A 68,163-nucleotide genomic window follows, 5' to 3' on the forward strand; every position below is an offset into this window, starting at 1 on the left:
AGCAATTATTATAAACATCTGTTAATGAATACACCACATAAAAAGATATGATTAGTAACATCATTTACAAATTTCAGGGCAGATGTAATAAGGAAGAATTTTTTATTCAGTTGAAGTTAATTTTTTACCAAACCAAATATATATATATATATATATATATACACACACATATATATGTATATATATGTGTATATATATATATATTTGTCTTTTTTGAGACGGAGTCTTGCTCTGTCACCCAGGCTGGAGTGCTGTGGCACTATTTCAGCTTACTGCAAACTCTGCCTTCCGGGGTTCACACCATTCTCCTGCCTCAGACTCCTGAGTAGCTGGGACGAGTGCAGTGGCATGATTCTGGCTGGCTGCAAGCTCCACCTTCCGGGTTCATGCCATTCTCCCGCCTCAGCCTCCTGAGTAGCTGGGACTACAGGCGCCCACCACCACGCCTGGCTAATTTTTTGTTTTTCTATTTTTAGTAAAGACGGGGTTTCTCCGTGTTAGCCAGGATGGTCTTGATCTCCTGACCTTGTGATCCGCCTGCCTCGGCCTCCTAAAGTGCTGGGATTATAGGTGTGAGCCACCGCTCCCAGCCAAGAGACATACTCATACTTTCAATAAATAGATTTATTAAACATTTTAAAAACCAAGATCCTACTTGCCTTTCTACAAGAGTCGGTTGAGATCTAATGATAAAAAGAGACTGAAAGTGGCAAAATGGAAGTAGAGGTTTCATGCAAATATTAATCAAATGAGAGCAGAAGAGGCCAAAATAATAATATGCAAGCTACATCTTAAGTCAAAAACTGTCATATTTTATAAAATGGACTTGAAGTCAAAACTCTAAAGAGACAAAATAAGACCTTAAAAAAATTATAGATTTATTTACTGGGAACCTATGACACATTTGTATATAAATGTGTGTTTCTGTGTGTGTGTGGGTGTGTGTGTACATATATCTCACATTAGGGCTCCAAACATATGAAGCAAATATTGACAGAATAAAAGAAACACACAGAGAGCAATATAATTATAGTATATTTTAATATTGTGCTTTCTGTAATAAAAATAAAGACAGAATATTAGTAAGAAAACAGACAACTTGAAGGCAGTATAAAACAATTATTCCTAACAAAGGTATAGAGGGCACCCCTCAACAACCTTAGGATACACATTTTTATCAATAGCTCATAGAACACTTTCCTTGATAGACAACTTCCTAGGCCAAAAAAAAATTTACCACATTTTTAAACTAAAATTTTATAAATTACTTTATATGACCAAAATGGAATGAGACTATAAATAATAAGAGGAAAAAAATGAAAAAATTCACAAATATATATAAAAATTAAACAACACACTCTTGAGCGTGCTCTTGTGGAAAGGCTGAAATAGTTAATATTGTAAATATGTCCATCCTGCTCAATGTAATCTACAGATTTAATGCAATGTTTTTCAAATTTCTCATTGTATTTTTGAACAGCAACCCCTCGAGTATATAGAATCTCAACAGACAATAAAGTACTTCACAATCTTCAAAAAAAAAGGGAACAATGTCGGAGGCTTTATAGTTTCTGATTTAAACACACATCACAAAGCTACAGAATTAAAAAAATTGCTGGGCACGGTGGCTCATACCCGTAATCCCAGCATTTTGGGAGGCTGAGGCAGGTCGCTTGAGCCCTGGAGTTCTAGACCAGCGTGGGCCACATGATGAAACCCTGTCTCTACTAAAATCACAAGCTGGGTGTGGTGGCAGGTACCTGTAATTCTAGCTACTCAGGAAACCATCCAAAACTCTTCCCAACCAAGGTCTGGAAGAGGTCCTGCCTTTTCAGAGGCCTGGAGAAAGACACTCATTTATAGCCAGACAGACAAGACTGCAGACCTTGGTCGTTACTGTCTTCTCGGAAGCACTTCCATGACTCAGTTCCAGCTCTTTGAGCCACAGTTCATGGTCAGTTCTACCTACATGGAAATCCACACAGAGACTTGGGGAAATCCTTTCTGGTACCCAGTGAAAGCCATTTTCATCTACATTTTGATATAAAGTCCACCATAGATATATAACCAACTGCAGAAATCTGCCCTAGTATCTACCTTACAGAACAAAGTCCTAAAGGATATTCACTCTGCCAAAAATATAATGGGAATTACAACTACCCAAACCCCTTGTAACAAGTCAAATAAAGTTGAACCCTAGTGAAGACCCAGCAGCCTTGTAACCAAGCTACAACCCCTCTCCACTACAAGCCCAGAGGGCATTCTATCACCCTGGGCACACAACAAAATAATATCTTTACATCTTGAAGCCAGTTTATAAAAACTTGAAGAGGTGTTTGCTTCTTAAAATTCACAGAGAACAATTCAAAACTATATTGTGCCCACTCTCAATACTTAAACATAGCACTGAAGGTATGTGGCAGAAAAATTAGTCAAAATAAAGTTTTAAAGTCACTGAAATTGAAGACAAGTAAGAAGTTGCTGTTGGCCGGGCGCGGTGGCTCAAGCCTGTAATCCCAGCACTTTGGGAGGCCGAGACGGGCGGATCGCGAGGTCAGGAGATGGAGACCATCCTGGCTAACACGGTGAAACCCCGTCTCTACTAAAAATACAAAAAAAACTAGCCGGGCGAGATGGCGGGCGCCTGTAGTCCCAGCTACTCGGGAGGCTGAGGCAGGAGAATGGCGTGAACCCGGGAGGCGGAGCTTGCAGTGAGCTGAGATCCGCCACTGCACTCCAGTCCGGGCAACAGAGGGAGACTCCGCCTCAAAAAAAAAAAAAAAAAAAAAAAAGAAAGAAGTTGCTGTTTATAGAGCATTTGACTTTATATATAAAAAACCACAAACAGTACATTAAAACCTGATTAAACTAATAATTACACTCAATAAATTAGCAAATAGAAAATTAACATACAATTATACATTATGGTTTCATACACTTAAACTATCCGATAAAATATAGAAAGAAAGCAATCTTATTTACACTAGCACTAAAATAAATTTCTAAGAACAAATTTAATCAAGCAACTAAAAAAATACTTTAAATGAAAGATACATCAATTAAAAAAATTAGAGAAGACGCAAGTAAATTTAAAAATATTTTGTCTATTAATTGAAAGAATAAATATTGCTAAAGTGCCTTATTTTTTATTTTTATTTCTTTGACAGAGTCTTGCTCTCTTGCCCAGGATCAAGTGCAGTGGCACAGTCTCGGCTCACTGCCACCTCCATTTCCCAGATTCAAGCAATTCTCCTCTCTCATCCTCCTAAGTAGCTGGGATTAGAAACGCCTCCCATGACGTCTGGCTAATTTTTTGTAGTTTTAGTAGAGACAGGGTTTCACTATGTTGGCCAGGCTGGGCTCGAACTCCTGACCTCATGATCTGCCCACCTTGGCCTCCCAAAGTGTTGGGATTACAGGTGTGAGCCACCGTGCCCAGGCTAAAGTGCTTTGTTATCTAAGGTGTCTCTAGATTCAATAAACTCCCATCAGAATTCCAGTTACTTAAGGTAATAGAAAATATGGTTTTAAAATTTACATAAAACTACAATAAACTTTGAATAGCCAAAGCAATCTTGAAAGAAAAAAAAGGGCCAGGCATGGTGGCTCAAGCCTGTAATCCCACCACTTTGGGAGGCCAAGACGGGTGGATCACGAGGTCAGGTGATCGAGACCATCCTGGCTAACACGGTGAAACCCCGTCTCTACTAAAAAATACAAAAAACTAGCCAGGCGAGGTGGCAGGTGCCTGTAGTCCCAGCTACTCGGGAGGCCGAGGCAGGAGAATGGCGTGAACCTGGGAGGCGGAGCTTGCAGTGAGCTGAGATCCGGCCACTGCACTCCAGCCTGGGCGACAGAGCGAGACTCCATCTCAAAAAAAAAAAAAAAAAAAAGAAAGAAAGAAAACAAAAAAGCAGGATATCATACTGTATAATTTCAAACTATATTTCAAAACCATAGTAATAAAACAGCATGGAATGTGCAGAAAATTAGCAATAAATAAATAACAAATGAAACAGAAACTACTACTCCCACATATTCCAGCCATAATGCAAAAAGAGAAGTTAAAAAATAGTTTAATTAGCTGGGTGTGGTGGTGCATGCCTGTAATCCCAGCTACTCAGGAGGCTGAGGCAGGAGAATCACATGAATCTGGGAGGCACAGGTTGCTGTGAGCCAAGATTGCACCACTGCACTCTAGCCCTGGCGATAGTGTGAGATTCCATCTCAAAAAAAATAAATAAAATAAAAATAGTTTGACATAAAGTTTCTCAAAATTATGCAAATATCTGTGTGCTTCCAGAAACAATGGAAAGGCAGTCAGATTGTACAGTCTATTATATGCCACGTAAAGGACTTTGGTTCTCACTGTAAACTTAAAGTAATATTACCAAAGGGAAAGAAGAATTTTTAGAGATTTAATGAAGATAAAACAAAAGATGCTTCTATGTGAGAGGAAAAAAAATTTAAAAAAAGCAAAATAATAAAAAGAAACAGACACAATTTCCTTTGTAAAACAGCTTCCCAAATTACTTTAAAAACTGGCTTTTTTTTTTTTTTTAACTATAGATCTCTTATCAGTCTTGTCTATTGTATTTACTCTCACCTACCTGGGGGTTTGGCTACCATATCATGCGTCCTCACATTCCAAGGCTCTTTTTCTTGCTCCAGACAGGTGATCAGGTCTGGCTTTGAGACAGCAATACCTGTTTTATGAAAAATAACATGAATTTTGCTCATATTCTCCAATTACCAACTTAGTAATACTCTCAGTAAAGAGAATGTAATGGAATATTCTAGTAAATTAACCCCAAAATAATAATTTATAACAAATTTCTGAATATATTGGGAACAGTGGCTCATGCTTTTAATCCCAGCACTTTGGGAGGCTGAGGCAGGAGGATCACAGCGAGGTCAGGGGTTCGAGACCAGCCTGTCCAACATAGTGAAACTCTGTCTCTACTAAAAATACAAAAAAATTAGCCAGGTGCGGTGGCACATGCCTGTAGTCTCAGCTACTGAAGAGGCCGAGGCAGGAGAATCACTTGAACTCAGGAGGCGGAGGTTGTAGTCAGCTGAGACTGTGCCATTGCACTCCAGCCTGGGTGACACAGTGAGACTCTGTCTCCAAAAAAATAAAGAAAATTAAAAAAACAAAGAAAAATTTCTAAATATTTAAAAATATTTTAATTTTATAGGTTCTTAATTTAACTACCTTGTACTAATTCAAAAATTGGTGGTGGTAATGAAATTTTAAGATGTGGGCAATAATAAGTTGCAACTAAATTTCTAAAACTAACCCTAATCTAGAGTGAAGGAAACAAAACAGCTCAGAAAAGTGGAAAATAAACGTCAAAATAAAACATTTTGAAATTCTTTTCTACATGGACAAATCCTGAAGACAAACAAACAAACAAACAAAAAACCCATGATCTGAAAGTATAACATTTTTACAAAAATAAATAAAACCTATAGGGTATATCAGGAATTATGTATGAAGGTTATCCTCACCCAGGAAGACCAGGTTTCTGTAGTTATCTAACATCACATGTCTATATAATTCCGCTGTTCAATGTCCAGACATTGGAACTCCTCCAGAGAAAATTCTATGGCCACATCTCTAAATGTCAATGCTTCCTGAAAAACACAAACACACATATTTACCAAGTGGCCATGGGCAGAATTTTAAATTTGACTCAAGGTGAAATAAGAGTAAAGATAACTGGGTCTTACTTATAGGGGTGACTGAAATTATCTAATAACTTTCAACACAGAAATATTCTCTCATGTATACTCTAACTCCGAGAAAAGAGAGTGGCATAAGATCCAAAATATCAGTGTGCATATACTTTTTCCAGATGATGAAGTAGGACATGAACAGTAACATGTACATTTTTGAGTGCTGTATTTACATAATACAGAAAGAGTTGTGCAAACTTTTCAGATGGAAAAGTCATACTGAGTTAGAAGGTACTGCACAAATTTTAATGTGTATAATAAACTAAAGATCTTGTTAATGCAGTCTGTGACAGAAGGTCTGGAATAAAGCCTGAGTTTCTGGATCTTGGTGCGGTGGCTCATGCCTGTAATCCTAGCACTTTGGGAGGCTGAGGCAGGTGGATCACCTGAGGTCGGGAGTTCAGGACCAGCCTGACCAACATGGAGAAACCCCGTCTCTACTAAAAACACAAAATTAGCCAGGCATGGTGGAGCATGCCTGTAATTCCAGGTACTCAGGAAGGCTGAGGCAGGCAAATCACTTGAATGTGGGAAGCAGAGGTTGTGGTGAGCCAAGATTGTGCCCTTGTACTACAGCCTGGGCAACAAGTGTGAAACTCTGTCTGAAAAACAAACAAACAAAAAACAAGATCACCAGGGATGCCAATATTTATGGCCTAAGAAGGCTATTTTTTCAAACATGGAGTAATTGGAAGAGTCTATGGTCTTTTTCTCCAGTTTTTCTGGCCTGCAACAAACATTAGAGCTTTCATTTTCTAAGGCAGATAAAGGCAAAGGAAACATGAGAAAGAAGGGCAGCTGCCAGATTAAATGCGATGGTACATCACATCAGCTGCATAAAGAAACTTACTAATGAAGAGAGAAATAATGAGCTCCTTATTGAAGAAATCTGTCAGAGAGCTTCATTAATCAAGTGAGTTATTAATATCAACTGGACTAAGACAATTTTTATGATGTGCTGATGCACACAGGACACAGCATCACTGTGGTAATACTGGCCCTCCAAAAGTAAACTACAGCCTGAATTTAACTATAAAGAAACATCAGTTTTATGCAAAGTTCAAAATACAGATATCTCCCATGTTCTATAATTGTTAATAGTTAATAGTTATTTTAAATAGTCTTTCTTTAGCACTCTGGAGAACAAGTATCTCCTAATAATTTTTTTTCAGAACTTACTGGGTAATAAATGCCATCCTGTTTAAATAAGCATTTTCTTAATCCTTTTCTACATAGGGCTGATGGAGAACACAGACAGAACCTCAATATTACATGGTCTTTATTTTTATGAAGAACCCAGCTTTTCCCCAATAGGAATCTTGAGCATCCACACCGTCCCACGTTAAAAAACCACAAAGGGAACATTTTTAATATTACAGATTATAAATTCATGGTGAGAATACTGCATGGCATATAAGAATCCATGAAGTACAGAATGTAGAGAAGGCTCTGGTACATAGGAAAGATATACTTTTCAGAGATCCTTGACTATTATAAGAATTTTAAAACGTAGTTATAACAAATTCATTTAAGAGAAAAAACACAAGTGGAGAATTAGTTTTGCAAGTACTAAAGGCATGGCATTCTAGCAGGCAGAATGGACAGAACTCTTACTCCGAGGCATGTTTAGCTGAAAAAAAATCCATTCTTTATCTTCTCCTCTTTCTCTGGAATTTCTTCTCAGATGAGATTTCTGAAAAAAATTACATCTGCATCTGGAGAATATGCCTTGAAAGATGTAAGCACCACATCTTTACCTGCTACCACCACACTCGTAGGCAGGACCAATACAGAAAAATTCTACCCATTTCTGTCCTTTATAACAGAAGATAATCAGGAACAACAAGCTGCTCCACAGATGTAAAAATACAAGTTTCTCCTTTCCTGTCCTCAGGTGTCCTCCCCTGACAAAGACAACAGCAATTTCTGCTACAGTAATAAAAATGTGGGCCACACTGCCCGGTTCCTAAGAAACCCAAACAGAACAGGTTCTGGGACCACCTGTTAATGCAAAGGTGAGAATTAATTATCATAAATGTATCTTGAACCCTCATATTTGATTCTGGCCTCAACTTTGAGTCACATGATTCTAATTAGAAGCCTGGGATTATAACCATTTAAGCATTGCCTCCCCAGCTTTAACAAGATTACAAATCACTTGGTAACTTTGACCCTATTCTATGAAATGTGATTCTGCAGGTTTTGAAAGGGTACATGAATGGGTGTTATAAACAAGTTTTCTATCAATGCTGATGTTTCTCCACCTGGGGTCATTATTAGCATTAGTTAGAGCAAGCAGGCACAGCTCCAAGTTCCTTACACTTAGCAGTCTTGTGACAACACAAATACTTTTGGTATAAATAAGGACAACCAATCTCCACCTTAAAGTATTATAATCTTTGCCAGCTTTAAGTTTACAGAAGAAACAAAGCAACAATGTTTTTTGTTTGTTTTTTTGTTTTTGAATTTAGAAAGCAACAATGTTTAAATCTGCATTTAGAAAACAACATGTACACATGTAGTAATGCAATGTTTATTATTCAAGTACTACATGCTCAATAAGATGCTGCAGGGCACTGTGATAGCACATTACAGGATTTAATCTTAATAACACACTGTGTATTGATACCAAGTGTTCAATAATTCCCAGTATTTAGAAAAATGACCCAGATTTTTTTTCTGTTTCACTGTCATTGACCTTTTTAAAAAATGTGTAGAATAAAAGCTAAACATAAACAGATGAGAGGAATAGAGAAATGAAGAGTATAATATAACTTACAGGAATTTTTATTGTGTTTATATTTACTTCTTGTGGCTTGGGGAGCAACTACTAGCTCTGCAGGAATGGAAAACAAGTTGCTAAATAAAATGTCTCTGCAAGCACTGGTTTTTTATTTGTTTATTTTTTATTTTTTATTTTTTATTTTTTGAGACAGAGTCTCGCTCTGTTGCCCAGGATGGACTGCAGTGGCGCGATCTGGGCTCACTGCAAGCTCCACCTCCCGGGTTCACGCCATTCTCCTGCCTCAGCCTCCCGAGTAGCTGGGACTACAGGCGTCCGCCACCTCGCCCGGCTAGTTTTTTTGTTTTTAGTAGAGATGGGGTTTCACCGTGTTAGCCAGGATGGTCTCGATCTGCTGACCTCGTGATCCGCCCGTCTCGGCCTCCCAAAGTGCTGGGATTACAGGCTTGAGCCACCGCGCCCGGCCCAGCACTGGTTTTAATAATTTTAAAAAGACCCTAAAATTCATGCTTTATATTTCTCATGTATCTGCTTTTCTGTTTCAGAAAATTGTGAGCACCAGCTCTAAAAGTGGAACAGGATTCATCACCCAAAACTGATCTTTTCTAATCAGTTCTGTGAGGTGAGACTCCAGGGTAGGGCCAGACCTAAATAAGGCCTTCAAAAGGGGTGAATCTGAACAGGACTGGGACAGGGAGTGGACCCTAGCAAGAATTTGGTTCTCTACGCCAATGGGGGTATTTCCAGTTTTGTTTATCCTAAGCTTACCTAAGAGAAATTTGTATCTCAGAGTTTGTGTAATTTAAACCTTTTATAGCCACTTCCCTGTCAATTTTATAACATATACTAATAGCCATTTAAACAAATCATTTAAGATTTCCTAAGATAATTTTATTAAAATATGAATATGTATTTTTAGCAAGGTAAAAGAAATACAAATAATAATAACAACCCTTCTGTTCATAAATAGTCTTTCAGGTAAAAACACCAAAAGTCACAACAATATAAAGAACGTGGCCAAAATAAAGCCTAAGTTTTTTTTGCACACATTTATTTACCTACCATATGATGCATAATTCAACCTTTTATTCAGTTGCTAGTTTTATTAGTCTGTTCTCACGCTGCTGATAAAGACATACTGGAGACTGGGAAGAGAAAGAGATTTATGAACTTACAGTTTATGTGGCTGGGGAGGCCTCACAATCATGGCAAAAGACAAGGAAAAGCAAGTCACATTTTACATGGATAGCGGGAGGCAAAGAGAGAGCTTGTGCAGGAAAACTCCCATTTTTACAACCATCATATATTCTGAAATCCATTCACAATCAGAAGAACAATGCAGGGAAGACCCACTCCCATAATTGAAACATCTCCCACTGTGTTTTTACCATGGCTTGTGAGAATTACAATTCAAGATGAGATTTGGGTGGGACACAGCCAAACCATATCATTCCACCCCGGACCCTCCCAAATCTAATGTCTTTACATTGCAAAACCAATCATACCTTCCCAACAGTCCCCCAAAGTTTTAACTCATTTCAGCATCAACTCAGTCCACAGTTCAACATCTTTTTTTTTTTTTTGAGATGGAGTCTCACTCTGTCACCCAGGCTGGAGTGCAGTGGTCGGATCTCAGCTCACTGCAAGCTCCGCCCCCCGGGTTTACGCCATTCTCCGGCCTCAGCCTCCCGAGTAGCTGGGACTACAGGCGCCCGCCACCTTGCCCGGCTCGTTTTTTGTTTTTTTTTTTTTTTTTTTTTAGTAGAAATGGGGTTTCACCGTGTTAGCCAGGATGGTCTCGATCTCCTGACCTCGTGATCCGCCCGTCTTGGCCTCCCAAAGTGCTGGGATTACAGGCTTGAGCCACCGCACCCGGCCAACACAGTTCAACATCTTATCTGAAACAAGGTAAGTCCCTTCTGCCTATGAGCTGGTAAAATTAAAAGCAAGTTAGTCATTTCCCTGATAAAATGGGGGTACAAGCATTGGGTAAATACAGTCATTCCATAGGGGAGAAATTGGCCAAAACAAAAAAAGTGGCTACTGGCCCCATGCAAGTCCAAAATCAAGCAAGGCAGTCAAATCTTAAAGCTCCTTTGACTCCATGTCTCGCATTCGGTCATGATGATGCAAAAGCTAGGTTCCCATCATCTTGAGCAGCTTCACCCCTGTGGTTCTGCAGGGTACAGACTCTCTCCTGGCTGCTTTCATGGGCTGGTGTTGAGTGTCTGTGGCTTCTCTGGGCACATGAAGCAAGCTGTCAGTGGATCTACCATTCTGAAATCTGGAGGACAATGGCCCTCTTCTCACAGCTCCACTAGGCAGTGCCCCAGTAAGGACTCTGTGTGGGGGCTCCAACACCACATTTTTTCTGTACAACCCTAGCAGATAGTTCTCATGAGGACTTCACCCCTGCAGCAACCTTCTGCTTGGACATCCAGGGGTTTCTGTATATCTCTGAAATCTAGGTGGAGGGTGCCAAACCTAAATTCTTGACTTCCACGAACCCACAGGCTCAATACCATATGGAAGATGCCAAGGCTTGGGGCTTCCATCCTCTAAAGCATTTATGCTTCCTGGGAACAAATAAAAAACAGCTGACAAATGGATCTACTCTTTTTCTGAGAAAAATGGAGCAGCGCCACATACAGGCAATGCCAGTCTGTGTGGTGTAATGCCATACTGTGTTCCCCAAGATAGTGGTCCATTATTGTGCACTCACCATACTCGGAAGTCCAAATTTTATTCTTCTTTAAAGTAGCCTCGGCCGGGCGCGGTGGCTCAAGCCTGTAATCCCAGCACTTTGGGAGGCCGAGACGGGCGGATCACGAGGTCAGGAGATCGAGACCATCCTGGCTAACATGGTGAAACCCCGTCTCTACTAAAAATACAAAAAACTAGCCGGGCGAGGTGGCGGGCGCCTGTAGTCCCAGCTACTGGGGAGGCTGAGGCAGGAGAATGGCATGAACCCAGGAGGCGGAGCTTGCAGTGAGCCGAGATTGCGCCACTGCACTCCAGTCTGGGCGACAGAGCGAGACTCTGCCTCAAAAAAAAAAAAAAAAAAAAAAAAAAAAAAAAAAAGTAGCCTCTATAACTGCATTTAGTTTATAAATAGTATTCCAATCTTATTTACCTTTAAATAATTTCTGAAGTTTAACCTTTTCAGAATGCATTGTTCAAAAAAGATAAAGATTGCCTTTATTGAATTTTTTAAAATTTTTTTTTAAAAAAGCATTATATACCACCTTTGTTCATTCATGTATAACAGTAAAGCATCTTAATCAGACTTATTTTTAACTACTGAATATTTCTTACAAGTTTTGGGACAGATTTTACGTAATCTTTATGAATTCTGAAGAAAAGCAAATGCATTAGTATGTTTGCCTTAAACTTGTAGACTAAACCAATTACTGTAAAATAAACAGCCATAACCGTGAGAGTTTTTAACTCTGTGGTCATTGTATCACTCTTTAACATTTGGAGTAGCTATAATAAATCTACTCCTATATTATGCTTTAAAAAACCCAATAACAAAAAAACTATCATCCTGTATTTGGGTGTGTTGTATTTATTTTTATCCTGTATCACCAAGCATTTCCAAGAATAATAATTAGTTTTACCCTCTTATCCTCTAAATTTCATTTGGTATCTCTTAAAAGAGGCATTATTCTTAACAACTTTAACAAAACCTATCCTGCAGAACACAGACTGGCATACACAGCTCAACTGAGACCTGCCTTGCTTAGAAATTTCTTCTGCCAGATAACCTAAATCATCTCTCTCAAGTTTGAAGTTTCACAAATCTCTAGGGAAGGGGCAAAATAACACCAGTCTCTTTGCTAAAACATAGGAAAAGTCACCTTTGCTCCAATTCTCAGTGAGTTCCTCATGTCCATCTGAAACCATTTCAGCCTGGATTTTATTTTCCATATCATTATCAGCATTTTGGTCAAAGCCATTCAACAAGTCTCTAGGGAGTTCCACACTTTCACACATTTTCCTGTCCTCTGAGACCTCTGAACTGCTCCAATCTCTGCCCGTTACCCAGTTCCAAAGTCACATGCACATTTTCAGGTATCTTTTCATCAATGTCCCACTCTACTGGTAAAAATTTTTTGCACCAGTCTGTTCTCACACTGTTGATATAAACACACCAGAGACTGGGAGGAAAAGAGATTTAATGGACTTAAACAATACCACATGGCTGGGGAGGCCTCACAATCATGGCAGAAGGCAAGGAGAAGCAAGTCATATCTTACATGGATGGTGGCAAGCAAAATCAGAGCTTGTACAGGGAAACTCCCATTTTCAAAATCATCAGATCTTGTGAAACTCATTCACTGTCATGAGAACAGTGCAGGAAAGACCTGCTGTCATAATTTAATCACCTCCCTCTGGGTTCCTACCACAACATGTAGAAACTGTGGGAGTTACAATTTAAGATGAGGTTTGGGTGGTGACACAGCCAAGCCATATCACTAGCCTAGACTAAAAGTTTCTGTATGGTAAGAACCCCATAACTGCTCTACCTATTTTTCTAATGATAATATGAAATGAAAGCAATCAGTTTCTCTGTTTTGGTTTCCAGACCTCTTTTTCACCCAAGTACAAGAAAACTGGGGAAACTGTCATTTGAGTACCAGCAAAAATTATCTCTTGTATGAGGGAGGAACAAATATAGAATGACTTATTTCTTTTACACTGAGAAACAAGTAGAATGAACCACTCTTGTCAGCCTGATAAAATTCTGCTTTGGATATTCCCAAATGTTTCAAAGATGGCTAGGTAATTGTGAGAGGGCTCCCAGTTACCCCAATGATAAGCCAGGCAGGAGAGACAGGCTGATTCTAAATAAAAAAAATGGAACTGCTTTGGTGGAGCTCCAGAACCTGGATCACCTGTCCAGATTCTAGCTCTTGAGTAACAGGAAGGACAAGAATACTCTACTCAAGTCTTGCATTTTACCGGTAGGTATAGTTGTGGTTATAGCTCTGGATACTTTCTGGCCTTGATCTTTCACTCCTAAGATGCTTGTTTACATTTACAGATTTGGCCATCAGATTCTATTTACTCTCGGAACCTCTCACAGGATGTAAAACATGTAGCAGGTCACCGAACTAGATGTGAAGAGCTCAAAAAGCCACGTTGTCAAAGGGAGGTTTCCAGATGTCTGTGTTGACATTTCACAATGCAGAAAATGCCTCCAATTAGTTTTCTGTACATATTCAATCCAAAGTCTTGGCCTGTCTTGTAACTACCAGGCAGAGGACAGAACTTATGTGCAGATTCTGGGTGGGATTAACCTCACTCTGCATTTTTGGGTGTTACAGCAAGTAAAGTACAATTAAAAGAGAGGTCCCCTCACAGAAGCTACTCTTCTAGATAATAGTTTACAGAAATGGAAAAACAGATGACACAACACGAATATAAGTAGACAGTTTATTTGGACCAAGCTTGAGGATTTTAACCTGGGACCAAAGATTCTAGTTGTCTGAAATCTATACAGGTACAAGTGAATTTGTGGCTGGGGTGATGGCTTACACCTGTAATCCCAGCACTTTAGGAGGCTGAGCCAGGTGGATCACTTGAGGTCACAAGTTCATAACCAGCCTGGTCAATGTGGTGAAATTCTGGTAGTTCTAGACAGTATGTGGGAAATAATAAAATAAAAACTTTCTCCAGCCCCAGAGAAACTCCACAATGTTAGAACAGAAAGTATACTGTTTTATTATGAAATTAAACCAGAATGGGACATGCATCACAGTGAATCTGCTTACGAGATTTGAAAGACAGAGAGAGAATAACCATAACTAGTCCAAAAGTAGAAGAATTTACAGCATGATGTCATGTATAGTTCATCCTAAATTCACTGGTAATTAGGGAGGCTATCCATGTATGCTAATTGGTTATGCAATGACAAAATAAACTTTTTACATTTTCACAACAGGAGGTAATTTTGCAACTTGAAGCCAGGTCCCTGCTGATAAGATAGGCTCTCACTCTCCTACTGAAATTGCTGAATAGGGTGTTATGGTTTTGGCTATATTCATTTTAAAGCAATGGCTCTTTACTCCCCAAGGAATGGGTTCGAGCACACTGTTTGCGTTCTCCTGATGGCCAGTGTCCTCTCTTTATGCCTACCAACTTCCATTGAAACACAGTCCACAACACACAGCTCAAAGCTGCTAGCTCACATCTTACATGAACCCCGATGCCACAGCAGCATTCTAGTGTCACATCAGAGAGTGAAGCTTGGGCTGCAGGGAAAACAGCCTGCAGGGCTCCTTCACAATTTACTCTCAGAAGAACTGCACCTTCACAGTAATGGGAATGGGAGCAGTATTTCAGCCTCAGTTTCTATTTATAATGGTGACATTAAAAAAAAATACTGCTAGATTTCCAGCATGAATCCAGATAGAGATAGCTCCAAGAATTCTCCCTATGACAACCCATCTCATTCACAGAGACCATGGGATACTAACAGGGCTTCTGAAACAGACACTCAAAGCACTGGAGAGAAAAACAGCTCTCAATCTAGCAAGATTACATTGAAAGAAAAAATAAGTTAAAAGCATCTTCAAGAAAAAACTCAGATCAGATGTAAGACTAATAAACTTGGTCAGAAGATAGTCCCCCAAAAGGAATTTTTTTTGAAACTCTCAAAATGCACAGCTACTCTCAGCATGTCAGCATGAGAAACATGAGCATTATGAGAAAAAAAAAAAAAAAAGGCATGCTCTCAGCAGAATTTTATAAGGTTTCTTTTTCATGTCTGCTGCTCTCCCATCTCCTAACCAGTGAATTGGGATCTATATTGGAATACATCTGACAATTTTCACCAGCAATTTTGATGAAAAACTGGAATCTGACTTTGTTATACAATGGAACATATTTGAGCTTGCAACATAGCTAACTGAAGAGTTATTATGGTTTTGGGCGGTCACATCGCCCATCACGTTTATTTGTCCTGTAATAGCAGCATTTGAATTTAGTGAAAGACACTAAAACCACACTTACCTATAATTATCCCTATTGGATAAATTAATAAGCATGCCAAACTAATATCTGCTGTAACAATTTTGTAGTGAATTTTCTTTGGATATTAGCTATAAATATCTAAGTATAAATAATTTTAGCTGGGCACAGTGGCTCAAGCCTGTAATCCCAGCACTTTGGGAGGCTGAGACGGGCGGATCACGAAGTCAGGAGATCGAGACCACCCTGGCTAACACGGTGAAACCCCGTCTCTACTAAAAATGCAAAAAATTAGCTGGGTGTGGTGGCAGGCACCTGTAGTCCCAGCTACTTGGGAGGCTGAGGCAGGAGAATGGCGTAAACCCGGGAGGCGCAGCTTGCAGTGAGCCTGGGTGACTGAGTGAGACTCCGTCTCAAAAAAAAAAAAAAAAAAAAACTAGCCAGGTGAGGTGGTGGGCGCTTGTAGTCCCAGCTACTCAGGAGGCTGAGGCAGGAGAATGGCCTCAACCCGGGAGGTGGAGCTTGCAGTAAGCTGAGATCTGGCCACTGCACTCCAGCCTGGGCGACAGAGCGAGACTCCATCTCAAAAATAATAATAATAATAATAATAATACTTTTAAAGTACTTGTCATAATGTATGTAGAACTTTAAAAATATCTATAACCATAATTCAGTTAAAACACTTTATATTTCAAGAGTATAAATAACAATATTAAAATGACTAATTAAGGGATTTATTCAAATATTGTGGCCTTCTATTCATACTATTGTACAAAATGTTTTTAATTTATGTGAATGCAAGTTGTCTACAAACACTACACCTAACTATACTAATTGTACTGAAGTAACAGAAACCAAGGTACACCTACAGACTCCACTATTTAGTGAATAAACTGAACTGTTCTTGCCTTTGCAGTGTAAGTATTTCAGTCTGCAAATATGAGATAATTACCTTGGATAATCAGTTTTGCGTCAAAAAAATTTACTCAGTATCCTTTTTATTCTTTATCATTCTGTGTTGCAAAATTTAATCTTATCTTTGTGCTCAACTTTTGTATGCTCTTAAAGTAAGCTTTAAACAGCCAGGTGTGGTGGCTCATGCTTGTAATCTCAGCACTTTGGGAGGCCAAGGCGGGTGGATTACCTGAGGTCAGGAGTTCGGGACTAGCCTGGCCAGCATGGAAAAACCCCATCTCTACTAAAAATACAAAATATTAGTCGAGAGTGGTGGCAGGAGCCTCTAATCCCAGCTACTTGAATGGCTGAGGCAGGAAAATCACTTGAACTGAGAGGTTGCAGGGAGCTGAGATCATGCCACTGTATTCCAGCCTGGGTGACAAGAGTGAAACTCTGTCTAAACAAAAAAGCTTTAAACAAATTTGTGTCTACTTTAAAAGACTAAAAAACAAACAAAAAACAAAACAAAACAAGGCAAAACAAAAAAACCTTTGCCAAAGCAAAAACAAAGTAATGGTTCTGAGGTCCTAGATGAAGACAATTCTGAGTCAGAAAGAATAACAAAAGGTTTATATAGCTGTTACTATGATTTACATATATTTCCAAGAAGCAGAGAAAACTATCTACGTGTAATCTAAATGTTTTTTAAAAAGAGAGATGAAAAAATATCTTCCCTTACTTTCAGGTAAGAGAATAAAGCCTCTTATATTTAATGTGTATTTTTTTCTACAACAGCCAAGTCTCTGGACATGTTCTTGAACACTGGACATCTGAATTTCAGTAGACACAGGATGCAGACATCTAGCCTTGGGCATACTGTGTGCACTTGAAGGAATGTTTCTGAAAAAAAAGCAGACAGAAAAAGATGTTATTAAAAATCCATGCATGCACATGAATAAAACGAGTTCTGCTGGGCATGGCAGCTCATGCCTGTAATCCCAGCACTTTGAGAGGCTGAAGCAGGTGGATCATGAGGTCAGGAGTTCAAGACCAGCCTGACCAACATGATGAAACCTGGTCTCTACTAAAAATACAAAAATTAGCCGGTCATGGTGGCACACTTCTGTAATTCCAGCTGCTCAGGAGGCTGAAGCAGCAGGAGAATCTCTTGAACTCAGGAGGCGGAGGTTGCAGTGAGCTGAGATCATGCCACTATAATCTAGGCTGGGTGACAGAGTGAGACTCCATCACACACACAAAAGTTCTTAGAGAACTATGAAGAGACTTAGATTCTGACTCCTAAGACATCCCAAAGACACTATTAGACAGATCATCGAGGCAGAAAATTAACGAAGATATCAGAACTAAACGCTTGAAAAAAACAGTCCTAATAGACATCTACAACACTCTCCATCTGACATCAACACAGCATACATTCTTCTCACCACCACGTGTCAAATACTTTAAAACTGACCACACAATCAGAAATAAAACAATTATCACTAAACTTAATAATCCCCAAATCATACCAAACATATTCTTAGGCCACAGCTTGATAAATATATAATTCAACACAAAGAAAACTACTTGAAATTATATAATTACATGGAAATTAAACAATCTGCATGTGAATGACTTTTGAACAAATAATTAAATTAAGGTAGAAATTAAATTTTTTGAAACAGATGGGAACAAAGATACAACATACTAGAATCTTGACAACATGGCTAAGGCAGTGGTAAGAGGGAAATCTATAGCACTTTTTGATGCTCACATCAGAAAGTTAGAAAGATGTCAATATAATGACCTAACATCATAAATAAAAGAATGAAAGAAACAAGAGAAAACCAATTCCTAAGCTAGCAGAAGACAAGAAGATCTGAACTGAAGGAGATTTAGACATGAAAAGTCATACAAATAAGAAATCTATTGAGTTAAATCTTTTGAAAAAGTAAGATAAATCACTAATAAGATTAGTGAAAAAATAAGATCCAAATAAACACAATTAGAAATGACAAAAGGGACATTACCACTGACCCCACAAAAATATGAATAAGTATTGAGGTCTACTATAAACATCTCTATGCAAACTAGAAAATTAAAAAAAAAAAAAAAAGGATAAATTTCTGGAAAAATCCATCTTCCCATAACTGAACAAAAACAACAAAACACATCAGTGAGTAGACCAATAACAAGCTCTAAAATTGAAATAGTAGTAAACAGCCTACCAACCAAAAGAAAGCCCAGGACTGGCCAGGTATGCTGGCTCACGCCTGTAATCCCAGCACTTTGGGAAGCAGAGGTGGTAGGATCACCTGAGGTTAGGAGTTCGAGACCAGCCTGGCCAATGTTGTGAAATACTGTCTCTACTACAAATACAAAACTTAGCCAGGCATGGTGGCACTGGCCTGCAGTCCTGGCTACTCAGGAGGTTGAGGCAGGAGAACTGCTTGAACCTGGGAGGCAGAGGCTGCAGTGAGCTGAAATCCCACCACTGCACTTCAGCCTGGGCAACAGAGCGAGACTCCATCTGGGAAAAAAAGAAAGAAAGAAAATCCAGGACCAGACAGATTCACAGCGGAATTCTAACAAATGTACAAAGAAAAACCAGTATTATATCTTAGAAAACTATTTTAAAAAATTGAGAAGGGACTCCTCCCCAACTCATTATATAAAAACAGCATCATTTTATTTATTTATTTATTTATTTATTTATTGAAATGGAGTCTCATTCTGTTGCCAGGCTGGAGTGCAGTGGCATGATCTCGGCTCACTGCAACCTCCACCTCCAAGGTTCAAGCAATTCACCCGCCTCAGCCTCCTGAGTAGCTGGGATTATAGGCATGTGCCATCACACCCAGCTACTTTTTGTATTTTTAGTAGAGACAGGGTTTCACCATGTTGGTCAAGATAGTCTGCATCTCTTGACCTCGTGATCCATGCACCTCAGCCTCCCAAAGTGCTGGGATTACATGCGTGAGTCACTGCTCCCAGGAACAGCATCATTCTAATACCAAAATCTGGCAGAGATAAAACAAAAAAAGAAAACTTCAGGCTAATATCCTTGATGAACATTGATGTAAAAATCTTCAACAAAATACTAGCAAACCAAATCCAGCAGCACATTAAAAAGCTAATTCACTATGATCAAGTAGGTTGTATCCCTGGCATGCAAGGTTTGTTCAACAGACACAAATCAATATGTGTGATTAATCAGATAAACAAACTACAGATAAAAACCACAAAATTATTTCAATAGATACAGAAAACGTTTTCAATAAAAGTTAATATCCTTCATGTTTAAAACCCTTAACAAACGTGGCATTGAAAATAAATAGTTCAAAATAATGAGTTATCTATGACAAACCCACAGCCAACATACTGAATGGACACAAGCTGGAAGCATTCCTTCTTGAAAACTGGCACAAGACAAGAATGCCTTCTCTCACCCCTACTACTCAACATAAAATTGGAAGTCCTGGCCAGAGCATTTAGGCAAGGGAAAGAAATAAAATACATCCAAACAGGAAGAGAGGAAATCAAACAATCTGTTTGCAGATGATTCTTTTTCTTTTTATAAAATTTAGCATTAAACTCAGAAATTAAGGTAACAGGATATAGAACAGAGATACTGACTGTCACAAATTTACCCTGCAAAAATAACAACTGATGTTTTCATACATCTTGTAACTCACCCATTATCTACAATATTTTCTTATAAAAATGTATGCCCTTTCTTTTTTTTTTGAGACAGAGTCTTGCTCTGTCGCCCAGGCTAGAGTGCAGTGGCGCGATCTGGGCTCACTGCAAGCACCGCCTCCCGGGTTCATGCCATTCTCCTGCCTCAGCCTCCTGAGTAGCTGGGACTACAGGCACCCACCACTAAGCCCGGCTAATTTTTTTGTAATCTTAGTAGAGAGGGGGTTTCACTGTGTTAGCCAGGATGCTCTCGATCTCTTGACCTCGTGATCTGCCCGCCTCAGCCTCCCAAAGTGCTGGGATTACAGATGTGAGCCACTGCTCCCAGCAAAATGTATGCACTTTCTACAGCCAAAATGGCATAGAGATTTTACCTATTCTTTTATTTGGTAGCATTCTAAAGCTAAGTCTTGAAATTCTATTTGAAACCACCCAGCCCACCCCTCCAACAAAAAAAAAAAAAAAAGAAAAAGAAAAACCCTACAGAAAAGAGAAACGTAAACAAGAATTTCAAACAAACAAATGGACTGGATGATGAATTATTTTCGAAACTCACCTCTTTTGTGCCCTCTCAGGAGACACTGCAGTATGTCCCCCTAAGTGCCCCAAGTGCATTTTACTTTGCAAGATTTTTTGCTCCATCTCACTGGGGTCAGGTTACTTTTGTTTTTTATTTTTTGTCTTTTAGGATACTATTTTTTCCATGAATCTCAGAGAATCCAAAGGGCAGAAATCATTTCTGCTTTTCCCTCAATAACAGCATAAGATTTGCTGACCCGCAATGTGTCTCTTAAGAAAGGGAAGCTAGATTGGGTGAAGACAATCTTAATGTCTCAAGTGGTTAGCTTTTCTTTTTTTTTTTTGAGACGGAGTCTCCCTCTGTTGCCCAGGCTGGAGTGCAGTGGCGGGATCCCAGCTCACTGCAAGCTCCGCCTCCCGGGTTTACGCCATTCTCCTGCCTCAGCCTCCCGAGTAGCTGGGACTACAGGTGCCCGCCACCTCGCCCGGCTAGTTTTTTGTATTTTTTAGTAGAGACGGGGTTTCACCATGTTAGCCGGGATGGTCTCGATCTCACCTCGTGATCCGCCCGTCTCGGCCTCCCAAAGTGCTGGGATTACAGGCTTGAGCCACCGCGCCCGGCAGTGGTTAGCTTTTCAAAGCAAGAGTACACCAGGAGATTCCTCTTAGCCCCAGGGCATCCACTTGTTCTCCTGAGAGACTGCACTTCATACCTCTTGTTGTCCTGTGAGAGAAAATGACCCAGAAGCTAAAAATCATCAAACAATCTAGCAGACATAGCCATGGTGTGTACCCTGGTTTATTCACAGCCAGTACTGAAAATCAGGACCAGGAAAAAACTGAAAGGTGGCTGAGGATACATCATCCCATAAAGATTAAAAAACAAAAACAAAAAAAAACTTGACCCCTAAACATTTTCATAAAATCTCTGTGCAGGAAGACAAAAGAAAAAGGCACAAAGACTTTTTTACGATACAGTGTCAGGGAATTATTTTTTGGTTTATTTTCTAGGGCAATAGTTACAAACAGAAAGCAAATCTTTTTAAATGTCCCACCCAATGGTTTGTCAAAAAATAAAATATAGTATCAAAAGTCTACACTAAAGGATAAATAGTTAATAATGTGAATTAGGGAAGGAAAGTTGGTATTTGGGATAATCAGAAGAAATTGGAAATTTAGTATTTTACTGCAAGCCAGAGTTAGGCTGGAGGAATGGGGGTTGAGTGGTAGACTTGGGTACCCTCATGTTTTTTTCATGTTGAGAAGCATGAAAAAAAAATGCAGAAGTTCAGTACCCTGTAGAGTGTGAAAATAGTTAAGTAACAGGCAATTTGAGGTATGTGGCTGCGATGCCTGGATTCCTACTTTAAAAAATATATATAAAACTCAAATGTATTTTTTTGTAAATTACTACATTGGGGGAAACAAAATTTAGGCGTAACAAACTATAAACTGCCTATTAAGCTCTGATTACATAATCAGAAAATGTGTACCCCATAAGGTGCAAATTTAGAAACTATGTAACTGTAACTAACCGATTTTTGAATTTGGGTTTCCGCATTATGCATCTTCTAAGTCTTTCCTTCAAGCCCGTCCCATGGATAACAACCACACCCCATAGCTGAGTGCTCTACAATTTTAGAATCATTCTTAATTAAATTCGTTAACATTTTGGCGGTGACTCCCATAAATTTTTAACAGAAGGAAAGAGGAATTGGCAACGCCTTGGATCAAAGCTCTTCCTTCATGAACCCGCTTCCCGAGTCAGGATTCTGCCCTGACGATCCTTCCTGGTCCCTGCACAATCTGAGAGAGACGCGGTGCTGCGGGTGCAGAGCTGCCCAGAGAGGGCTCCAGGCCAGGGCACACATTGCAGGAAAGAGACAGGACGCCCGGGCCTGGCCGTCACCGTAGCCGCCATCTTATGGCTGAAGGGGACTGAGGTCGAGCTGGGCAAGAACTCCGGGCGCCGATTGTGAAGCTGACTGCGGGGAGGCCTGAGTCCCAACACAGCCACTTCCCACCGGTTCCAACCAGCCCCGTTCCCAATCTCAGGATGTCGGATCCGCATTCTTACCATTTCTAGGCCTCCAGGGTCCCCTGACATCTTCGCTGTGGATCTCCCAATACCCGCAGTTCGCAGGGCCACAGAGGCTGGACCTCTAGCAGCAGACAACATAAAGCAGAGGGACTAGACCTGCAGCTTCCGCGGAAGCGAGAGCCGCGCCAAATCCCGGAAGCCGCCCTGTCTGCTCCAGCTGCGTGCCTGATTGGATGGTCCCCAGCCCAGCGCCCCTGATTGGATAACGTTCAAGGCCCCGCCCCCTCCAGCCCTGAGTGACAGAAGATGTGACCAGATGCTGGGCTGAATGAAGAGCGAGAGGGTAGGCTGCCCCCTTCCAGGCAGAGCTTCCTCCCTGAACTGAGCCAGGCCCACTCCATTTCTTCTGGGATGAATACTTCTGGGGATGCGCTTCTGCTTCTGGGGCTGTCAACAGAGGCACTTTGCCTCTCTCTCCCACTCACCCATGTTATGTTATCCTCCAGCTGGCTAACATGTGCTTTGTTCGTGGAGATGGCAGCATTCTGAAAGAAAAACAGAAGCATTCAAGATCATTTGAGCCTAGGCCCAAAACTGGCACACGGTCATGTTCACAGGTTTCTACTGTCCTGAGGAAACACGGACAGCCCGTATCTAGGGTTTGGAAAACAGACTCCATATCTCAATGGGAGCAGCTGTAAAAGCACCCGGCAAAGGATATAGGAGGGATGAAAAATTGCTACAATTTCTGCAATTAGTATGATTCTGCCTTTTTTGCATATGCGGTTTATACAACTCTTTCACATCAAGGAACTTGTCCAAAGACCCAAAAATACTAATTGGCTGGGCTGAACCTCAGGATAAATTCTGACTCCAAAGCTCACCCACCTCCACAGATCAAACTATATTACTAGAGTAACTGCCACAGACCCTTGAAATTCTGGAAAGTGACACTTCTTCAATAGAAGACAGATTTTTTTTTTTTTTTAAGATTTGTGCCCACATAGTACTGCTTATTATTGGAAATAATCCTGTCAATAAATTGCAGAAGCACATGGTGGCTCACACCTGTAATTTTAGCACTTTGGGAGGCTGAGATGGGAGAATAACTTGAGCTCAGCAGTTCAACTGCAGCCTGGGCGACATGGTAAGATCCTGTCTTCATGAAAAAAATTAGCCAAGCATGATGTTGCATGCCTGTAGTCTGAGGTACTCAGTGACTAGGGCAGGAGGATGGCTTGAGTATGGAAGGTAAAAGCTGCAGTAAGCCATAACTGATTACAGCACTACACTCCAGCCTGGGTGACAGAGTGAGACCCCATCTCAAAAACATTGTAGAAACATTTTGAAAGGACATAGAATAATTTGGAAAAATAGCTGAGGGATGAGTTTAGAAAATCAAAGCTCAACAACAGATTATTCATTTTTGATTAGAGAATAAATCTGAAAACTTCTAAAAGAAAAACAGCTTAAGATTAAATTGAAGAGAGTTTTATTGGGCAAAGAGGGATTTGCAAATTGAGTAGCCTGTGGATCCAAAGTAGGCTCTGAAAGACTCCAGCATGGCCACATGATGGTGAAAGATTTATGGACAGAAGAAGCCACGTGACATCAGAAAATGGAAATGAAATACAGGAACAGCTAGATTGATTATAGCTTGGGATTTTCCTTATTTAAACATGGTTTGAACATTTGACATCCTTTTGTTGGTCAAAACACAGTGGTTGGTACAAAAATGAGCACAGTCTATTTACACATTCAGTTAAGTTTCAGTTTACTATGTAAACAAAACAAAACAATGAAATATATTGACCAAACTTAAACATGAAAGGGGGTAGCTAATTTAGAGTATAATTAAACAGCTTCTCCTTTTTTGGTCATCTTCTCAATTTTGGTAGACCAAAACTTTAGACATTGATAACACTGTGTCAAAATCAAAAATGCACCTGGTCTCAGATTCCACCGTGAAACAGCAGAACTGTGGGTTTTGTAAAGTGGAATCAAGAAATTCAGGTTATTATTTTATTATTATTTTTAAAGGTTTGAGCAGAGGGAAACTCCTTATGTTGAAATCTGCTGTTCACAGAAGAAAAACAAAACCTGGCCTGTATTAGAATCTACTTATTTCCTTAAATCTTTGGTTTGATTTTGTCACAGTTAGCATGAGTGACTCATTTTGGTTTGTTTTTTTCTGTTTGGACCTAGTGCACAAGCTCAGTCCAGAATAATGGCCTCTAATAATTTTGTTCAAAAAATTGTCAACAGTGCACAGTGTAACCAAAACTCAGGGCCTTAGTATCACTCTGTTTGCATTATTTAGGGTCTTTGTTCTTATATCATTCACAGGTTATAGTTTCATCATAGTCACATATGTCTTCGAGTTTCTGTCATTCCAGTTAAGGAGCAACAATTTGATATTCTACAGGTGACTGTATGCAAACATTTACAACTTTTGAGAGAATACAGTGCAGCAGAGAGACTACTCTTTTGACTATCAGGAGGATAATCCCAAGTTTGAAAGATGCTTTTTAGCAAGGGTTCTCATGAACCATTAACATTAAATAGATCAAATAATTAGTTATAGTCTACTTATTTTAATCAAACAGCCTGTTCATTAATCCCCTGCAACTGTATCTCTGTAATACCCAATATATTTCTCCATGTGCAACTACCAGTATTAGCAAATGTAGACACTTCTCTGTTTATACAGTAAGTAATCCAAAGAAGTTCTATTATTCAGCACAACTTTAGTAAAAAACGTAAAGTCTGTTGTGTAACCATAGCCTTTACAGTGTAATCTGCTATAAAGTCCTATGATAGGGGATAAATTTCTAACCAGTGCCTCATTTACTCTAAACCAGGGGGAAAAAAAGACCTATCAAAGGATGCCCATTTAGAAAACGTATAACGTTTCATAACGGCATCCAGACAAAGCTCTTTAACCTATTTTGAGTAAGTTCTCTTTAACTTGTGAAACAGGTTAAGAGCATTGGACATACATTCTGGTTCTGATATTATGAGACAACAAATGTCCCATTAAAATTTCTCATCCACATTGACCTTCCATTTTTTAATTTAATTTTATTTTATTTTTGAGACAAAGTCTCACTCTGTAGCCCAGGCTAGAGTGTGCTGGTGTGATTTCAGCTCACTGCAACTTCCAGCTCCCAGGTTAAAATGATTCTCATGCCTCAGCCTCCTCAATAGGTGGGATTACAGGAGTGCACCACCACACTAGCTAATTTTTGTATTTTTAGTAAAGACGGGGTTTCACTATGTTGGTTAGGCTGGTCTCAAACTCCTGATCCCATGATCTGCCCGTCTCAGCCTCCCAAAGTGCTGGGGATTACAGGCAGGAGCCACCGTGCCTGGCCTACCTTTCATTTTTTTTTTTTTTTACCTATAAAAGATGTTATGTTTTTCCATATATGTCGGCTGCAAAATTCTCTACATATGAGTATAGCCAATGAGTGCACACAAAAGATGCTTTTTTTAATTTCTATTGCTTGTAGAGCCATAAACAGACTTAACTAAGAGTATCATGATAGCAGATGTGTCTTGATATTTGATCTTATAAAAAAAGCTATCTACATAAAGTTGTCCATCTGCTTTTTAGGAGAAACCTTTCTGGTTAGCTTTACTTTAAGATATCCTATGGGTTTACAATTAAAGAGTTTAGAGGGGCCCTTCTATGTTGTGAGATTATCAACCCAGTGCTCAAAGTCTTGAAATCTTGCTTCAGTGTAGATGGCAGGCAGACTCAATCTCTGGGTTCTAGATAAAAAAGGGTTTTAGTGTCCTCAGTCAGTAGACTGTTAAGGTTTTCTTCACCTTAAGGCTTTCATATGCTTTGTCATAATGCATTAAAGCCTTGTTGAATTTAGCAATATTAGACTTCAGTAGCAGAAGATACATGAGGTTCTCTTAGCTGCACAGGCCTTCCAATGACTGTTTTAAAATGGTCAACGTATTTTTTCCACTCTAAATGGATCTGATATGTCATCAATCTGCAATTACAAAAACAATCCAGTCAATGTAGTTGGCTTTGCTCAATACTACTGTATCTATAATATCTTCTTTTTTTTGAGACAGAGTCTTGTTCTGTTGCCAGGCTGGAGTGCAGTGGCACAATGTCAGCTCACTGAAACCTCCACCTCCTGGGTTCCAGCAATTCTCCTGCCTCAGCCTCCCAAATAGCTGGGACTACAAGCATGCGCCACCATGCCCAGCTAATTTTTTGTATTTTTTAGTAGAGACGGGGTTTTACCATGTTGGTCAGGCTGGTCTCGAACTCCCGACCTCAAGTGTTCCACCCACCTCAGCCTCCCAAAGTGCTGGGATTACAGCCGTGAGCCACCACGCCCAGACTAATATCTTGTTTAACAGTTTTAGAACTTGTCTATAGAAATAAGTATCTTTATCATTGAAGATATTTTCAGAAATGTTCCATGAGAAAACAGGTATCCTAATATCCTTTTAGTTACTGTTATAACATCAATCCTCTTGCATGAGAAAATTTATACAAGAAAACATGCATTAAAAATGGCAAAAAAAAAAATTCTGTATAAATGTTTAAATGGCTCATCAGGTAACAGAAATGTGGGATTATGTTTCACAAAAAAAATTGGTATTAACCTATTTTAGTAATTTAGAAGGGTCACCACACACAAACAGACACACACTTAATTTATATTTAATTTAGATTATTTTATCTCTTCTGTAGTGAGTAATGGAATGCAGAGCTGTTAATAATGGAAGCTTTAAGAACTCAGGAATGACCAAGTGGCTGTTGGCTGTCTGGATTCTCCAAGAGTCCACACTTAACAATAAATCCGTCCTCTTAAATACCAGATTTGTTTCTTCAATTTAGGTGCATAGCACTGATGACTGAGGGGTTTTCATAGGTAATTTGACTTAGGCCACAGAGTTAATTAAAACAACATGTCTAAAAAGTTTCAGTACTGGCTGATTTAACATAATATGTGGCATAATATTTTTCTAATATTTAATTAATCTTTGTTTTGCTTGGGTTAGCAGTTTTTTTTTTTTTTTTTTTTTTTTTTTTTTTTGAGACAGAGTCTCGCTTTATCGCCCAGGCTGGAGTGCAGGGGCCGGATCTCAGCTCATTGCAAGCTCTGCCTTCCCCGTTTACGCCATTCTCCCGCCTCAGCCTCCGAGTAGCTGGGACTACAGGCACCCACCACCACGCCGGGCTAGGTTTTTTTTTTTTAGTAGAGACGGGGTTTCACCGTGTTAGCCAGGATGGTCTCGATCTCCTGACCTCGTGATCCGCCCATCTCAGCCTCCCAAAGTGCTGGGATTACAGGCTTGAGCCACCGGGCCCGGCCGGATTAGCAGTTTTATAAGAATCAATCTCTTCATTAGGATTCTCACAATCCTTACCCAATCCAAACAATAAAATCCCAAACTGATCAGAAACCTATACTTGACTTTACTCAAATTTTCATAAACCTCCTTAAAGACACAATACTTTACAATTTCACAAGCCTTTGGAGTTTTGAGAAACTACATTAGAAATAGACCATTAACTATGGAAATGATTTAAAATGGTTATAAAGAGGCTGGACGCCGTGGCTCATGCTTGTAATCCCAACACTTTGGGAGGCCAAGGTGGGTGGATCACCCTAGGTCAGAAGTTAGAGACCGTCCAGCCTGATCAACATGGTAAAACTTCTTCTCTATTAAAAATACAAAAAGTAGCCAGGCATGGTGGTGCATGCCTGTAATGTCAGTTACTTGGGAGGCTGAGGCAGAAAAATCACTTGAACCTGGGAGGCGTAGGTTGCACTGAGCCAAGATCACACCATTGCACTTCAGACTGGGCAACAACAGTGAAACTCCATCTTAAAAAAAAAAAAGTATAAAGAAATAAATAAAAATAAATGGATTATATCTTCAGCCTACAATAATTTATCATAATAACCATAATTATGACAATTAGCATATACTCACATATATTAGAGTTTTAGAAATTTCATACATTGGCCAGGCGCAGTGGCTCACGTCTATAATCCTAGCACTTTGGGAGGCCAAGGCGGGTGGATCACAAGGTCAAAATATTAAGACCATCCTGGCCAACATGGTGAAACCCAATCTCCACTAAAAATACAAATATTAGGCTGGGTGCAGTGGCTCACACCTGTAATCACAGGACTTGGGGAGCCCAAGGTGGGCTCAGGAGTTCAAAACCAGGTCAGGACAGGAGTTCATCAGCCTGACCAACATGGTGAAACCCCATCTCTACTAAAAATACAAAAATTTTCTGGGTGTGAAACCATGCACCTGTAATCCCAGCTACTCGGGAGGCTGAGGCAGGAGAATCACTTGAACTCTGGAGGCGGAGGTTGCAGTGAGCCAAGATCTCACAACTGTACACCAGCCCGGGTGACAGATGGAGACTCTGTCTCAAAAAAAAAAGAAAAAAATTATCTGGGTGTGGTGGTGTGTGCCTGTAGTCCCAGCTACTTGGAGACTGAAGCAGGAGAATCGCTTGAACTCGGGAGGTTGCAGTGAGCCAAGATTGCACCACTGCACTCCAGCCTGGTGACAGAGCAAGACTCTGTCTCAAAAAAAAAAAAAAAAAAAAAAAAAGAAAGAAAAGAAATTTCGTACATTTTGAAATAAACATTAATAACATGTATTAAAATATTAAGTTGTAGATCAAACATTTTTGACAATGCTTTCCATGTAATTCAACTCAACAAATAACTCTGCTTATTATTCTTTTATGTGCTGCATTTGTATTGGCGCTGTATAGCATCCAAAAGCTGAAAAAAAGACACAATTTTTCAGCTGGGTGCTGTGGCTCATGCCTATAATCCCAGCACTTAATGGGAGGCAGAGACAGGTAGATCACCTGAAGTCAGGAGTTCGAGACCAGCCTGGCCAACATGGCAAAACCCCTTCTCTACTAAAAATATGAAAATTAGCCAGGCATGGTGGTGCACACCTGTAATCCCAGCTACTTGGGAGGCTGAGACAGGAGAATTGCTTGAACCTGGGAGGCAGAGGTTGCAGTGAGCCAAGATCGCACCATGTGCTCCAGCCAGGGCAATAGAAAAAAAAGAGAGAGAGACAATTTGTAAGCTAAAATTTGATTTAGAAAAGCCTGTCAAATATGTCAAAGGATTAAAATAGTTTGTTGATATGTGTAGGCTATTTATGATTTTCAACACTTACTAAAACTACTGTGCCTGAAACAATCTCTTACCTTGAAATCAAGTGACTAGAGACAGATCTGCTAAGAAGACATTTTATTCTGTTGGAATTTAGCAAAGTATTTGAGTACATCTTCAAATTGTCTTTTGATTTTTACAATGGCAGTGATGTTTTTTAAGATCCCAAAGTCAGAAGCAGCCATGGGGCAAATCTCAGCAGCACATATGGAAATCACATACAGTGAATCCATCCCTCACCCTGAACACATAGTTTTCATCCCAGACTGCATGTAAAAATCACTAGCGATAGGGTGAAGAGGGGTGGGGTGGTGTTAAAAAATCCCCTAAACACTGGTTGCCACACCCTAATTAAATCAGAATTGCTTGAGTTGAACCTGAGCAACAGTGTGATTTTAAACTGTATAGGTGATGACAGAGTGCAGCCAAGCTTAAATGCCACCACTGTAAATTAACATTTTTTGGTGATCTAATTGTAAATTATTTCTCAAAAGAATGTAAAAATGTTTGCTGCTAAGTCATGGCCTTTTAGTCTAACCAGTATTACTAAACTATTCTTCACTGAACCAATCTTGCTATTGGTTTTGTGCCTTAATCAACCCAGTTCCTTATACTGAGTACCCACTGAGGAAGGCACTGTGCTAGGTGCCTCGGCATTGGCAATCATTGCTGTGAGGGAAATTTTTCTGGAAAAAACAAACAACAACAACAAAAATTGCATTCTCTTAAAATAAAAAACATACCATGAACCAGACTGAGGTAAAAATAAAAAGACCTACAGTTTCACCCAAGGGGTAGGGCTGTAATACTCCCCTTGGAATATTACAATCTGCATGATCATGTCCTGTGTTCCACCATAAACAAACCAAAAAATGCTGCCATTATTCTGAGGTAGAGTTAGCATTTTGGGCAAATAGGTACTATGTACTTTTTGTTGATATAAAACATGCATACAAGGGAAGGCGGAGCAAGATCGCCAAATAGGAACAGCTCCAGTCTCCAGCACCCAGCGCGAGCAACACAGAAGACAGATGATTTCTGCATTTTTAACTGAGGTACTGTGTTCATCTCACTGGGGAGTGCCGGACAATCGGTGCTGGTCAGCTGTTGCAGCCCCACCAGCGAGAGCTGAAGCAAGGCGAGACATCGCCTCACCTGGGAAGCACAAGGGGGAAGGGAATCCCTTTTCCTAGCCAGGGGAACTGAGACACACAACACCTGGAAAATTGGGTAACTCCCACCCCAATACTCTGCTTTAAGCAAATGGGCACACCAGGAGATTATATCCCACACCTGGCCAGGAGGGTCCCACGCCCACGGAGCCTTCCTCATTGCTAGCACAGCAGTCTGCGATCTAACCGCAAGGCAGCAGCGAGGCTGGGGGAGGGGCGCCCGCCATTGCTGAGGCTTAAGTAGGTAAACAAAGCCCTAGGAAGATTGAACTGGATGGAGCTCACAGCAGCTCAAGGGGGCCTGCCAGTCTCTGAAGACGCCACCTCTGGGGACAAGGCACAGCTAAACAACAACAACAACAATAAAAAAGCAACAGAAACCTCTGCAGATGCTAGAGACTCTGACAGCTTTGAAGAGAGCAGTGGATCTCCCAACATGGAGGTTGAGATCTGAGAATGGTCAGACTGCCTGCTCAAGTGCCTGAGTAGCCTAACTGGGAGACATCCTCCACTAGGGGCAGATCAACACCCCACACCTCACACGGTGGAATACACCACTGAGAGGAAGCTTCCAAAGCAAGAATCAGACAGGTACACTCACTGTTCAGCAATATTCTATCTTCTGCAGCCTCTGCTGCTGACACCCAGGCAAACAGGGTTTGGAGTGGACCTCAAGCAATCTCCAACAGACCTACAGCTGAGGATCCTGACTGTTAGAAGGAAAACTAACAAACAGGAATGACACCTACACCAAAACCCCATCAGTGCGTCACCATCATCAAAGACCAGAGGCAGATAAAACCACAAAGATGGGGGAAAAGCAGGGCAGAAAAGCTGGAAATTCAAAAAATAAGAGTGCATCTCCCCCTGCAAAGGAACACAGCTCATCGCAAGCAACAGATCAAAGCTGGACGGAGAATGACTTTGATGAGATGAGAGAAGAAGCCTTCAGTCCACCAAACTTCTCAGAGCTAAAGGAGGAATTATGTACCCAGCACAAAGAAACTAAAAATATTGAAAAAAGAGTGGAAGAATTGATAACTAGAATAATTAATGCAGAGAAGGCCATAAATGAACTGACAGAGATGAAAACCATGACAGGAGAAATACGTGACAAATGCACAAGCTTCAGTAACCTACTCAATCAACTGGAAGAAAGAGTATTAGCGATTGAGGATCAAATGAATGAAATGAAGTGAGAAGAGAAATCTAAAGAAAAAAGAAGAAAAAGAAATGAACAAAGTCTGCAAGAAATATGGGATTATGTAAAAAGACCAAACCTACATCTGATTGGGGTGCCTGAGAGTGAGGGGGAAAATGGAACCAAGTTGGAAAACACTCTTCAGGATATCATCCAGGAGAACTTCCACAACCTAGTAGGGCAGGCCAACATTCAAATTCAGGAATTACAGAGAATGCCACAAAGATACTCCTCGAGAAGAGCAACTCCAAGACACATAATTGCCAGATTCACCAAAGTTGAAATGAAGGAAAAAGTCTTAAGGGCAGCCAGAGAGAAAGGTCGGGTTACCCACAAAGGGAAGCCCATCAGACCAACAGCAGATCTCTCAGCAGAAACCCTACAAGCCAGAAGAGAGTGGGGGCCAATATTCAACATTCTTAAAGAAAAGAATTTTCAATGCAAAATTTCATATACAGCCAAACTAAGTTTCATAAGTGAAGGAAAAATAAAATCCTTACAGATAAGCAAATGCTTAGAGATTTTTTCAACACCAGGCCTGCCTTACAAGAGGCCCTGAAGGAAGCACTAAACATGGAAAGGAACAACTGGTACCAGCCATTGCAAAAACATGCCAAAATGTAAAGACCATCGAGGCTAGGAAGAAACTGCATCAACTAATGAGCAAAATAACCAGTTAATATCATAATGGCAGGATCAAGTTCACACATAACAATTTTAACCTTAAATGTAAATAGACTAAATGGTCCAATTAAAAGACACAGACTGGCAAACTGGATAAAGAGTCAAGACCCATCAGTCTGCTGTATCCAGAGACCCATCTCACATGCAGAGACATACATAGGCTCAAAATAAAGGGATGGAGGAAGATCTACCAAGCAAATGGAGAACAAAAAAAAGCAGGGGTTGCAATCCTAGTCTCTGATAAAACAGACTTTAAACCATCAAAGATCAAAAGAGACAATGAAGGCCATTACATAATGGTAAAGGGATCAATTCAACAGGAAGAGCTAACTCTCCTAAATATATATGCACCCAATACAGGAGCACCCAGATTCATAAAGCAAGGCCTTAGAGACCTACAAAGAGACTTAGACTCCCATACAATAATAATGGGAGACTTCAACACCCCACTGTCAACATTAGACAGATCAATGAGACAGAAAGTTAACAAGGACATCCAGGAATCGAACTCATCTCTGCAGCAAGCAGACCTAATAGACATCTACAGAACTCTCCACCCCAAATCAACAGAATATACATTCTTCTCAGTACCACATCACACTTATTCTAAAATTGACCACATAATTGGAAGTAAAGCACTCTTCAGCAAATGTAAAAGAACAGAAATTATAACAAACTGTCTCTCAGACCACAGTGCAATCAAACTAGAACTCAGGACTAAGAAACTCAATCAAACCACTCAACTACATGGAAACTGAATAACCTGCTCCTGAATGACTACAGGGTACATAACGAAATGAAGGCAGAAATAAAGATGTTCTTTGAAACCAATGAGAACAAGATATAACTTATCAGAATCTTTGGGACACATTTAAAGCAGTATGTAGAGGGAAATTTATAGCACTAAATGCCCACAAGAGAAAGCTGGAAAGATCTAAAATTGACACTCTAACATCACAATTAAAAGAACTAGAGAGGCAAGAGCAAATACATTCAAAAGCTAGCAGAAGGCAAGAAATAACTAAGATCAGAGCAGAACTGAAGGAGATAGAGACGCAAAAAGCCCTCCAAAAATTAATGAATCCAGGAGTTGGTTTTTTGAAAAGATCAACAAAATTGACAGACCGCTAGCAAGACTAATAAAGAAGAAAAGAGAGAAGGATCAAAGAGATGCAATAAAAAATGATAAAGGGGATATCACCACCGACCCCAGAGAAATACAAACTAACATGAGAGAATACTATAAACACCTCTATGCAAATCAACTAGAAAATCTAGAAGAAATGGATAATTTCCTGGACACTTACACTCTCCCAAGACTAAACCAGGAAGAAGCTGAATCCCTGAATAGACCAATAGCAGGCTCTGAAATTGAGGCAATAATTAATAGCCTACCACCAAAAAAAGCCCAGGACCAGATGGATTCACAGCTGAATTCTACCAGAGGTACAAGGAGGAGCTGGTACCATTCCTTCTGAAACTATTCCAATCAATAGAAAAAGAGGGAATCCTCCCTACCTCATTTTATGAGGCCAACCTCACCCTGATACCAAAGCCTGGCAGAGACACAACAAAAAAAGAGAATTTTAGACCAATATCCCTGATGAACATCGATGCAAAAATCCTCAATAAAATACTCTCAAACCGGATCCAGCAGCACATCAAAAAGCTTATCCACCATGATCAAGTTGGCTTCATCCCTGGGATGCAAGGCTGGTTCAACATACACAAATCAATAAACATAATACAGCATATAAACAGAACCAAAGACAAAAACCACATGATTATCTCAATAGATGCAGAAAAGGCCTTTGACAAAACTCAACAGCCCTTCATGATAAAAACTCTCAATAAATTCGGTATTGATGGAACGTATCTCAAAATCATAAGAGCTATTTACGACAAACCCACAGCCAATATACTGAATGGGCAAAAACTGGAAAAATTCCCTTTGAAAGGTGGCACAAGACACGGATGCCCTCCCTCACCACTCCTATTCAACATAGTGTTGAAGTTCTGGCTAGGGCAATCAGGCAAGAAAAAGAAATAAAGGGTATTCAGTTAGGAAAAGAAGAAGTGAAATTGTCCCTGTTTGCAGATGACATGATTGTATATTTAGAAAACCCCATTGTCTCAGCCCAAAATCACCTTAAGCTGATAAGCAACTTCAGCAAAGTCTCAGGATACAAAATTAATGTGCAAAAATCACAAGCATTCTTATACACCAGTAACAAACAGAGAGCCAAATCATGAATGAACTTCCATTCACAATTGCTTCAAAGAGAATAAAACACCTAGGAATCCAACTTACAAGGGATGTAAAGGACCTCTTCAAGGAGAACTACAAACCACTGCTCAGTGAAATCAAAGAGGACATAAACAAATGGAAGAACATACCATGCTCATGGATAGGAAGAATCAATATCGTGAAAATGGCCATACTGCCCAAGATTATTTATAGATTCAATGCCATCCCCATCAAGCTATCAATGAGTTTCTTCACAGAATTGGAAAAAAAATGCTTTAAAGTTCATATGGAACCAAAAAAGAGCCCACATCTCCAAGACAATCCTAAGTCAAAAGAACAAAGCTGGAGGCATCATGCTACCTGACTTCAAACTATACTACAAGGCTACAGTAACCGAAACAGCATGGTACTGGTACCAAAACAGAGATATAGATCAATGGAACAGAACAGAGTCCTCAGAAATAATTCCACACATCTACAGCCATCTGATCTTTGACAAACCTGAGAAAAACAAGAAATGGGGAAGGATTCCCTATTTAATAAATGGTGCTGGGAAAATTGGCTAGCCATATGTAGAAAGCTGAAACTGGATCCTTTCCTTACCCCTTATACGAAAATTAATTCAAGATGGATTAGAGACTTAAATGTCAGACCTAATACCATAAAAACCCTAGAAGAAAACCTAGGGAATACCATTCAGGACATAGGCATGGGCAAGGACTTCATGTCTAAAACACCAAAAGCAATGGCAGCAAATGCCAAAATTGACAAATGGGATCTAATTAAACTAAAGAGCTTTTGCACAGCAAAAGAAACTACCATCAGAGTGAACAGGCAATCTTCAGAATGGGAGAAAATTTTTGCAATCTACTCATCAGACAAAGGGCTAATATCCAGAACCTACAAAGAACTCAAACAAATTTACAAGGAGAAAACAAACAACCCCATCCAAAAGTGGGCAAAGGAGATGAACAGACATTTCTCAAAAGAAGACATTCATACAGCCAACAGACACATGAAAAAATCCTCATCATCACTGGCCATCAGAGAAATGCAAATCAAAACCACACTGAGATACCATCTCATACCAGTTAGAATGGCAATCATTAAAAAGTCAGGAAACAACAGGTGTTGGAGAGGATGTGGAGAAATAGGAACACTTTTACACTGTTGGTGGGATTGTAAACTAGTTCAACCATTATGGAAAACAGTATGGCGATTCCTCAAGGATCTAGAGCTAGAAGTACCATATGACCCAGCCATCCCATTACTGGGTATATACCCAAAGGATTATAAATAATGCTGCTATAAAGACACATGCACATGTACGTTTATTGCGGCATTATTCACAATGGCAAAGACTTGAAATCAACCCAAATGTCCATCAGTGACAGACTGGATTAAGAAAATGTGGCACATATACACCATGGAATACTACGCAGCCTTAAAAAAGGATGAGTTTGTGTCCTTTGTAGGGACATGGATGCAGCTGGAAACCATCATTCTTAGCAAACTATCACAAGAACAGAAAACCAAACACCACATGTTCTCACTCATAGGTGGGAACTGAACAATGAGATCACTTGGACTTGGGAAGGGGAACATCACACACCAGGGCCTATCATGGGGAGGGAGGAGGGGGAAGGGATTGCATTGGGAGTTATACCTGATGTAAATGACGAGTTGATGGGTGGTGACGAGTTGATGGGTGCAACACACCAACATGTCACAAGTATACATATGTAACAAACCTGCACATTATGCACATGTACCCTAGGACTTAAAGTATAATAAAAAAGAAAGAAAGAAAATGTGGCACATATACACCATGGAATACTATGCAGCCATAAAAATGGATGAGTTCATGTCCTTTGTAGGGACATGGATGAATTTGGAAGCCATCATTCTCAGCAAACTATCACAAGAACAGAAAACCAAACACTGCATGTTCTCACTCATAGGTGGGAACTGAACAATGAGATCACTTGGACTCGGGAAGGGGAACATCACACACTGGGGCCTATCATGGGGAAGGGGGAGGGGGGAGGGATTGCATTGGGAGTTATGGCTGTGTAAATGACGAGTTGATGGGTGCTGACGAGTTGATGGGTGCAGCACACCAACATGGCACAAGTATACATATGTAACAAACCTGCATGTTATGCACATGTACCTAGAACTTAAAGTATAATAATAATAAAATTAAATTTTAAAAAAACATGCATACAGAAATATATGTGGAAAGCATTCATTCATGCAAAGCTTAATGAATTCTTACCAAGTAATACACTGCCTGTAGTCCCAGCACTTTGGAAGGCCAAAAAGGGCAAATTGCTTGAGTTCAAGAATTCGAGACCAGCCTGGGCAACATGGTAAGACCCTGTCTCTACTTTAAAAAAATAACAAAAAACAGAGCTATGGTGGTTTTTGTTTTGTTTTGTTGTTGTTGTTGATGTTGTTTGGTATTTTTTAAAAGTAGAGAGAGGATCTCACCAGAGGGTCCAGGATACTTGGAAGTCTGAGGTGGGAGTCATAAGTCTTATTAAAAAAACAGGCCGGGTATGGTGGCTCACATCTGTAATCTCAGCACTGTGGAAGGTCAAGGCGGGCAGATCAAAAGGTCAGAGGTTTGAGACCAGCCTGGCCAACATGGTGAAACCCCATCTCTACTAAAAGTACAAAAATTAGCTGGGCATGGTGGCACACAACTGTGGTCCCATCTACTCAGGAGGCTGAGATAGGAGAATCACTTGAACCTAGGATGTGGAGGTTGTAGTAAGCCTAAGCTGTATTGTTGCACTCCAGCCTGGGCGACAGAGCATGATTCCGTCTCAAAAAAAAAAATATATATATATATATATACACACATATATTGAAAATGGTATTTATAAATATTTGGATGCAGATACTTTGAGGCTGTGTAAATACACTGTTTCTCATTTAACTTTAACCCATAATTTCTGCATTCCCCAACACATCTTGTCGACAGTAATTACTGTGGTGTCCTACTGATTTCCTATATTGCATTATTCATCTACATTGATTAGTACTTGGAATTTTGTAGTTTTTTTCTTTTTTCTTTCTATGTTTTCCTGTCCAATATTTTAAAAAATCAATATTTTTAATGGACTCATAGACATTTCTTTATTCAAAGAGTTATAATCCAAGGCTATGATTATTTATTTTGTTTCTCACATTGTTCCAGCTTGGGCTGCCAGAAAGTCTTTCAGATTGGCTTCATTGACATGTCTTCTTCTGTTGTTCATAAAGTACTTTTAACTTTCTGGCTTCACAAAATACTCTACCTTAACTTGGATTTTCCATTTCAGTGCTAGACTTACCTATTTTTACAATAGTGTTATTCCCCTTATTGAGGAATAGTACTTAGAAACCATAATATGAAAGCTGGGTATGCTGGTTAATACTGGGGTGTCACAGCTTCTGAAACCTTTCAGCAGACAGAGTTTGACAATATACTTACCAACATACACTCATGTATGAATAAATCTCTTTTTCTCTGTCTCTCTCTAAATGAAGATATTATGAAACATGTATTTATCCAAATATTCCTAGTGGGGATGGTGGCTCATGCCTGTAATCCCAGCACTATGGGAGGCCAAAGCAGGTGGATTGTTTGAAGCCAGGATTTTGAAACCAGCCTGGCCAACATGGTGAAATCCCATCATTACTAAAATACAAAAATTAGGTAAGTTGGTACACACTTGTAATTCTAGCTACTCGGGAGTCTCAAACATGAAAATCCCTCGAATCTGGGAGGTAGAGGCTTCAGAGAGTCAGGAATGCACCACTGCACTACAGCCTGGGTGACAATGACTCTGTCTCAAAAACAAAAACATGTGCAACTCCAGTCCAGCATCATATCACTTATTCTAAAATTCTCCCTTTGTTGCTAACATTTTTCAAGTTCAAAAAACAGGCAGTAATTACGTGTGTGTGAGTATACGACAGCATTAATTTATATGCTTATGAAGAAACAACACCAACAAGAATACAGTTTGTGTATTGTTTTTGACTCTTGCAGTATTCAATCAAAACATTGTGTTTCAAAGTGATTTAAATTAAGACCTTTCATTCCAACCTTTTTTTTTTTTTTTTTTTTTTTTGAGATGGAGTTCTCTCTCTTGTGGCCCAGGCTGGAGTGCAATGGCACGATCTTGGCTCTTCATAACGTCTGCCTCCAGGTTCAAGTGATTCTCCTGCCTCAGCCTCCCGAGGAGCTGGGATTACAGGCATGCTCCACCACACCCGGCTAATTTTGTATTTTTTGTAGAGAGAGGGTTTCTCCATGTTGGTCAGGCTGGTCTCAAATCCTTGACCTCAGATGATCCACCCACCTCGGCCTTCCAAAGTGCTGAGATTACAGACATGAGCAACCATGCCGGCCTCATTCCAATCTTCTTTCATAGAGTTAGGTAATATATTTCTATTAGGTTAAGCTCTTTTTAAAATTTTCTACATTGTATCTAAATATACTCCAAATCATTTGTTTCCATTCCAGAGGATGGAAAATAAATCTGACTAAAATTTAGGGATCTTCTAGCTCAGTAAAATTTCTAGGGGTCCTGTGGTCCAGGGCCTGTCAAGATATTCTTTCTAAGGTAAAAGGTAAGTTGTTGCATTTGGCCCCTCGTACAACCAAGAAAGAGGCACAATGTCTAGTGGGCCTATTTGGATTTTGAGGCAACATATTCCTCATCTGGGTGTGTTACTCTGGCCCATTTATTGAGTGATCCAAAAAGCTGCCAGTTCTGAGTGGGATCCAGAAAAGGAGAAGCCTCTGCAACAGGTCCAGGCTGCTCTGCAAGCTGCTCTGCCACTTGGGCCATATTACCCAGCAGATCCAATGGATCTTGCGGTGTCAGTGAGAAATAAGGATGCTGTTTGCAGCCTTTGGCAGGCCTCCCTAGGTGAATCACAGCAGAGGTCTGCATAACTTTTTTTTTTTTTTTTGAGATGGAGTCTTGCTTTTGTCATCTAGGCTGGAGTGCAATGGCACGATCTTGGCTCACTGCACCCTCCATCACTCAGGTTCAAGCAATTCTCCTGCCTCAGCCTCCTGAGTAGTTAGGATTACAGGCATCCACCACCACGCCTGGCTAATTTTGTATTTTTAGTAGAGATGGGGTTTCACCATGTTGGCCACGCTGGTCTCAAACTCCTGATCTCGGGTGATCTGCCCACCTCGGCCTCCCAAAGTGCTGGGATTACAGGTATGAGCCACCGCACCTGGCCAGCCTCTAGGATTTTGGAGCAAGGTCCTGCCATTTTCTGCAGCTCTCCTTGTGAGAGACAGCTCTTGGCCTGTTACTGGGCTTTGGTAAAAACTGAACGTTTGACTATGGGTTATCAAGTCACCATGAGACCTGAACTGCCTATCATGAACTGGGTGCTTTCTGACCCATCTACCCATAAAGTGGGTCATGCACAACAGCATTCCATCATCAAATGGAAGTGGTATATATGTGATTGGGCTTGAGCAAGTCCTGAAGGCACAAGTAAGTTACATGAGGAAGTGGCTCAAATGCCCATGGTCTCCACTTCTGCCACCCTGCCTTCTCTCCCCCAGCCTACACTGGTGACCTAATGGGGAGTTCCCTATGATCAGTTGACAGAGGAAGAAAAGACTATGTCCTTGTTTACAGACGGTTCTGCATAATATGCAGGCACCACCTGAAAGTGGACAGCTGCAGCACTACAGCTTCTTTCTAGGACATCCCTGAAAGAAGTTGGTGAAGGAGGCCGGGCGCAGTGGCTCAAGCCTGTAATCCCAGCACTTTGGGAGGCCGAGATGGGCGGATCATGAGGTCAGGAGATCGAGACGATCCTGGCTAACACTGTGAAACCCCGTCTCTACTAAAAAATACAAAAATCTAGCCGGGCGAGGTGGCGGGCGCCTGTAGTCCCAGCTACTCGGGAGGCTGAGGCAGGAGAATGGTGTAAACCCGGGAGGCGGAGCTTGCAGTGAGCTGAGATCCGGCCACTGCACTCCAGCCCCTGCGACAGAGTGAGACTCCGTCTCAAAAAAAAAAAAAAAAAAAAGAGTTGCTTATATATGATGAATATTAACTTCTATCACATGTGATTTGCAAATATTTTCACTGATTTCCTAGGAGGCATTGTCACTCTCTTGAATTTTTTTTGATGTGCAAAAATTTCAAAGTATATTTCAGTTAATTTTTTCTGTTCTTTTCTTTGTTGCTCATGCATTTAATGTCATCTAAGAAAATGATTCAAAGGCCAATGTCATGTCTTTTCTCCATTTTTTTAAAAGAGATTTGTTAGCTATTTTTATATCTAAGTATTTTATTTAAATTTTTTTTTTGCATATGGTTCAAGGAAAGAATCCAGCTTTATGAGTGTAGATATTCAGTTTTCAGCATTAATTTTTGAAGATATTATCTTTTCTTTATTGTGTGCTCATGGCAGCTTTGTGGAAGATCATTTATTTACAGAAGGGTTCATTTCTCGTCTCTCTATTCTGATTTTTCATCTGTTCATCTGTCTTTGTGTCAGTACTACATTGTTTTGTTATAGCTTTTAATATGTTGTGAAATGAGAAAGTATATTGGCTTCTCTTTTTCATGGGTGTTTGGCTAGTTACAGTTCACAATCAAATTTAAATTTTTTAAAGAATATTTCTGTTTATCAAACCTGTGCTTTTAGGATTTTTATAGAAATTATGTCAAATTTGTTTACCACTGTAGGTTGTATTGACATCTTAACAAAATTAAATTTTTTGACTCTTGAGCAAGAATATGTTTATGTATGTATGTATGTATGTATGTATGTATTTATTTATTTATTTTGAGATGGAGTCTCACTCTTGTCACCCAGGCTGGAATGCACTGGCAAGATCTTGGCTCACTGCAACCTCCACCTCCTGGGTTCAAGCAATTCTCCTGCCTCAGCCTCCTGAGTAGCTGGGGATTACAGGTGCCCGCTACCACTCCCAGTTAATTTTTTGTATTTTTAGTAGAGACAGGGTTTCTCCATGTTGGGAAGTCTGGTCTTGAACTCCTGACCTAAGGTGATCCACCCACCTCGGCCTCCCAAAGGATCTTGCTTTTTTTTTTTTTTTTGAGATGGAGTTTCATTGTATCATCCAGGCAGGAGTGCAGTGGCATGATCACGGCTCAACACAACCTCTACCTTCTGGGTTCAAGTGATTCTCCTGCTACAGCCTCCTGAATAGTTGGGATTACAGGCACCCACCAGCATGCCTGGCTAATTTTTTTGTATTTTTAGTAGACACGGGGTTTCATCATGTTGGTCAGGCTGGTCTCAAACTCTTGACATCAGGTATTCCACCCACCTTGGCCTCCCACTGGGATTACAGGCATGAGCCATGGTGCCTGGCTCTTGTGTTTAATTTTTATATACTTTTGGGTTTTCCTGTTTTACTTTTACTTTTAAGTTAGAATAATACCATCAGCAAATCTGTCCTGCCAAATAAAAAGAGAAAAACCTTTCAAAATAACCAAATTTTGAAAAAGCACACTGGCACTGCATATGCCCTATATATAAAGAATGCTGAAAAGCATCCCACTTATTCTAAAATTGACCACATAATTGGAAGTAAAACACTCCTCAGCAAATGCAAAAGAACAAAAATCATAATAAACAGTCTCTCAGACCACAGTGCAATCAAATTAAAACTCTGGATTAAAAAACTCACTCAAAACCACACAACTACATGGAAACTGAACAACCTGCTCCAGAATGATGACTGGATACATAACAAAATGAAGGCAGAAATAAATAAGTTCTTTGAAACCAATGAGAACAAAGACACAACGTACCAGAATCTCTGGAACACAGACAAAGCAGTGTCTAGAGGAAAATTTATAGCACTAAATGCTCACAAGAGAAAGCAGGAAAGATCTAAAATTGACACCCTAAAATCACAATTTAAAAAACTAGAGAAGCAAGAACAAACAAATTCAAAACCTAGCAGAAGACAAGAAATAACTAAGATCAGAGCAGAACTGAAGGAGATAGAGACACAAAAAACCCTTCAAAAAATCAATGAATCCAGGAGCTGGTTTTTTGAAAAGATTAACAAAATAGATAGACTACTAGCCAGACTAATAAAGAAGAAAAGAGAGAAGAATCAAATAGACAACAAAAGTCATAAAGGGAATATCACCACTGATCCCACAGAAATACAAACTACCATCAGATAATACTACAAACAGCTCTATGTAAATAAACTAGAAAATCTGGAAGAAATGGATAAATTCCTGGACACATGCACCCTCCCAAGGCTAAACCAAGAAGATGTTGGATCTCTGAATAGACCAATAATAAGTTCTAAAACTGAGGCAGTAATTAATAGCCTACCAGCCAAAAAATGCCTGGGATCAGATGGATTCACAACCAAATTCTACCAGAGGTAGAAGGAGGAGCTGGTACCAATTCTGAAACTATTCCAAGCAATAGAATAAGAGGGACTCCTCCCTAACTCATTTTATGAGACCAGCATCATCCTGATACCAAAACCTGGCAGAGATACAACAAAAAAAGAAAATTTCAGGCCAATATCCTTGATGAACATGGATGCAAAAATCCTCAATAAAATACTGATAAACCAAATCCAGCAGCACATCAAAAAGCTTATCCACCACAATCAAGTTGGCTTTATCCCTGGGATGCAAGGCTGGTTCAACATAGGCAAATCAATAAATGTAATCCATCATGTAAACAGAATCAATGACAAAAACCACATGCTTGGCCGGGCGCAGTGGCTCAAGCCTGTAATCCCAGCACTTTGGGAGGCCAAGGCGGGTGGATCACGAGGTCAGGAGATCGAGACCCTCCTGGTTAACATGGTGAAACCCCGTCTCTACTAAAAATACAAAAAACTAGCCGGGTGCTGTGGCGGGTGCCTGTAGTCCCAGCTACTCGGAGGCTGAGGCGGGAGAATGGCGGGAACCCGGGAGGCGGAGCTTGCAGTGAGCCGAGATCGCGCCACTGCCCTCCAGCCTGGGCGACACAGCGAGACTCCGCTCTCAAAAAAAAAAAAAAAAAACACATGATTATCTCAATATATGCAGAAAAGACCTTCAATAAATTTCAACACCCCATTCGTCCTAAAAACTCAATAAACTAGGTATTGATGGAACATATCTCAAAATAATAAGGGCTATTTATGACAAACCCACAGTTAGTATCATACTGAATGGGCAAAAGCTGGAAGCATTGTCTTTGAAAACTAGCACAAGACAAGGATGCCTTCTCTCACCATTCCTATTCAACATAGTATTGGAAGTTCTGGCCAGGGCAATCAGGCAAGAGAAAGAAAGAATGGGTATACAAATAGGAAAAGAGGAAGTCAAATTGTCTCTGTTTGCAGATGACATGATTGTATATTTAGAAAACTTTATCATCTCAGTCCCAAATCTCCTTAAGCTGATAAGCAACTTCAGCAAAGTCTTAGGATACAAAATCAATGAGCAAAAATTACAACTTTCCTATACACCAATAATAGACAAACAGAAAGCCAAATCATGAGTGAACTCCTGTTCACAACTGCTACAAAGAGAATAAAATACTTAGGAATATAACTTACAAGGGATATGAATGACCTCTTCAAGGAGAACTACAAACTACTGCTCAAGGAAATAAGAGAGGACACAAACAAATGGATAAACATTTCATACTCACGGATAGGAAGAATCGATATCGTGAAAAAGGCCATACTGCCTAAAGTAATTTATAGATTCAATGCTATTCCCATCAAGCTATCATGGACTTTCTTCACAGAATTAGAAAAAAAACTACTTTAAATTTAATATGGAACCAAATAAAAGCTCATAGAGCCAAGACAATCCTAAGCAAAAAGAACAAAGCTGGAGGCATCACACTACCTGACTTCAAACTACACTACAAGGCTACAGTAACCAAAACAGTATGGTACTAGTATCAAAACAGATGTATAGACCAATGGAACAGAACCTAGACCACAGAAATACCACACATCTATAACCATCTGATCTTTGACAAATCTGAAAAAAAAACCTGAAAGGATTCCCTGTGCACTGCAACCTCTGCCTCCGGGGTTCAAGAGATTCTCCTACCTCAGCCTCCTGAGTAGCTAGGACTACAGGCACACACCACTGTGGCCAGCTAATTTTTGTATTTTTAGTCAAGATGGGTTTTCACCATGTTGGCCAGGATAATCTCGATCTCTTGACCTTGTGATCCACCCGCCTCAGCCTCCCAAAGTGGTGGGATTACAGGCATGAGCCACTGCACCCAGCCTTGAGCTGTATCTTAAGTCAAAAACTGTCATATTTTATTAAACGTATTTTAAGTCAAAACTCCACAGAGACAAAACAAGCCATTAAACAATAATAAATCTATTTACTGGGAACCTATAACTAATTTGTGTGTGTGTGTGTGTGTGTGTGTGTGTGTGTGTGTGTGTATCTCACATTAGGCTTGCAAAACATATAAGCCAAATACTGACAGAAGTGAAGAAACTTAGAGAACAATACAATTAGAGTAGCATATTTCTTTTCTTTTTCTTTTCTGGTTTAGTTTTTTTTTTTTTTTTTTTTTTTTTTTTTTTTTTGAGATGGAGTCTTGCTCTGTCACCAGGCTGGAGTGCAGTGGCGCGATCTCGGCTCACTGCAACCTCCATCTCCCATGTTCAAGTGATTCTCCTGCCTCAGCCTCCTGAGTAGCTGGGACTACAGGTGCACACAACCACCCCCAGCTAATTTTTGTATTTTTAGTAGAGACGGGGTTTCACCATGTTGGACAGGATGGTCTCGATCTCTTGACTGTGGTCTGCCTGCCTCATCCTCCCAAAGTGCTGGGATTATAAGCATGAGCCACGGCACCCAGCCTACAGTAGCATATTTCAATACTCCAATTTGTATAACAAAAATAAAACAAGACAGAATAATAGCAAGAGAACAGAGACCTTGAAGACAAGTATAAAACAATCATTCCTAAAAGAGGTATAGAGAATACTCCTCAACAACATCAGAATACATACCCTTCCCAATAGCTCATAAAACATTTTCCTTGAAAGACTGCCTGTTAGGCCAAAATGAAGTCTTAACATAATTTTTAAAACTAAATTTTTATGGATTACTTTCTATGACCAAAATGAAAGTAAGAAACAATAATAGAAAAAAACTGAAAAAAATTATTAATATTCAGAAATTAACACACTTATGAGCATGCTCTTGTTCAAAGGTTGAGATAAATATTTTGAAGATATCCATACTGTTCAATGTAACCTACAGATTTAATGGAATGTTCTTCAAAAGTTCACACTACATTTTGAAGAAATAGAAACAGCAACTCCAAAAGTATACGGAATCCAATGAGACAATAAAATACCCAACAATCTTCAAAAAAAGAAACAATGTTAAAGGCATTACAGTTCCTGATTTTAAAACTCATATCAAATCTACAAAATTAAAACAATTTGGTGTGAGTATGAAAGTAAAAACACAGACTAATAAAAAAATGCAGCACATATATAAACTTTAACATATGTGGTCATATGAAGAGTTATTTGCATTCTCATAATAATTGTAGCATTGTTACAAATTTTTAGCAGAGGGAGAGTTTCACCATGTTGCCCACGCTGGCCTCCTGGGCTCAAGTGACTCACCCATCACTGTCTTCCAAACTGCTGGGATTATAGGTGTGAGCCACCTCACTGGGCCCAATTTATTTTCTTGTTTTAAAGGTTTTTTTCTGAAAATGGGAATGTTTTGCCCTGTTTTGTATACATTGTAATCTTTAACTGATATTTGGACATTTTTTAAAAAGCTACCTGTCACAATCTTTATTACATAGCTTTGTCCTGGCATAGTCTGAAAACAATTGTCTTCATTAGAGATTCTGGGAATCTTTCAAACATGTTCCTATGATGTTCTTGTCTGAAATTTGGTGTTTATTTTTTAGTGAAAGAAGTTTATTCATCTTTCTTCTTAGTAGTCTTCATTTGCTACACCTGTTTCATGTCTGTGGTACTGCAGTCTCACTGCTGCTGTAACATTTACCTCTGGTATCAGCAGACCCAAACTGTCATTCCAAAGTATATCACCATTTCATTCAGCACTTTGTCACAGGAGATAGAAACCAGTGTCTGAAAAGGTCCCTAAAAACCATAAATAAAGATGTATGCGCTAACATTTTACTTGTATTTAAAATAAAAACCAGGAGTTAGCAGTTTACTTCTAAAGGCACTATGTTACATTGGGGAGCAGAAACAGCTGTGTTGGGTAAATGTAACAGACTTTTCTTTCTATTTGACTCTTTTGTATTGTACTCACCTAGGGCACTGGACACACACTTAACCCAGTTGTAATTTTCCACAAATGTATTTTAGTCTGTATGTTTTTGATACATTTATATGCCTATGAAGAAATTAGGGCCTGTGGTGTTCCACTATGCCATCTTGTTTATGTAGTTTGTATAATTGTATAGGTTAGATTTGTAAACTATATTCATCTGAGTCTAGTAAGTGGCGTACCTTGTTATTTTTATTTCTTTCAGTTATATGTTCTCATTTTGCCCAAGATCTTTGCCCAGAGCAGGACATAAAACATTCTTTCCAAAAAGTAATACTGAGAAGATACAGAAAATGTGGACATGACAATTTACAGTTAAGAAATGGCTGTAAAAGTGTGGGTGAGTGTAAGGTGCATAAAGGGAGTTATAATGGACTTAACTAATGTTTGACAACTACCCAGAGCAAAATATTTCAATGTGATAAATATGTGAAAGCCTTTAATCAATTTTTAAATGCTAATATGCATAAGATAAGAAATACTGGAAAGAATCCTTTCAAAAGTAACCAATGTGGCAAATCATTTTGCATGTTTTTACACCTAACTCAACATAAAATAATTAATACTAGAAATAATTTCCACACATGTGAAGAATGTGGCAAAGCCTTTTCCTGGTCCTCAACCCTTACCAATCATGAGATAATTAATACTAGAGAGAAACCCTACAAATGTAAAGAATGTAGCAAAGTCTTTAAAAAGTTCTCACATCTTACTACACATAGGAGAATTCATACTGGAGAGAAACCCTAAAAATGTGAAGAATGTGGCAAAGCATTTAACCAGTCCCCAAACCTTATTACACATAAGAAAATTCATACTGGAGAGAAATCCTAGAAATGTGAAGAATGTGGCAAAGCTTTTTACCAATCCTCGACTCTTATTTTGCATAAGATAATTCTTACTGAAGAGAAACCCTACAAGTGTATAGAATGAGGCAAAACCTTTAACAAGTCCTCAATTCTTAACAGATATAAGATACTTCATACTGGAGATAAACTACAAACCTGAACGATGTGACAATGCATTTGAAAACACTTCAAACTTATCTAAACATAAGAGAAATCATGCTGGTAAGAAATTTTAGAAATGTGAAGAATGTGACAAAGACTTTAAATGGTTCTCATGCTTGATGGCAGGTAAGATCATTTATACTGGAGAACACTCCTACAAGTGTGAAGAATGTGGCAAAACTTTAAATGAATGCTCACAGTTTATTCCATAGAAAAGAATTTATACTGGGTAAAAGATTTACAAACATGCAAAATGTGAAAAAGCCATTAATATCTGTTCAAATCTCAATACAAGAGAGTTTATACTTAGTAAAATCATTATAAGTGCAATTACTATCAAAAAATCTTTCATAATTATAGGAATTTGAAGTGAAGAAGAGTATCTATTTTGAAGACAAACATTACAAATATAAATAGGGCTGTAGTATCATTACTTGTATCACAGGTCTTATTGTACTAACTTATCCTACCAGCATTATGTAAGAGATTATTTATTCTCTAATTGTTTTTATTTTCCAAATTCTACAGTATAACTCTGTAAAGACAGAGGCCTTTAATTTTAATCACCACTGTATTTACAATTTTTTTTGTTTGTTTGTTTTTGAGACGGAGTCTCACTCTGTTGCCCAGGCTGGAGTGCAGTGGCCGGATCTCAGCTCACTGCAAGCTCCGCCTCCCGGGTTACGCCATTCTCCTGCCTCAGCCTCCCCAGTAGCTGGGACTACAGGCGCCCGCCACCTCGCCCGGCTAGTTTTTTGTATTTTTTAGTAGAGACGGGGTTTCACCGTGTTAGCCAGGATGGTCTCGATCTCCTGACCTCGTGATCCGCCCGTCTCGGCCTCCCAAAGTGCTGGGATTACAGGCTTGAGCCACTGCGCCCGGCCTGTATTTACAATTTTTAATTAAAAAAACATTTGATTTGACTTTGAAACATTGATTTTCTCAAAAACAGCTGTGGTAAATTGATTTGTTTGTTCTTCTCTGAACATCATTTCTTTTTAACAGCTCTGTTACTTTTCACATATAATTTCTCTGTCTCCCAATTTTTTTCTTGACCATTCTCTGTCAGGGTTATTTCTCCTCAGGAGCTACTGTAGCCAAAGCAGGTGTAATTCAGCACAGTCTTGAAGAAGATTGGCCTTGATGGATCAGGTAAGCTATGAGCATTGTAAAGAAATACCTTGTAAAGATGTATAATTTTATTTTATTTTATTTATTTACCATAAATATTTATTAAGCTGTAATTTTAAAGATTTTTCTTCTGTTCTGAGATCTACAAATATATCTAACACCAATGCCAGTATTTTAATAAACAGACCATATATGATAATATAATTACATAGAATATATACATTTGCAAAAAATGGCTTTTTTTTTTTTTGCAAAAAAGAAAAAAAAAGGTTGCAAGCAAAAAAGCCTAATACATTTATGTCTGTATAAGATATTTGTAGAATCAATTTTCCCAAGGCTCCAGGAACTTAAGGACACACACACACACATACTCTATTAAGAGATTAAACATTTCTTCTCTGCTGGGTCCAGGTATGAGAGTCATCACTCTGCCTATGAGCTGGGTCCGGAAATAAGTCGTATCACCTGTGGCAAGATCCATATAAAACAGTCACAATACAGTGTGCTCACAGGTAAATTCATAACCTCAGCAGTGGGTTCTGTCCAAATGTGAGGGTGATAATCCTTACTGTTGTCTCGGTGTGCATGGAAGAGTCACAATGTCAACTTTGTTCTGGGCTCTGTTATGAAACTCTTTGTGAAACCTAAGGGCTTTTTTTATATGCATGAGTGTGGTAAACTTTTGAGAACTTTCTGCAAGTGGAAAACTCACGACTTTACCCATTGCCCTAAGCCCAGCTATAAGAATCAGCATCTCCTCTATTGGCTAAATCTAGGCATGAGAGTCATCATTGTACCTATAAGCTTGGTCCGGAATTGAGTCACCATCTCACACATTGTTCAGGACCTCACCAGTGGGTTCCGTCTATGTATGGGAGTGACAATTCTAATTGTTGGCTGGATGTGCCTATGGAATGCATAATCTCAACTGTGTGCTGGGTCCTGGTAGGACCCTCTGTCACCCAAAGGTGTTATAGGATATGCATGAATGTCATAACCCTCTATGACATTGCCACAAATAGGGGACAGGAGACCTTACCCATTTCTCTAAATGTAGCCATGGGAGTAAAAATCTTTTCAATTGGCTGGGTCCACATACAAGAGTCATCATCAACCCTTTGAGCTACGTTTAGATATGTCACAATCCCACCTGTTGGCTGGGTCCAAGCAGAAGAGAATGATAATATAACCTAGATGATGGGCCCAGTGATACATCACAATTCCCGCTGAGGACAGGCTTTATGCAGGTAACTAAAATAACTTAGATGCTTGGCCAAGGTATATGTTACAATTCCATTTGGGGGCTTTACCCAGGTAGGATACTCAAGCCACTCAGGCACTGGACAAAGATATATGTCACAATCACCTCCGCAAGAAAGTCCAGAAATGAGATTCAAAATTCCACACATTTTCTGGCTTCACGTGTAAGAATGAAGACCTCCTGTGAGTTGGGTCTAAGTACATGAGACATGGTAGTAATGGTAGGGTGTATCCCTGCGTGAGAGTCACAATTCCAAATGCAAACTATGTCTCAATATATGATTCACAGCCTCACATGTGTGCTGAATCCTGGTCTTCAAGTCACCATCTGACCTGCGGACCAGATCTATGTGTGAGGATCACAATTCCAACTCTGACTACCTCCAGGTGTGAGATTCACAGCCTCAACAGTGGACAGTTTCCATGTGGGAGGGTGACAGTGTTTACTGTTGGTTGAGTGTGCGTAGGAGAGTCCAAATTTCATCTGTTTTCTGGGTTCTGTTATAACACTCTCAGTACCACGCAAGAGCTTTATAGGTATGAGAGACAGTCACAGTCTGCTTTGAGATCTTTATGCTGGTATGAACCCATGATCCTACCTACTGCCCTGTGTCCAGGTGTGACAGTCAGCCTCTCTTCTGTTGGTCAAATATAGGTATGAGTGTCATCACAGTGTCTGTAAGCTGGCACCAAAAATAAGTCACCATACCAACTGTCCCAGGACCCACATATGACAGTCACAAATCCAATGGTGGACTGTGCTTGTGAGATTCAGGGCTTCACCAGTGGGCTCTGTCCATGTGTGAGGGTGACAATCCTAATTGTCAGCTGGGTGTGCCTATGAGAGTAAGAATCTCACCTGGGTACTGGGTCCTGTTATTATACTCTCAATGTCACACAAGGGCTTTATAGGGTGCGCTTGAGTGTCATAACCTCATGTGACCTTTTCTCACATAGGAGACCCAGCACCTTATCCATTGCCCTAATCCTAGAAAAAAGGGGCCAAATCTCTCCCATTGCCTGGGTCCATATATTAGGGTCATCATTATGCCTCTGAGCTGGGCCTAGGTGTATGTCAAAATACTACCTGTGAGCAGAAACCAAGCAGGAGAGTCACATCATCTTGTTTCTCAGCCAAAGATGCGTCACAATTCCCCAAATAAGCAGGACCCAGGAAAAAGATGTCACACTGTGCACTGTAGGCAGGGCCCAGGCAGGAGAGTCACATCAACTGGGAGCTTCACCTAGCTATATGTCACAGTCTATGCTGCAGGCAAAACTGAGGCAGGAAATGAGAGTCACATCACCCAGGTGCTGGGCCTTGTTATATGTCACAATCCCTCTGTAAGCAGGGTCAAAGCAGAACAGAAAAGTTATATCACCGAAATGATGGGCCCAGTGATATGTGACAATCCCCACTGAGGGCAGGGCCCAGGAAAAATAGAGACAAATCACCTAGGTGATGGGCCCAGATATACGTCACAATGCCGGTTTTGAGAACAGCCTGGCAAAAGTGGAGAGGCACATCACCTACATGTATGGCCCACAGATGTGTCACGATCCCCCCCGAGGGCAGGTCCAGGCAAGCGCATCGCATATCCTAGGTGCTTGGCCCAAGTATATGTCAAAATCTCAACTACAAAATAAGCCCAGGCAGGAGAGTAAAACCTATCAGTTCTTGGGCAAAAATATATGTAGCAATCACACCTGCGGGAAGGTCCAGAGATGAGATTTTAAATCCCTGTCCCGGCTTCAGGTATGAGAGTCCGCTATTCCTTTGAGTTGCATTCAAGAATGTGATTGGATTCAACCATGGATTGGATTCATGTATGAGAACCCCAACCTTACCCGTGGCAGTGTTTTAGTAGAGCAATCAAAGCCTCATAGGTGTGATAAATCTTGGTCTGAGGATACAGTCCTAACTGTATCCTACCTGTCATATGCAGTAGGATTGTCATATGCGACAGAGTGAGACTCCGTCTCAAAAAAAAAAAAAAAAAAAAAAAAAAAAACAAAGAAGGTGGTGAAGGCAAGTCTTCCCAGTGGGCAGAACTTTGAGAGTGGACCTGGTTGTGCACTTTGCATGGAAGGAGAAATGGCCAGATGTGCGATTACATACTGTTTCAGTATGGCTTTAGCCAACGGTTTGGCTGGATAATCACGGACTTAGAAGAAGCATGATTGAAAAATTGGTGACAAAGAAAGTTGGGGAAAAGGTGTGTGGATGGACGTCTCTGAGTGGAAAAAAACCATAAAGATATTTGTACCCCATGTGAGTGCTAATCAATGGGTGACCTCAGCAGAGGAGGATTTTAATAATCAAGTGGATAGGATGACCTGTTTTGTTGACTTCACTCAACTTCTTTCCCCAGCCACCCCTGTCATCGCCCCGTAGACCCATGAACAAAGTGGTCATGGTGGCAGAGATGGAGGTCACACATGGTTCAGCAATATGGACTTCTACTCACCAAGGCTCACCTGGCTCCAACCGCTGTTGAGTGCCCAATTTGCCAACAGCAGAGACCAACAATGAGCCCTCGATATGGCACCATTCCCTAGGGTGATCAGCCAGCTACCTGGTGGCTATATTGGACCTCTTAAATCATGGAAAGATCAAAGGTTTGTCCTCACTAAAATAGACACTTATTCTGAATATGGGTTTGCCTAACCTGCATGCAATGCTTCTGCCAAGACTACCATCTGTGGACTCACAGGATGCCTTATCCACTGTCATGGTATTCCACACAGCATTTCCTCTGACCAAGGCACTTACTTTACAGCTAAAGAAATGCAGCAGTGGGTTTATGCCCGTGAAATTCGCTGGTCTTACCATGTTCCCCATCATCCTGAAGAAACTGGGTTGATAGAACAGTGGAATGGTCTTTTTGAAGTCGCAATTATAATTCCAACTAGATGACAATACTTTGCAGGGCTGGGGCAAAGTTCTCAAGAAGGCCGTGTCTGCTGTTAATCAGTGTCCAATATATGGTATTGTTTCTCCCATAGCTAGGATTAACAGGTCCAGGAATCAATGGGTGAAAGTGGAAGTGGAAGTGGTACCACTCACCACCTCTAGTGATCCACCAGTAAAATTTTTGTTTCCTGTTTCCATGACATTATGTTCTGCTGGCCTAGAAGCCTTAGTTCCAGAGGGAAGAATGCTGCCACCAGGAGACACAATTCCATTAAACTAGAAGTTAAGATTGTCACCTGGACACTGGGCTCCTCCTACCTCTAAGTCAACAGCTTAAGAGGGGAGTTACAGTGTTGGCTGGGGTGATTGGCCTGGACTATGAAGATAAAATCAATCTACTCCTCCACAATGGAAATAAGGAAGAGTATGCATGGAATACAGGAGATCCATTAGGGCATCTTTTACTATTACCATGCTCTGTGATTAAGGTCAATGGGAAACTACAACAGCCCAATCCAGGCAGGACTACAAATGATTCAAACCCTTCAGAAATCGAGGTTTGGGTCACTCCACCAGGAAAAATACCACAACCTTCTAAGGTGCTTCCTGAAGGCAAAGGGAATATCGAATGGGTAGTACAAGAAGGTAGTCATCAATACCAGCTATGACCACGTGACCAGCTGCAGAAATGAGGACTGTAATTGTCATGAGTATTTCCTCTTTCTTTTGTTAAAAACATGTTCGTGCATGTATACACTGGTACTAAGAAAATATCTTCATTTTATTTCCTTTCTCCTTTATCATGTGACATGAGATACATTGACCTCACATCAGCCTTTAATGTAATAGTATTTGGATTGGGCATTGGTGCATTTCTGGTTGTATGAAGGATAGTTGTATTGTTAGGCATAATTATGATGTTATTATTGTCTTTATTTGAAGATTATGTATAATTATTGAGGGAACCCGCCCCCAATATTTCAACATAGTTTCTTTCTATTTTCCGTAAGTGTCAGCCAGCTGAAAAATAAAGAGAGACAGTACAAAGAGAGGAATTTTACAGCTGGGCTGCCAGGGAACAACATCACATATTTGTAGGACCGTGATGTCCTCCTGAGTCTCAGACCAACAAGTTTTTATTAAGGGTTTCAAAAGGGGAGGGGGTGTAAGAACAAGGAATAAGTACAAATATCACATTCTCCTGAGGGCAAAAAGTGGAACTGCTAATAAAGATCTAACAAAGATCACATGCTTCTGAGGGAATAGGACAAAGGCAAAAGCAGAACCACTGATAAGGGTCTATGTTCAGCTGTGCACGTACTGTCTTGATAAACATCTTAAACAACAGAAAACAGGGTTCAAGAGCAGAGAACCGGTCTGATCACAAATTTACCAGGGCAATTTTTCCCCACCCTAGTAAGCCTGAGGGTTCTGCAGGAGAGCCGGGCATATCTCAGTGCTTATCTCAACTGCATAAGACAGACATTCCCGGAGTGGCTGCTTTTAGACCTCCCACCAGGAATGCATTCCTTTCCCAGGGTATTAATATTAATATTCCTTGCTAGGAAAAGAATTTAGTGATATCTTCTTGCATGTTCATTTATAGGCTCTCTGCAGAAAGAAAAATATGGCTCTTTGGCCAGGCACAGAGGCTCATGCCTATAATCCCAACACTTTGGGAGGCTGAGACGGGTGGATCACAAGGTCAGGAGATCGAGACCATCCTGACTAACATGGTGAAACTCTGTCTCTACTAAACATACAAAAAATAGCTGGGCATGGTGGTGGGTGCCTGTAGTCCCAGCTACTCAGGAGGCTGAGGTAGGAGAATGGCATGAACCTGGGAGGTGGAGATTGCAGTGAACCGAGATTCCACCACTGCACTCCAGCCTGGGTGACAGAGCAAGACTCCATTTCAAAAAAAAAGGCCGAGCATGGTGACTCACGCCTGTAATTCCAGCACTTTGGGAGACCAACGCAGGTGAATCATGAGGTCAGGGGTTTGACAGCAGCCTGGCCAGCGTGGTGAAACCCAATCTCTACTAAAAATACAAAAATTTAGCTGGGCATTGTGGTGGGAGCCTGTAATCCCAGCTACTCGGGAGGCTGAGGGAGGAGAATCACTTGAGCCCAGGAGGCGGAGGTTGCAGTGAGCTGAAATCATGCCATTGCATTCTGGCCTGGCTGGCAGAGCAACATTTGTCTAAAAACAAAAAAAGATCAAAATAAAGATTGTTTCAAGTTAAAAAAAAAAGTCTAATAAAATAAAATTGAAAAAGTTAAAAAATTATAAGAGATTATAAGGCCAGGTGCCATGGCTCACGCCTGTAATCCCAGCACTTTGGGAGGCTGAGGTGGGCAGATTGCCTGAGGTCAGGGGTTTGAGACCAGCCTGGCCTCAACATGGTGAAACCCTGTCTCTACTAAAAAAAACAAAAATTAGCCAGGTGTAGTGGCAAGCGCCTGTAATCCCAGCTTCTAGGGAGGCTGGGGCAGGAGAATTACTTGCACCCGGGAGGTGGAGCTTTCAGTGAGCTGAGATCGCGCCACTGCACTCCAGCCTGGAGGGCAGAGGGAGACTGTCTCAAACAAACAAACAAAAAAGAGATTATAAAATTTGTGTGAAAATCTAGAGTGTTCAAAAATGACAAATTTGATGGATTTATTTATAAGATTTTACTAAAATCAAGTTTAGTTTTTTGTTGTTTTGTTTTTTGAGATGGCGTTTCACTCTTGCTGCCCAGGCTGGAGTGCAATGGCCTGATCTCGGCTCATTGCAACCTCCACCTCCTGGGTTCACCACACCTGACTAATTTTTGTATTTTTAGTGGAGAAGGGGTTTCACCAGGTCGACCAGGCTGGTCTTGAACTTCTGACCTCAGGTGATCCGCCCGCCTCGGCCACCCAAACTGATGCCATTAAAGGAGTAAGCCATCACGTCCGGCCTTCAGTATTGATAATACACTATTACTAAAGTAAAAATTGATTTACTGTTGAACAAAATTTTATGTATTATTACATGGCAGTAAACTATATTTGTTCACATTTCGAATACATTTAAAAAGAGAGTAAAGAAGAGAAAGAATTTTCCCATGCTCTGGGGTGGGCCTGGCTCAGCTCAGGGAGGAAGCCCTGCCTGGAAAGGCTGCAGCCTTTTCTTTTGTTTTTTTTTATTTTGTTTATTTTTTATTTTTTATTATACTTTAAGTTCTAGGGTACATGTGCATAACGTTTATATCATGTATAACTCCCCAATGCAATCCCTCCCTCCTCCCCCCTCCCCATGATAGGCCCCCCAGTGTGTGATGTTCCCCTTCCCGAGTCCAAGTGATCTCATTGTTCAGTTCCCACCTATGAGTGAGAACATGCAGTGTTTGGTTTTCTCTTCCTGTGATAGTTTGCTAAGAATGATGGTTTCCAGCTGCATCCATGTCCCTACAAAGGACGCAAAGTCATCCTTTTGATGGCTGCATAGTATTCCATGGTGTATATGTGCCACATTTTCTTAATCCAGTCTGTCACAGATGGACATTTGGGTGATTCCAAGTCTTTGCTATTGTGAATAGTGCCGCAATAAACATACGTGTGCATGTGTCTTTGTAGTAGAGTAATTTATAATCCTTTGGGTATATACCCAGTAGTGGGATGGCTGGGTCATATGGTACATCTAGTTCTAGATCCTTGAGGAATCGCCATACTGTTTTCCATAATGGTTGAAATAGTTTACAATCCCACCAACAGTGTAAAAGTGTTCCTATTTCTCCACATCCTCTCCAACATCTATTGTTTCCTGACTTCTTAATGATTGCCATTCTAACTGGTGTGAGATGGTATCTCATTGTGGTTTTGATTTGCATTTCTCTGATGGCGAGTGATGATGAGCATTTTTTCATGTGTCTGTTGGCTGTATGGATGTCTTCTTTTGAGAAATGTCTGTTCATATCCTTTCCCCACTTTTTGATGGGGTTGTTTGTTTTTTTCTTGTATATTTTTTGAGTTCTTTGTAGATTCTGGATATTAGCCCTTTGTCAGATGAGTAGATTGCAAAAATTTTCTCCCATTCTGTAGGTTGCCTGTTCACTCTGATGGTAGTTTCTTTTGCTGTGCAAAAGCTCTTTAGTTTAATGAGATCCCATTTGTCAATTTTTGCTTTTGCTGCCGTTGCTTTTGGTGTTTTAGACATGAAGTCCTTGCCCATGCCTATGTCCTGAATGATACTACCTAGATTTTCTTCTAGGGTTTTTATGGTATTAGGTCTAACATTTAAGTCTCTAATCCATCTTGAATTAATTTTCGTATAAGGGGTAAGGAAAGGATCCAGTTTCAGCTTTCTACTTATGGCTAGCCAATTTCCCAGCACCATTTATTAAATAGGGAATCCTTTTCCCATTTCTTGTTTTTGTCAGGTTAGTCAAAGATCAGATGGCTGTAGATGTGTGGTATTATTTCTGAGGACTCTGTTCTGTTCCACTGGTCTATTTCTCTGTTGTGGTACCAGTACCATGCTGTTTTGGTTACTGTAGCCTTGTAGTATAGTTTGAAGTCAGGTAGCGTGATGCCTCCGGCTTTGTCCTTTTGACCTAGGATTGTCTTGGCAATGCGGGCTCTTTTTTGGTTCCATATGAACTTTAAAGCAGTTTTTTCCAATTCTGTGAAGAACTCATTGGTAGCTTGATGGGGATGGCATTGAATCTATAAATAACCTTGGGCAGTATGGCCATTTTCACGATATTGATTCTTCCTATCCATGAGCATGGTATGTTCTTCCATTTGTTTGTGTCCTCTTTGATTTCACTGAGCAGTGGTTTGTAGTTCTCCTTGAAGAGGTCCTTTACATCCCTTGTAAGCTGGATTCCTAGGTATTTTATTCTCTTTGAAGCAATTGTGAATGGAAGTTCATTCCTGATTTGGCTCTCTGCTTGTCTGTTACTGGTGTATAAGAATGCTTGTGATTTTTGCACATTATTTTGTATCCTGAGACTTTGCTGAAGTTGCTTATCAGCTTAAGGAGATTTTGGGCTGAGACGATGGGGTTTTCTAAATATACAATCATGTCATCTGCAAACAGGGACAATTGACTTCTTCTTGTCCTAACTGGATACCCTTGATTTCTTTCTCTTGCCTGATTGCCCTAGCCAGAACTTCCAACACTATGTTGAATAGGAGTGGTGAGAGAGGGCATCCCTGTCTTGTGCCAGTTTTCAAAGGGAATTTTTCCAGTTTTTGCCCATTCAGTATGATATTAGCTGTGGGTTTGTCGTAAATAGCTCTTATTATTTTGAGGTACGTTCCATCAATACCGAATTTATTGAGAGTTTTTAGCATAAAGGGCTGTTGAATTTTGTCAAAAGCCTTTTCTGCATCTATTGAGATAATCATGTGGTTCTTGTCTTTGGTTCTGTTTACATGCTGATTACGTTTATTGATTTGCGAATGTTGAACCAGCCTTGCATCCCAGGGATGAAGCCCACTTGATCATGGTGGATAAGCTTTTTGATGTGCTGCTGAATCCGATTTGCCAGTATTTCATTGAGAATTTTTGCATCGATGTTCATCAGGGATATTGGTCTAAAATTCTCTTTTTTTGTTGTGTCTCTGCCAGGCTTTGGTATCAGGATGATGTTGGCCTCATAAAATGAGTTAGGGAGGATTCCCTCTTTTTGTATTGATTGGAATAGTTTCAGAAGGAATGGTACCAGCTCCTCCTTGTACCTCTGGTAGAATTCAGCTGTGAATCCATCTGGTCCTGGACTTTTTTTTGTGGGTAGGCTATTAATTGTTGCCTCAATTTCAGAGCCTGTTATTGGTCTATTCAGGGATTCAACTTCTTCCTGGTTCAGTCTTGGGAGAGTGTAAGTGTCCAGGAAATTATCCATTTCTTCTAGATTTTCTAGTTGATTTGCGTAGAGGCATTTATAGTATTCTCTGATGGTTGTTTGTATTTCTGTGGGGTCGGTGGTGATATCCCCTTTATCATTTTTTATTGCGTCTATTTGATTCCTCTCTCTTTTCTTCTTTATTAGTCTTGCTAGCGGTCTGTCAATTTTGTTGATCTTTTCACAAAAACCAACTCCTGGATTCATTGATTTTTTGGAGGGTTTTTTGTGACTCTATCCCTTCAGTTCTGCTCTGATCTTAGTTATTTCTTGCCTTCTGCTAGCTTTTGAATGTGTTTGCTCTTGCCTCTCTAGTTCTTTTAATTGTGATGTTAAAGTGTCAATTTTAGATCTTTCCTGCTTTCTCTTGTGGGCATTTAGTGCTATAAATTTCCCTCTACACACTGCTTTAAATGTGTCCCAGAGATTCTGGTATGTTGTATCTTTGTTCTCATTGGTTTCAAAGAACATCTTTATTTCTGCTTTCGTTTCATTATGTACCCAGTAGTCATTCAGGCAGGTTATTCAGTTTCCATGTAGTTGAGCGGTTTTGATTGAGTTTCTTAGTCCTGAGTTCTAGTTTGATTGCACTGTTGTCTGAGAGACAGTTTGTTATAATTTCTGTTCTTGTACATTTGCTGAGGAGTGCTTTACTTCCAATTATGTGGTCAATTTTGGAATAAGTGCGATGTGGTGCTGAGAAGAATGTATATTCTGTGATTTGGGGTGGAGAGTTCTATAGATGTCTATTAGGTCCGCTTGTTGCAGAGATGAGTTCAATTCCTGGATATCCTTGTTAACACTCTGTCTCGTTGATCTGTCTAATGTTGACAGTGGAGTGTTGAAATCTCCATTATTATTGTATGGGAGTCTAAGTCTCTTTGTAGGTCTCTAAGGACTTGCTTTATGAATCTGGGTGCTCCTGTATTGGGTGCATATATATTTAGGAGAGTTAGCTCTTCCTGTTGAATTGATCCCTTTACCATTATGTAATGGCCTTCTTTGTCTCTTTTGATCTTTGATGGTTTAAAGTCTGTTTTATCAGAGACTAGGATTGCAACCCCTGCTTTTTTTTGTTCTCCATTTGCTTGGTAGATCTTTCTCCATCCCTTTATTTGAGCCTATGTATGTCTCTGCATGTGAGATGGGTCTCCTGAATACAGCAGACTGATGGGTCTTGACTCTTTATCCAGTTTGCCAGTCTGTGTCTTTTAATTGGAGCATTTAGTCCATTACATTTAAGGTTAATATTGTTATGTGTGAACTTGATCCTGTCATTATGATTTAACTGGTTATTTTGCTCGTTAGTTGATGCAGTTTCTTCCTAGCCTCGATGGTCTTTACATTTTGGCATGTTTTTGCAATGGCTGGTACCAGTGTTTTGTCCTTTCCATGTTTAGGGCTTCCTTCAGGGTCTCTTGTAGGGCAGGCCTGGTGGTGACAAAATCTCTAAGCATTTGCTTATCTGTAAAGGATTGTATTTCTCCTTCACTGATGAAACTTAGTTTGGCTGGATATGAAATTCTGGGTTGAAAATTCTTTTCTTTAAGAACGTTGAATATTGGCCCCCGCTCTCTTCTGGCTTATAGAGTTTCTGCAGAGAGATCTGCTGTTAGTCTGATGGGCTTCCCTTTGTGGGTAACCCGACCTTTCTCTCTGGCTGCCCTTAAGATTTTTTCCTTCATTTCAACTTTGGTGAATCTGGCAATTATGTGTCTTGGAGTTGCTCTTCTGGAGGAGTATCTTTGTGGCGTTCTCTGTATTTCCTGAATTTGAATATTGGCCTGCCCTACTAGGTTGTGGAAGTTCTCCTGGATGATATCCTGAAGAGTGTTTTCCAACTTGGTTCCATTTTCCCCCTCACTTTCAGGCACCCAATCAGATGTAGATTTGGTCTTTTTACATAATCCCATACTTCTTGCAGGCTTTGTTCATTTCTTTTTCTTCTTTTGTGTTTTGTTTCTCTTCTCGCTTCATTTCATTCATTTGATCCTCAATCGCTGATACTCTTTCTTCCAGTTGATCGAGTCGGTTATTGAAGCTTGTGCATTTGTCACGTATTTCTCGTGTCATGGTTTTCAACTCTGTCATTTCGTTTATGATCTTCTCTGCATTAATTAGGCTAGCTGTCAATTCTTCCACTCTTTTTTCAAGATTTTTAGTTTCTTTGCGCTGGGTACGTAATTCCTCCTTTAGCTCTGAGAAGTTTGATGGACTGAAGCCTTCTTCTCTCATCTCGTCAAAGTCATTCTCTGACCAGCTTTGATCCGTTGCTGGCGATGGGCTGCGCTCCTTTGCAGGGGGAGATGCGCTCTTATTTTTTGAATGTCCAGCTTTTCTGCCCTGCTTTTTCCCCATCTTTGTGGTTTTATCTGTCTCTGGTCTTTGATGATGGTGACGTACTGATGGGGTTTTGGTATAGGTGTCCTTCCTGTTTGATAGTTTTCCATCTGACAGTCCGAAGGACTGTCTGTTGGTCTGTTGGAGATTGCTTGAGGTCCACTCCAGACCCTGTTTGCCTGGGTATCAGCAGCAGAGGTTGCCAAAGATAGAATATTGCTGAGCAGCGAGTGTACCTGTCTGATTCTTCCTTTGGAAGTTTCCTCTCAGGGATGACTCCACCCTGTGAGGTGTGGGGTGTCAGACTGCCCCTAGTGGGGGATGTCTCCCAGCTAGGCTACTCAGGGGTCAGGGACCCACCTGAGCAGGCAGTCTGTCTGTTCTCGGATCTCAACCTCTGTGTTGGGAGATCCACGGCTCTCCCCAAAGCTGTCAGACAGAGTCGTTCACCTCTGCACCGCCCCCGCTGCTTTCCCTATTGGACCTCAGCTGTGGGCTGTCCCCAGAGGTGGAGTCTACAGAGACAGGCAGGTTTCCTTGAACTGCTGTGAGCTCCACCCAGTTTGAGCTTCCCAGTGGCTTTGTTTACCTACTTAAGCCTCAGCAATGGCGGGCGCCCCTCCCCCAGCCTCACTGCTACCTTGCGGATAGATCCCCGCAGACTGCTGTGTTAGCAGTGAGGGAGGCTCCGTGGGCGTGGGACCCTCCCGGCCAGGTGTGGGATATATTCTCCTGGTGTGCCTGTTTCCTTAAAGCGCAGTATTGGGGTGGGAGTTACGCGATTTTCCAGGTGTTATGTGTCTCAGTTCCCCTGGCTAGGAAAACGGATTTCCTTCCCCCTTGCGCTTCCAGGTGAGGCGATGCCTCGCCCTGCTTCAGCTCACGCTGGTCAGGCTGCAGCAGCTGACCAGCACCGATTGTCCGGCACTCCCTAGAGAGATGACCCCAGTACCTCAGTTGAAAATGCAGAAATCACTGGTCTTCTGTGTTACTCGCGCTGGGAGTTGGAGACTGGAACTGTTCCTATTCGACCATCTTGCTCCGCCCACCACCGGCTGCAGCCTTTTCTTATCAGAAGCATCTGATAACATCTTGTCACTCAGGGCCCGAAAGGGCGGGGCCTTAAACATCATCCAATCAGGGACGCTGGGCTGGGACCGTCCAATCAGGCATGCAGCTGGAGCGGACAGGGCGACTTCCGGGATGTGGTCGGACCTTTGGCTCTCGCCACAGCCGGAGGTGAAGGTGTCCTGGTTACTGCTGTGTGTGCTCTCCTCCTAGAGGCCCAGCTTCTGTGGTCCTGTGACCTGCAGGTATTGGGAGATCCACAGCTAAGTCGCCAGGACCCCCTGGAAGCCTAGAAATGGTGAGTGTGCCGGGTCCGACATCCGGAGAGAGTGGCCGGGGCTGGTTGGAACCAGTGGGAAGTGGCTGTGACGGGACTCAGGCCTCCGCGCAGTCAGCTCCACAATCTGTGCCCGGAGTTCTCCTTGCCTAGCTCCACCTCAGTCCGCTTCAGCCATAAGATGGCGGCTGCGCTGACACCCGGCCCCCCGGCGTCCTGTCTCTAACCTGCACTGTGACTGTGCCCTGGCCTGGAGACCTCTTGGGGCAGCTCTGCACCCCCAGCGCGGAGTCTCTCCCATTTGTGCAGGGACCATGGGAGGGTCGTCAGAGGAGAATCCTGACTCCGCGTGTGGGTTCATGAATGGAAAGAGCTTTGGTCCGTGAGGTTCCCAGCTCCTGTTTCCTTCTATTAAAAATTTACGGAAGTCAGCGCACAAATATTAAAGAATTTATCCAAAGAGTGATTCCAAAATTGTAGAGCACCCAGCTATGGGTTGTAGTTTATGATCTATTGAAGGGATTTGACGGAAGAGTTTTATAAGGCGCATAATGAAGAAAACCAAATTCAATAATTGGTTAGGTACAGTTAGATAATTTCTTAGTTTGTACTATCAAGATGGAAATTTCTTGATTATGTAGTCAGAGATTAATTGGAAGTTTATAGTTTCTTAAGCCTGAATTTTTTTCCCCAATATAGTAATTTACAAAAAGTGCATTTGAATTAGTTTGTTTTTTTGAGACAAAGTCTCACTGTGTCGCCCAAGCTAGAGCGCAGTGGCACCGTCTGGGCTCACTGCAATCTCCGCCTACCAGGTTCAAGTGATTCTCCTAACTTAGCCTCCCAAGTAGCTGGGATTACAGGCATGCGCCACCACGCCCCCTTAACTTTTTTTTTTTTTTTTTTGAGACGGAGTCTGGCTCTGTGGCCCAGGCTGGAGTGTAGTGGTGCGATCTCGGCTCACTGCAAGCTCCGCCTCCCGGGTTCACGCCATTCTCCGGACTCAGCCTCCGGAGTAGCTGGGACTAAAGGCACCCGCCATCATGCCCGGCTAATTTTTCTATTTTTAGTAGAGACGGGGTTTCGCGGTGTTAGCCAGGATGGTCTCGATCTCCTGACCTTGTGTTTCACCCGCCTCGGCCTCCCAAAGTGCTGGGATTACAGGTGTAAGCCACCGCGCCTGGCCGGATTAGGTTTTTTAAAAGTAGAAATTAGGAACTAGAGCCTCTTCAGTCTAACTGCCAGCCACTTTATTATTTGCATACCCCACAAGGAACTGCTGTTTCTTTGCATTTTTCACATGTGTCCCAAGCAGGGCCTCAAGTCTATCCCCCATCCACTATTTCTCCAGCCTGACTCTGGCTTGCAATAAAATACTTAATTTCCACTTCCTTCTGACATTCCCAAATGCCAATTTCCCCTCCCTTATTCATATTATCAACTATTTGTCCTTTAGTGCACATTTTGATACCTGTTTTAATCATTTTTTTGACAAAGCATTTGATGGCACATTTAAAAAATTTGTTTTCTGTTTGTAAATATTTTTTCTTCTGTTTTCCCTAGACATAGATACCAGAATGTTTTGGAGTCAAGGTTTCCCTTTGGAAACTTTATAGGGAGATGTGTCCTCAGCTACCCTTCAATTTTTTCTTGGACCTGAGATTCAGTACTGTCTGGGGAAAAACCAGGTTACCCGCCATGGCTATGTCTGCGAGAGTGTCTAGTGAATATCAGCTCCTGGGTCATTTTCTTCCATAAGACAACCTGAGGTATGGAGTGTAGCCTCTCATTTCCCATAAGACAACCTGAGATATGGAGTGGAGCCTCTCAAGAGAGCAGGTGAATGCCCTGCGACTGAGAGGCGTCTTCCGATGCGCTGTTTATTTTGGAAAGCTACCCCCTTGAGGTATTAATATTGTCTTTACCCAACTCAGCTTCCATTTCTCGGAGACACATTATTGTTCAGACAATCAGATGCTGGTAGTGAAGGGGAAACCAAAATAATTTTTGCCCCTGGATTCTCTTAGGGGACAGAAAAATAGTGATAGAAAAATGGTAAAAAGTTTGTGAAATAAAATAGCACTCCAAAGACAAAGAAAAAAAACGGATCCCAGTGAGATGGTGCAAGAACTTGCAAAGTGAAATATACCTGGGGCACTCACTGGGGCAGAGTTCAGAGTCTCCTGAGAGAATGATTATTGAGCACTTACGTGAACAGGATGGGGTGGGAGAATCTCTCAAGTAATTGGATGGCCTGACTTGACACATGAGTCACACATATCTGTACCTTGAAATGATTAAATGATTTGTTCACTTATTTTAACCTCAGGTTTTTTTGTTTTTTGTTTTCTGTTTTTTTGACAGTGTTTTCCTCTGTCACCCAGGCTGTAGTGCAGTGGTGCAATCTCTGCAGTGCTCACTGCATCCTCTGCATCACAAGTTCAAGTGATTCTCATGCCTCAGCCTCCCGAGTAGCTGGGACTACAGGTGCCCGCCACCACACCTGGCTACTTTTTGTATTTTCAGTAGAGATGGGGGTTTGCCATGTTGGCCAGGCTGTTTGAGCTCAAAATTCTGACCTCAAGTAATCTGCCCACCTTGGCCTCCCAAAGTGCTGGGATTGCAGGTGTGAGCCACTGTGCCCGGCTGACCTCAGTTTTTTAACTGTAAATTGCATTTAATTAGTAGGGCTTGAAAGGTAAGAAAATATTTATAAGGGCGTAAAAAAGGTGAGTTTTAGAAAATAATATTAATTATATATTTGTTGAAAATTCTCATTACCTTTTTATCAGAGCAAAATTAGGAGTTTTCTCAGGTTTTGTTTTGTTTTGTTTTTTGTTGAGACAGAGTTTCACTCTGTCACCCAGGCTGGAGTGCAGTGGTGGGATCTCGGCTCACTGCAAGCTCTGCCTCCCAGTTCATTCCATTCCCCTGCTTCAGTCTCCTGAGTAGCTGGGACTACAGGTGCCCGCCACCACACCTGGCTACTTTTTGTATTTTTCGCAGAGATGGGGGTTTGCCATGTTGGCCAGGCTGTTTGAGCTCAAAATTCTGACCTCAAGTAATCTGCCCACCTTGGCCTCCCAAAGTGCTGGGATTGCAGGTGTGAGCCACTGCCCGGCTGACCTCAGTTTTTTAACTGTACATTGCATTTTATTAGTAGGGCTTGAAAGGTAAGAAAATATTTGCAAAGGGCATAAAAAAGGTGAGTTTCAGAAAATAATATCTAATTATATATTTGTAGAAAATTCTCATTCACCTTTTTCTCAGAGTGGATTTAGAAGTTTTCTCAGGTTTGTTTTGTTTTGTTTTGACAGAGTCTCACTCTGTCACCCAGGCTGAAGTGCAGTGGTGGGATCTCAGCTCACTGCAAACTCTGCCTCCCAGGTTCATGACATTCTCCTGCTTCAGTCTCCCGAGTTGCTGGGACTACAGGTGCCCGCCACCATGCCCAGCTAATTTTTTTGTATTTTTAGCAGAGACGGGGTTTCACCTTGTTAGCCAGGGTGCTCTCGATCTCCTGACCTCATGATCCGCCTGCCTTGGCCCCCCAAAGTGCTGGGATTACAGGCGTAAGCCACTGTGCCCAGCCTTCTGGTGTGTTTTTTATGGCTGAACGATTTCATACAGAATCCCATCTAGCTTTTAGAATGTTAGTTACTGAGAAAAAAAATAAGAAAAATTGTTCTTCCATTTCGGCTGTAGAGAATTAATATATTTCCACAAGCAAATGTGGTAGGTAATTGGTGAGTTACATAGATTCGTGAAAACATCAGTTTCTTTTTTTTCAGGGTGAATTTGCTAAAGTAAATATCTTTGTTCTATATCCTGTTGTTTCGATTTCTGAGTTTAATGCTAAATTTTATGTGATGAAACTTGGTACCTCCTAGAAGTGTTCCCATATAACTAATTGTTTACCACATGATTTTTAATACAAAAAGTAAAATAATACTTTATTGTCCAAAAGAAATAAATACCTTTCTTTCTCTTACTGAGGTACAAAATACAAGCACCTTAAAATTTTCTTGTGTGTTTTTGGATCATTTTGCTGGATTTTTTCAAACACTTAGTTTCAAAAACTAAGTGAATGACTCTGACATGGTAATTAAAGCTTGAACCCAATGACTGCAAACTGAGGTTAATTTTGAGCCAGCAAAAGGAGGTTATTAAAGGCCCAGTTGGTTCCTTCTGGAAAGCCTTTCCTGCAGATGTCCCAGCCTGCTCACCCCAGCAGTGGAAGAAGCCTCTATAGTGAGAGAAGCTACAGAGCCCTGGAAAGCTGGGGCCTCACAGGCAGATGCAGTTAAGGTTAAGATAAAAAGGGTTTGGGAGTGTCTTACTGAAGATAAAAGTGTTACTGTTTTGAGGCAGTTTTGAGAGGTTTTAAACCAGTTACATGTATGTTAAAAAAAAAAAAAATTGAATTCCAAAGGAGTATGGCAACAAGAGGAAGTACCAACTATAAGATCTTTAAGGATTGCAAAGATTAGGCAGAAAAGGGCTTTTTTTCCTAAGGATAATAAAATAAGTTTAGAAAAAAGGTGAGGGGAATGTTTAAATGAAGGTTGAAATAATCAGGTTTTAGATCAGAGAATGTTTTACCCCGAAGTCAGTGTGTTCTTAGGAGGGATATAAAATGAGGTTGTATGGTGGCTCAGACTGAGCATAACTCAGAGTTTAGGAGCCTGTGGGAAGAAAATAAACTTAAGTGAATTTTGATTAAGAAGTATTTTATGTTGACCACTGAAGACAAATTCAGCTGCTTTTTTAATGAGAAAAAGAAGAAAATATGCAGAGTGTTTTCCTGGCTGTGTATTAGGTAAGTAAAGAGAGCACCA

The 68,163-nt window shown here is 40.6% G+C and overlaps 1 pseudogene; it reads right to left on the reverse strand.

Moving 5' to 3' along the window:
- Nucleotides 1-3,651: 3,651 nt before the first annotated feature.
- On the reverse strand, nucleotides 3,652-22,679 carry LOC117087664 (annotated as a pseudogene).
- Nucleotides 22,680-68,163: the final 45,484 nt, after the last annotated feature.

Source organism: Trachypithecus francoisi, unplaced genomic scaffold, assembly GCF_009764315.1.
Source record: "Trachypithecus francoisi isolate TF-2019V2 unplaced genomic scaffold, Tfra_2.0 Contig00676, whole genome shotgun sequence".
In the NCBI taxonomy this organism is placed as follows: Eukaryota; Metazoa; Chordata; class Mammalia; order Primates; family Cercopithecidae; genus Trachypithecus; species Trachypithecus francoisi.